This window comes from Saccoglossus kowalevskii, chromosome 16 (assembly GCF_978046115.1).
Source record: "Saccoglossus kowalevskii chromosome 16, keSacKowa6.1, whole genome shotgun sequence".
Classification (NCBI taxonomy): domain Eukaryota; kingdom Metazoa; phylum Hemichordata; class Enteropneusta; family Harrimaniidae; genus Saccoglossus; species Saccoglossus kowalevskii.
In genome coordinates this window covers 21,610,175-21,682,263 of record NC_140656.1, presented here as the reverse complement: position 1 = coordinate 21,682,263, position 72,089 = coordinate 21,610,175, and the positions used below count along the sequence as shown (strand labels likewise).

Sequence of the window (72,089 nt, the reverse complement as noted above, 5' to 3'; positions counted from 1 at the left end):
TATCATTTCAATCACACCTAGACAAGGTCTAAAAGGATACATAAATGCATAAAGTATGTAACAGACACTACCGTGTTTATTTATTATTTATACATTACACAGATCAAGGGGCACATTTGTTCGCTTATCTGGCAGCTCATTTATGAAAGCATACTTTACCCGGGGCCATAATGCGATAAAGTTGGATGACTGACTTAATTTGCATTTCCGTTGGCTACATGGAACCACATCCTTCTCGATGGTCGGATGTCACAGTGTTATACTCTTCGTTGAATTTATCCCACTGAAATTACATTAATAAATGAAAACAGCAAATATATTTTGTGATTGAGAATATTCTACGCTTCATGATTGAACCATATTTTGAATCATATTTATGTTTCAAATTGTGTAGATAGTGTATATATATCCATTATTGAATTTTTCGAAGATAAAAAAACTCAGGCAATATTAAATCTGCAGAACATCGATGTCAATCCAATGTTAGTTCTATCTTTGTGATGTGATATATGGTATTATCATAGTGGAATTGTGATATCTATGTGTTTTATTAAATTTAAATCACGTGACGCTAGTATTTAAAAAAAATGTTTTCACTGTGTAGAAACTATGTTTGTCACAACAACGGAATGAAAATAATACCACATTTTAGAATAAGCACTTTGTTTCATATTGCAACACATGTTGCGCTTATTCTCACACGTGAAAATTAAAAAATCGCAATTAATAGAGAGTATATTGTCAATATTGTACATAAACACACTCTTTTCACTTTCCCCAAGCGTGGTGTAGTATGTTAATATTCTCGCAGGATTTATGTGATAAATAGAGAAATTGTCATTTTAAAATATCACATTATAATATTAACACTAAACCAATACTACCGACGCCATTCATAGCAGTATCCAGCCACCGTAACTATAGAATGAAGCATTCATAATCGTACACGGACAAATGTAGGTCACATTGCTGATTCATTGATAGTTGTTGTAGACAATAAAACAATTCTGACAATTTCAGGAAATGCAGAACAATCGAATATTAACTGAATGTAATACGTACATATTTCATATATTATTGTTACATAAAGCAAGCAAAGGCGCAACACAAACTCTGTATAACACTCGCCTCAGAGTTGATATAGTTACACTACGTGGGATAGATAATTGAATATTCGCCGGCAATTAGTCTAGGTAGTTGGATGAATCACGTAAAATATTTCTATTATTTAGATTGTGATTTCCATACACACTATATATCTATAGTGTCTATATATATGACACATACTATAGGAGAAATTACAACGCTTATGTTGTTGGCGCGCATCGAGTAAAACAAACAAATAATTGTAGTAGCCTGATGAACACAGACACTCTACATAGTATTTCATTGGTGGGCGACTATATACAAATATGACCGCCAGACATCCATGCAATTACGTTCAAAACACCAAATATGATACAAACATTGTATACCCTACCTCTCTACGAAAATAAACGATCAGCACAGAACTGACGCGACTCGTAAATAGCCTTGTATGATTATGTACATAACATTAAGTTTACGAGAGCGCATCAGATCAGTATATAATGTACGTGCAATGGTGGTCTATGAGTGTATGTATCCTGTCATACGTACAAATGTATAGTGATTACAAACGACGTAATGTGAAATTATCATCATATATAATATTAATGGCGTCCGATACTGATTCATTTGAAGCGAGGTGATGAAGCATGCTAAGTCAGTTTATATCCTGTAATTATATATTTCACGGTGAATGACTAATGAAACTACATAGGCTGCAAATCATTTCTGGATTGGGCGCGAATTTATAGATTTTATTTGCATCCGCTCTGTTCCGTGTTTTGGTGCTTATTTGACTGATGTTGAAAACATCACTAGAGAGATAGCTAAATAATGAAATTATATATAAAACATATATATAAACGTATACAATGTTTCCACAAACATTCGTGTCGTTAAATAAATAACGCGTATCGATGTAATATTTTGTACTATATTACTATCTATAAGATCAACTGTAATTGTCATATTACTTGTACAGGTAAACTCAGTCCCACGAGAAAGATAATTCAGTGAAAGATGAGAATCATTGCGTTTGATTTGAGTCAAAACTATGGGTTTAAAGGCATTTTCAGTCCCACGAGGAAGATAATTCAGTGAAAGATGAGAATCATTGCGTTTGATTTGAGTCAAAACTATATGTTTAAAGGCATTTTCAGTCCCACGAGGAAGATAATTCAGTGAAAGATGAGAATCATTGCGTTTGATTTGAGTCAAAACTATATGTTTAAAGGCATTTTCAGTCCCACGAGCGAGATAATTCAGTGAAAGATGAGAATCATTGCGTTTGATTTGAGTCAAAACTATGGGTTTAAAGGCATTTTCAGTCCCACGAGGAAGATAATTCAGTGAAAGATGAGAATCATTGCGTTTGATTTGAGTCAAAACTATATGTTTAAAGGCATTTTCAGTCCCACGAGGGAGATAATTCAGTGAAAGATGAGAATCATTGCGTATGATTTGAGTCAAAACTATGGGTTTAAAGGCATTTTCAGTCCCACGAGGGAGATAATTCAGTGAAAGATGAGAATCATTTCGCTGGACTTTACTCAAAATTTAAAGGCATTTACGGTCGATTTATAGTTTCATATTGTATTTAACTTACTATAGCTAAGTGATGATAAGATCATTGTCTTGATAACAATAGAAGAGCTAGAGGCATCCACGTGTTCCTGTGCCATACGGCATTCATTTCTCACGGTATAATTCTTCTCGTCCTACATCGATACATCGATCTGAAATTAAGAGGTCAGATTTATAAATAACACATTGTTCGTCTGACGTATGCACCATTAGGCGACTAGGTATGCTACAATACTCGCAGCAACTTATCAATGCGAAAAGCAGTGTCTTACACCCCGTCTGCATCGTTACTTCATCTACATTATGTTGTATATGCATAAGCAATTGCAAATACAGGCGGATATAGACCGATGCAGGGTCCGTGACTTATAACGTATAACAAAATATTGAATGTTACAAGGAAACTAAACCCTGTATTTATTTGAAGTAATCCAGGGCAAGCAGGTCACAGAATACTCTTACAACGCGTGTACTGCCGACAGTGTTACAAGCATGGAAACCACAGATTCATCTATGAAAGAGCATTCTTACATGTTTGTATCTCTAGGCGTTTTGTCTACTAATAATTCTCACTTCCTCAGTAAAATGGAAGAAGAACTGAACACGTGTATTTCACAGTAAGTTGTCTGTCTTGCTTTGCAGTATTACCGGCAACATTAACGGTTGGTACAATTGCTGAGTAAAGATCTGCAGTGTAGTTATGTGAATGTGTGTTTGGTAGTACATGTAATTACTTACACGTACTTCTCTCGTTCTATAATAGATATCTCATAATGGTTTCCGAAAAATAAAATAACTACACTCGTTTATTAAACGCGACATTGTTGGGTCACTAATTTTATATCTTGTTTATCAATCGTCCATTTTGAAGCTTTTAACCGCAGTAACACCTTTTAACCCCAATTTCAACGTATGAGAGAGACGAATTTAAATCATCGTAGAGCGTTGACTGAATTTACATAAATGGTCGCTGTTCCAGTAACACCTATTACCGCTAGTGTGGTCATATACAACTCTGAGGCGATTGTCATGCTAATGTGATGGAATTTATCCAAAATGTGTTGTTTATACATGGTCATGATTTTATACACCAGAAAAGTAATTAACGCCTTTCGGTTATCAAAAGCCATTTTGCAAAGCACTCTGATCAGATAAACCACATTGGAGCCTGTTTTACATTCTAAAATCTCCTATCTACACCAACTTGCAATACCTTGGTTGGTAAGCAAAGTAGAGAGGCTTTACTTTTGTTTTTAATTATCAGGGGATAGCGCGTACACAGTCCCCCACTAACATAAATTATGCGCCCAGCCGGAGAGCAATGGGAGGGCCTGTCCCTGAGGGAACCGCCTCCATGATCATGGTTGACCCCTACCCCAGGTAAGTATGCTTTGTTAATGTTCGATAGGAATTTATATGAATTGACACAAAACTTAATCAATATGGCGCCACATCATATAATCTGTGGTTTTATTTATATTATATTCGAAACAGAGTCGTTAATTTAACTATGTGGAAACAAGTATACTTATAATTCACATTAAAAATTTTAAAAAAATCGAGTTTTCAGGAAATATTTTCATTTTAATCAGGGATGAACGGCCATATTGTCGGTAATGTGATATGCAAATATTCATTGTTCCGACAGCTCGTCATAATAATGCGCGCTAACAGCCGGCTACAGTTTTTTTCTAAGGGCCGAAGTAGCTTAACAGTTACATTCAATGTGAGACACGATTTTTTAATTGGTAGTAAATAGAAATGAACCGAGGACAGACACGAAACCGTGTTCAAAAACACCTTCCTCGCAAAACCATTAGTGGGAGAACGCAGCGGCAATTTTGTTGATTGTATAGCATTCCAAATATATAATTTGAGAACATCGACATCTGTAACATGCGAGAAATTACGAGAATCCTCTGAGGGGAGAATCACCCACGGCTGGTTTTCATTGATATTCCGTGCGAGGTGTTCTCTAATCGATCCAGCGTGTTGTTTCCCTATTTTGATCGTTATGTCCTCCAGTGAGTCAATGACTGTGTTAAAACAATCACTGCAATGACAATTAATAATAACACTGTCAAACACGTGTCTAAATCTTGAGTTCGTAGTTTTCTGAATCAGTCGAAGCAAATCATCTGATATTGTACGCTCAATGTCTTGACGTTCACAGACTTGAATCGGACACTCGTGAAATAGAGTAATTGTAGCTTCGTTCGCGCGCACTCCGGGTTTCATATCATAATCAAAACTAGTAAACATATTGATATCTGCACAAACATGGTCCGCGTCAAGTTCACATTTCTTAAGTAAGGGATTATCCTCGATATACCAAGTCACGTCAGAATCACCAGTGCACCCGAGAACCAACACATTTCGAACACCATCTAATGACGACACGAATGGTACACGATCCAGGTAGTTCAATATCGCCGTCTTTTGACCGTCGTTAAAAGTTTCCAAGATAGTAAAAATACGCCCCTTCGCTGCCAAGCATAGTGTATTCTCGTCGGTGTACTCCCACGTCGTAAGCCAGTCTTTCGACACCAGTTCAGTAAGATTCCTTGATTCTTCATCACCGTTAATCACAATCAGAAAAGAACCTATGTGAAATGGAGACGAGAATCAAATTACTCCACTCACTATTCATTCAATATAAAGATGACATTTATTTTGCTAGGAATCTGTATTATAATTAACCAGAATTTCAATATTACTGTAATAATTTTGATGAGAAATATTTGTTTAAATTTAATTAAATTATCATTATTATTATTATTATTATTATTATTGAAATCGATTCAAAATGTTTGCATTTTTCAAAACAAATTTCATAAAAGCAATCAATAGATCAATAGAATCAAAATGTATCTCAAGTTCGTTTAAATCGTCGGTTCTTTTTTTTAAATAGCCATAACCGCCAAACATTTTTTATTGCTACTTTAAACACTGGTGGCGCAATTCATTTATAATATGTACGACCAATATATATTAGATGGAACGGTTCTCGCATGGAGGTACCTCCATGGTTCTAGTAACCGTGGATGGAAGCGACGTTTTCATAAACGTCACACTGTATATTTAAGTTAACAGCAGTAATTTCGCCGTAGTATACGGTTCAGTTAGAAGCATAGACTTGCTTGCAGTCTGTTGCAATTCCGATGAAAAATTCTTGAAAAATAAATATTGCGTAAACGAGGGGCGAACGCGAAAGTCATGTGACCGCGAAATTCCAACAGACTTGCCATCATTGTAAGCGCCATTTTTTTTCCGAGAGTGACCAGTAAATGTCAATGATGTTTTCGTTTGTCTTTCTAAAAAAATATTAAGCTAATGATTTACTGCGTGTAATGGGGGTGGATGTCACATAAATTACAGACTGATCACAATTTAATCTGACATAATCACGTACCTGTCTATCAGTTCGCGTTTGAGTCCGTCGATAAGGGCGCAGTAACTCACGCTGATCACCAGGAACATGGAAAGTCCCAAAGACCCAGCGGGGATAAAGGCGGTGTTCTGTGTTATGTAATATGCATTTTTATCGAGAAATAATACATGGTTATGATTGTTGACCCATAGTCTCTATTATGTGTACACACGTTCTAGAAGACAGACATCAGTATATAACACATGCAAGCTACTTATTTACAATATTCATTTTACCAAAGACACCTTAAAGAAATCAAAGGGCGCGTATTGATATATTTAGTACTGATGAGTAAAGGGTGTTTTAAAGCTGTAGTACAGTCTCAGACTTGACAACTTCGAACACAACTGTGGTGCTTTAATTAAAAAAAAATATGAACATGCGCAACCATGTAAAACGAGAAGAACAAGAAAACGATATGAATATTTGTCATGTGACCGGAGAAATTGAATAATTTCTAATGCGCTACAGTCGGCATATCGTGTTCGAATATAATGTAAGCAAACAACGTAATTATACATGCGTTGTATACGCCGATATGGGACCCATGATGCGGAATGACTGTTGCGACGACTGTTAAAGCGCGGTGTGGTCGTCGCGCTGCGCATGTGCGACATTTGTGTTGATAAACATTGATTTTCCCACAATCAAATGCGCTCTTCAAATGGAAATCACAAGTATGAGGTTTGACCTGGGCGCAACTTGCACTGATTACCACCGGTGACTCGATACCTTCCAATCACCTAAAAATGTCTCAGTTTGTACTCGTTGATCTGCCCAACAGTCAAAGTCGCCATCTTTGTTTATATGAGACCCATATATCTCGCGCATGCGTGGCACGACTACCGCTCTTTAAATTGGTTTTACTGTGTCCCTGTTGTATACCGCTCATAGTACATTCTATCAACGCATGACATCGTTAGTGAGCTGAATGTTTATTGGTTATTTGTCGCACCAACGATGTTTCATTGGCTGGATGTGTTTTGCATGCATAATGACCGATTCATTAGCTAACACGTCGTTGACCTAGTAAGTGAGTAGACATATATTGATTTATAGACATATGTTTACGGACGGGAAATCAATTAATCTTTCGATTATATTTCCCACATATATATGTCAGAAATAAGTTCATATTATGGTCACAATGCCCACGGGAATCCTATCAAAAAAGCGCTTTCCAACAAGTAATTGTAGAATTATCTTTAGTGTAGTATTCGCTGATCAATATCTTTTCCTTATAGATAGTTATGATGGTTTGTCTCAAATATACAATAAAGCAGTTTTTGAGCTCAAATTCGAATTTTGAGCTATTGAGCATGTTACTGCACATATATACAATGCATTATGGGAAAGGACATAGATGCGAGGCGGTTTAAGCTTGACAGCTGTTTAATTTAAATAACGCCATAGTGTATGATGTTCTGGCAAACAGTTGCCAACTTGGAAAGTCACGGCATGACTTACCAAACACATGAGAACAAAGTCGGCATTTCTGTAACACGATTGAAGCATTTTAAACCATATAAACAACGCCAATATAAAACAACAGAAAATATAAAAAAAGAAAGTATAGTATAATGACAGTTAAAATAAATTGCAATGTAATATATAAAATATAACAAAGAATAAACATATAACATTAAGAAATGAAAACATAAAAAATATAGTAATGAGTAGCAATAAAACAAAATTAAAATTATAGTTAAATAAACTGAAAGATCATTCAATAACAGATATTGCAATGCAATATACAACATAAAATAAAGATAAATATAATCATGTAAATTTTCGCTCCTTAAACCTAAATTAAACAGCTGTTGGTTATTTTTCGGCTCTATACAGCGTAGAAACCTGGACAAAACATAAACATATGGTCTCAGCCTCTGTTTATTTTCCGTCGGCTTTTGATCCTATACTAAGATATGGCATGTGCACTGAAAAGATGATATATCATGAGTAATCATATAATATAATATGCTTTTTAAAACTAGTGTATAAAGTGTTATTCTTTCCGAGCTTACGAAAAGTACTTCGCAAATGTATATACATATGTATACACGCCTTGTCTTGTCGAATGTGATTTTAGTTTCTTGGCAACATGTTCCAATAAATGTATGGGAGTACAACATATAAATATCATCTACTTAGGTGTAAAAATATCACAATACTTAGTAAAGTTTCTCCAAATGTATCAATTATATATTGCGTGTTATATCAATTAAATCAAATAAGTTGGAAATTACACAATAGTGTAAAACTGGTCTATAACTTGAATATCTATTTTTCTAGCTATGGTAGATTAAGACATAGATTTACGTTTGTATAGCAGTTTCTTTAAATTTGTTGCAAAAATCGTCTCTCGATGAGTGTATAATGTATCTACACGGTCCTTAAACAGAAACAATATTGCCTAAATCTAGATACATAGGCCAATAAATAATACTATGGTTTAGTAGCATGCTTAATGTTCAATCATATTGCATGTTATGTTACTCTGTACAATTGAAATAACTGTTATTGCAGCGCTCAGATGGCAGTTACTTTAATAACAAGGCGTTCTTACGTCGAGCATGACTCATTATGTTCTCATTTTATGTGTAATCATTTCGAGCAATCAATCAAGTAAAGTTCCAGGAAAAAACATCTCGACATTATTGATTACAATTTATGATGTGCAGTGGCTGAAGATTAAAATTGAGACAAAACCACTGATTATTGATTATTTAAAATTCCTTTCTGTCTGTCCATTTTTTGAAAGAAAATGTCTAATATAAACAGGGTGTGGCCAATCTGAATCATGTGTATATAAACACTATTTTTAGTAACTTATTGTAATTTCATGTGGAACTGTTTATGACATTTTAGTACGTTTATATATATAGTGCAATGACTATTTTAATATTGAAAAACGGGTCTGGCAGAACAGAGCAACACAATTGAACTTTCTCTAAGACTATAAGTCAACCTGGTACAGAATCATCTTCGTATCAATGCCGTTGTTCTGACATCATACATTACACAACACCAACACCATTCTGCAATGGATGAACCCGCAATTGTTTACATCGCCACCTAGACCAGGATTTGGAATTTGTGTAGGAAGTTACCGGCTGCTTTGGTCTCAATTGTTCACGCAGGTTTTATAAAAAATGCAATTTCTATTATTGATAGTATATGTTCATGATGTAAACTTGTCCACATTCTTCACACCTCATGCATATATTGATGATGCATCATACACTGCATTTATTTGGGTATGTGAATGAGAGGATTATTTTAATTACTTTTCAGAATATTGACAGGTACACCATTAATCAATAGACATAATTGTCTACATCAATAAGATGACTTTATTTTTATCCGATGAGTGACAATATTCTAATTACGATTTTTTTATAATTCTTTGTCATTCAAATGGCAGAACATACACAAGTTTCATCAATGTCGAATTCAATTTATTTTATACTAATTTAGAATTATTATTATGGTGATTAGTTATACATGATCATTAGTCTGTCATTGAATTTTTCAGTGATTAGAGTAGTATCATTTTCATTATATATCATAGCAAAATGTCAGATATAATTACAATGATTTATAATGCACATACAATTTACACTTACAATGGACCAATAACGAACGCCATGTTTTTTAAACATAAGTTATTAATAATCTATTCTATAGCATCATATTTGAAATTGATTGTATATAATCATAGACAGTGTCTAAAGAGGAGATGCATCTGCGATAAACGTCAAAGAAATCAATGTTTGCTTTGTGCAAGCCAGGTACGAAAAACTGTTAATTTAATTTTATTGACTACTAGATACAAAAGAGTAACACAGTAACTGGGGCAATCATACTTTTGTGTTCTTTAAAAATATGGTAAAGCTGAAGTTCTTTGACTTCTTTTACATCTTTTTTGTCTCTGCATAGATATACAAATGCCATAACGTAAAGACACATGTATCGATGTTGAGATTGTCTGCACAACCATGTAGGTATACAAATATCAAGAAAGAGAAAACCTCAAATCATTAATGGTGTAGTGTTGTGGTTCATATTTTACGGAGTAGTACATCATATAAATGATAAATTGTTACACTGTATGTTAACACATTATGTTAAAATCTTGAAAATTATTTTGAGGTCACGGTATGCTTCAGACATGTACTCCCCAAAACAAACTTCCGGTTGAATATATTTGTTATACCTATTATGTGACAAAATTAATTATACAGGTTATGTCTCTTCCAAATCATTCGGTCTCGTGCCGTTACTCAGGATTATTAGAACGCCTGACAGGCATCACACGATACATATTATTCATGTCTGTTCCCATAAGTAAATAAGTAAGTAAGATTATAAAAAAGAAACTGACTAAGCTATCTGTAAGTATTCACTAGAGTGTTTGGTTTATCCCTTAATCCGTATTAGAGTGATACAATACATATCAATACGGATGTAGCAAACACCATTATGATTGCGTAGACGTTCAAAAACCTAAGCACAACGTCACTGTCCGTGACAAAACATTGTGTTCATCGAAAATATTTCCTCGTTCTTCAAGTTCTGTGACAATCAAGCCGGACTTCATCACCATTGTTTTCCATGGCAATGGTTCTTCTATTCATTTATAACATTATTATTCAACAATCATGACATTAAAAGTGTACGGTATTACCATTGGTTACAACTGAAACATCATGATTTTCGTGTCCGACTTGAATACAGAAATATATTATGATTAGTCCAAAACAAAATGTATTCCATACGCACACCAATAATAATTTTCATAATTACACATGAATGTTAAAGACAAACAAATAATTTGTTTATTTTCGATATTTTTGCATGTAATTTGTTTTAATTATGACTGAGAACAGCTGAATGAAATTGCAAATTATGCAGCGTGTTCAAAAACTCATGTATGAACAATGACTTTAATAAATATGTTTTAAAAATACTGCATTGTCCTCCATAAAAACGAAAGAATTCCACAAATTCGAAAAAAAGAAAGTGTAGTGTTTTGATAGTAGTGGTCAGAGTTTACCACTAATTTATTCAGCCCAACTAGAATAAATACAAAATGGTCAATGAAGATTAACAGTAAAACAGTATATTTGTATTAGAAACACCACGAGAAAGTATTTTGAACTTATAGCACCAAAAAAAAAAACATTCACCAATCGGCTGAACATATATTAATTAAAATTAATACAAAAGATGGACTGTGCGCTTTGTCATTTGCTCATGAATATTCCAATGCATAACATCCACTTTTTTTCAGAAACCTCCATTAGAAAGTCAATAGCCGTGTCGAATTTCGAACCCCTTACTTGGCCAACTTTTTAAATATTTTCTTCTACAACTCCAGACTTTACACTTTGATTAAAGCTGCTCAGTCCCAGCCAAGGTGCAAGCTCTGATTTACAAAAGTGGTTTACAAAATATAACACAGTTATGGGTAGCAATTACACTCTGATTATAAATACAATTGTGGTCGGTTTACAATTAGCATGAGGACAATAAGTCATATGTAGATTTACAAAAATAAATCAACAGCTAGCGTAGTGATCAAATGTGGTATAACTTTCATTTACTATATGCTGCAACTTGTTGGAACTTCACTTTGTGTGTGTGTATAATCATTTGATAAATAAATAATATTTGTATCGACTGGATTCAAAGTTGATATCTAATGAATACAATTACAATATCAGTATTAATTACAATATTAAATGAATTTAGTGATTTTCTACACAAGTAGGGTTACGAGTTTGCTATCTTGTTTTATATATCCGATTCGCAGACTAACTTTTACACAATTTATCAATGCGTAGTCAATAAATAGAGAGTCTTGGCGTTACCTTTGGCGTTAGTTTACCTTATTTTTGAAACCATCCCTATGTTTACGGCTTCAAAATGAATTGGTAATAATGAACTAGACATGGATGAAACACATATCTGTCCAGTATTAAGCAGTGTACTATTGCGTCCAGTGCATACAACAGAAGTAAAAATATTCCTTTTAGAAAACGCACCCACAGACATAAATATCAATGTTAGAATCAATTGAAACCATCATAGTTTCATCACAAATTGTTGCATAGGAAAGAGTTTTTTTTACATGAACCTCATTTACAACATAAACATTACAATTTATATTTCTATGATTATACAAATAGTTTTAGTTGCCCTTAGCTAATTAGCCATTAGGGCTGGTCTCATTTATCTCAGATGATTCTCCTTTCATCGACCGATGTACAAAGTTGTATCTTTGTATAAAAAACGTGTAACTGGTCCAAGTACTTGTATGTTCTCTTGGCCATAGTATGCATAGACATGTGGCCCTCTAATGGTAGCCCTTGAAAGTTTGTAACATAATCGTACACACATCTGTATATATGTATATCAACACTTGTATACATATATTGTCGTAAATTATTGATTTTCTATAAATTTTACACGTCAAGTTACACGTTAGACGCAATACTTTTGTTGTGGGAGAATCGTGAAAGCACCCATGAATCTGTGTTCCTAGTGAAAAAAAGAAACAAAACAAAAAACATTGATGAAAAAGGTCAGCGTCTTTCTAAATAGGTGTGACTCAGCGTCTTTCTAATTAGGTTTGCTCGGAAAGATAATCTTTGATGGCAAACCCATAAAACCGACTTGTTATGGGCTTGGCGTGTTTAACCCAGTTTACGTGTTTGTTTTATTTCCCATCACAAACGCATATAGCTGTTGTATTTTAAACAGAAACATATGCTCCAAACAACTTATCATTCGCTCTTAACATAATTTTACGTTTTTAAAGGAAATAAAATGAAAGCTCCATTTACAGTAAAACATTGATTTTTCCACTTTACAGATAAAGCAACATCCTAATTACATTTTTTATAATATTTTTTATAATTTGAGTTTAAGAATCAAAATTGGAAATTGCGTACGAATTACGACATTTATTTTGGAAAATGCGTTATACGCTTTACAAAAATTAATATCTTTGTACAAATTCCAGACGAATAAAACAGCCGATTGCTCATGTCTACGAATTTACGTGTTTCATTTATTTAAATTACATTATTACGAGAATAAAAAAAAACAATTGATTACAGCGTCCCGACCTTCTTAATATAATTAAACACATCAATAAATTATAACCAGATGGTTGTAGCATTCGTGAAGTGCACACACACTGTAGCGGTACCATTACATTTTTTTTGCTTTTTTACATTAATGTGCTCACTATATCGAACAACGAATTCTGTCTATTTCAAGTAGTTAAAAACATTCTCTCTAATGTCGGCTAACTGTTTAAGTTTATTGACGACAAGCCGGTAGTACACTCGTGAAAACATGGTACAGTCTGAAGACAGTCTCATTCATTGCATTTTGTTACAACATCTACGAGTGCTATAGCTAAACACAGCACTTCTCTCACCGTACTAAAGCTAGCCGGACTGATTCGTCAATGCAGTGCGCGGATGTTATGGTGATTACTCATAAATGTTACCGGAGAAAGAAATTCAAGGCACAGATCTAAGTATGAGGCAGAAGAAGCAGAATCTATAGTCTCCTTATTCTCAAGTTCAACTGTGTATGTCATTGGAATATAATCACTAAATGTAGGATTCGTAATGATAACTACATCATCATTATATCTGAAATTAAAATATTTCCTTTTTAACGAATTTCAGTATAAACACAGCTTCATATTAATAAAGGAATAAATGTGTGAAACAGATTTGTTAGTTCAGTCTGTGTAATCCATATATCTTGCACACAGAGGTCAATGTTATATGAAACGGACATGACACACGTTTATACAAGTAAAGCATTTGTTTACCATTCACAGTACATCCTTAACTCATGCATAGTAATTCACAACTAAAACTATGCAAATGTTAAAAATATGTGCATATATAGATAGGTTATCGTTTCTCGCACGTGTTTTATACACTACTGAATGCAATAATGTCCTTATAATGACACTGTATTACATAACACTTTGCAAACAGCCAATAATAATATATTTAAACTAAAAGATATTTTAACTGCGCATTAAGTGATTTGACGTTTCATGTGTTTCATCACAAATACCACATGCTAAAACATATATATTCATGATCGCAGATCGTCACATGTATGCAGTCACTTGCGTTAAGGAGCGAGTGTGACAAAACAAAAACATTTTATGAGAAATAGATTCCCTATTACTATATGATATATTAGCTAATATGACAATGAGAGAAAACGATTTATACCCGAAATATAAACACAATTGATAACCTCCTTATCAAAATAACATTACTAAAAACAACGCTTAAAATTAACATGACAAACCCAAAAGTAAATTGTTTTATCACTACCGTGTAACATAAATACATAACCACGCGAGTAGTTTGTGCCGAGCAGTTTGCACTAGGCAAATTATATTTATCCAACTACGTACACCATTCATCGATGCAGTTGATGCGACTGACCCGTTTTTTGCGAGTATTAGAACAGTACAAGACATGTTATTTAATCTTCATTGTATAATTACAATCTGATTCAGTTCCAATGAACACAGTCTCAACAAGTATCCACACAAATTCTGCACACGCCAGCCACAAAGTCGTAATGTTAACGGCCCAGTGATTCCAGAACGAGATGGCATACGTACTGACTATAACAGAGCCAATGTGCCACTTGATCATTTTGTGTTGAATTATTCCCCGGAATAAAGTATTCATTATTGACGAGCATGTTCACTCATGCATATGTATGTTATACGTGCACACGATGAATTATTTTATGTTTAAATGAGGATATTGAAATTATATGTAGGATAATGAAAGATCAAACAAGGAAATGTCAGATACACATTCGAAAATAATATAGCAGTCCGCAAATGTTAAAACTGTAGGTAGCTATCTACACATATTTCGGCTATAATAGAGGGATAATATGCACGTATACGTAGCTCAAAGACTACTCAAAGGAAGAAAGGATTAAAGTTGTCTGAATACCCCCTGCTGTACAATGTAATTGTCTAACACGTTTTATGGCAGTTCGTATTGTTTATGATACCTTTCATATGTATCATATTGCGATGTGCAATATACATCGTGCGAAGACTAGAGTGTTCATTAGTCACGTCACATACGTATTCTTTATAACGCACACTAACTAACTAGGGAAATGATTTCCTAGTCTATGTCTGTAATCATAGTGGGGTTATACCCCTGAACACGCTCAGTTGAATCCTTGTCGCATGTTTCATTTAATGTCAAACATCATTTGTTATGCCCGTCACAACAAACAGTGATGTCACAGATCGCATGGTCGGTGTTACATAAGTCGCGGTTTTATTCCGCTTTGTGTTTCAGTATAAAAAATGCATAGAAAGAGTATGTCGAACGGGAAATGTTTAGTATCAAATAATCTCTTACGTTTGTTTGGGCCATTGCCTGAACGAATGATTTTTTTATATTAGGAAGACTTTCAGTGCTCAGATCGGTCAATGATCAAGGCTCATTGTTAATTAATACATGTCAATTGAAACGACGACGAACAACACATGAACCAGTACATACATATACCGGTTGAAGACACAGCATTTAGCTCCGCGTACAGTATGATGTAGTCATACACCATATGTCAGTTTGGGACAAACGCAGTAAACGATGTACATATGTTTCTATTAGCTATTCTGCGCATATCGCTGGACATTTTTATCTCGAGGAAATGCTATATCTACCATACAATTAAATAAATCAATCACATTTTAACATTAAAACCCAGAGCAACGTCAATTGTCTAAGCCGCGGGGCGCTTGAGCATGCAGGCAACATTCCGTGGTCGGCAATTTCAGTTCATCTCTGGTATGGTTCGAGTGCATTTAATTATCAATGTGAATCTATTCATTGATATCAGTTATTAGCTATTTACTGTATACATAAAACATACTTTGATAACGAGAATAACTCCATCCGAATCATGCACGTCCATCTGTACATCTACATTGCTTATGGAAAACTCCCTGATGTATTCGAGCCATTACATTTTCCTCAGTTAATTTGGCTCCTCCATTAAATTTAAGATATGTTCATTATTAAGCGAGTTGTCGTTCTTTGCATTTTGGTTCATCGAAAGTGTATACTCCAAACAATAATCAGTTGTAATCGTCGTCGACTGTCTATAACTGTTAATCACTTCACCCGATAGCTGTTACGATAAGATAGGGTGAAGTGCAATCACGAAGTGTCAAGATAGTTAATTGGGGTTACTCCGCCAATTGATGGACCTATATGCATTTCCTTGTCTGTAAAAGCATTTACACTTATCTAGTATAATATCATCCTCTTGTCCTTCCATTGTTGAACTTTGTCCGCCGCAGACGAATTTTATTTCAACTACGCTAATTTGTCAAAACTCAAATACATTTTCTATTTTCAAGTAAACGAGATTCTTTCACGAGTGGTGTGAAAATGTTGCCAATCAAATTACTCTTCATGTTTGACACACACCATTCAATTTCAGCAAAACTCAATTGGTTGCTTTCATACGGAGTGAGTCACGCGCTTCCCTGGTTGTTATTCACGTGCAGTTACTTATAGCAGTGGATATCGACTAATGTTTTAATGGTGACTCTAACGTTTTATAGAAGAACGATGGTGTGCAGCATAGTGTGAAAACACGTCTAATCAGATGAATGTATTTTATTACTGGTGCGGATTACGTGACTTGTCGCCGTGGAATCGATTCATTTTACAGTCAAGAGCGACGCCATGCTGTGCTTACTCACTAATAAAACTGTTATTGTCCGTGAGAACGCGTCTTCATCAAAATATATCGATTTCCGGTAGAGTTAAGTAAAAATATCATATATCAAAAATAATTAATTGTTTTTGCAAAAAAAATACATTTGTTTGACCATCAACAGTAACATCAATGCGAGAAAGATATAAGGCTAGGCATAAAGCCAAGAAGAAATGTCAGGTGTTTCGAAACATAATCAGTTTCTGTTAGAATATAGATTATTATACTGTCTGGCTGGCAATGCACACGTAGGGTAGAGACACTCGGAAAGAGTAAATGCAGATGTCCATCATTAGTTCGTGACTGTTCACACAGTAGTTAGCTTTTGAAAGGAATAATATCAAACAAATTATTTTTTATCTCATTATTACTGTAGCTGAAACGATACGATGTTCGAATTGCCTTTTATAATCACGTACTTGTTATTCGTCAGCATTACACGAGCACTACAATCTGCCGCCTTGTTAATTTTTATTTGAAGGAAAAAAGTGCTAGATGATTTGGTAATCTAAGATTGAACCTAACATACCCACAACTACCATTTTAACACAATGTCTCTCTATATACATGCATAGGCACGTTTTTGTCCATTCAAGTATGTGTTCATGTTGAGAGACTATTCACATAGTAAATGGTCGTGGTATTATTATAAAATTATGCATGAGCAGCACGATATTGCTTACTTCACATGATCATTTGGGGGATTTTATTTAGCAACGTAGATTCACTCCAAGCTAGAATTTCATTTCGTACGTGGTTAACTATAAGTTAGGCCTGGGACACATTGATCGGTCAGATAAATTGGCAACAACACAATTACACGTATTCGTTAACTACAAACCTGTGAGACAAACACCGTATCCCCCTGGGCATGAATAAGTGCTGTTATAAGGTGGTAAGGTACTAACTAAAAAAACGAAGAATATTCATTGGTCACTATGGAATCGAAATGTTAGCAAAAATATTGTAAGTAATTTTGTTGTCTCTTATATGAAAAAGCAATCACAATTTCTATACTATTACATAATGCATATGTTGCCCTTACTAACAGCATCGTCACCGCGATTACCCATCAACACTTACTCGTGGAAAACATTCGTCAATACAAGATTCACACCCCGCACAACACCACGGATCAATTTTCCCAAGTCGGAGACACATGTGTGAGAGAATGAATTTTTTTAAACTGACTAACCTTCTGTATAAATTGTTCTAGCAAGGCCGTTCACCGACCCCCACTATTCTCTACAAATCTAAGCTAATATATTACAATCTCTTGAGATGTCACAGAGATGGCAATTTTGAGTGCATTGGATTGACGCACACGCCACCAAACCTCATGGGGAAATGAGAAAATTAACTCGTCAATGTCTCACGAGATCTTGTATGATCGTAACGCAGTCGTTTACTCAGTGTATGAATGTTGGAACTCAGTGTTGCCAAGGCGACTATTGCGATGTGGTGTATTCGTGATGTATTCATGATCTACCATTCAACGTAACCAAAGAAATATGCAAATAGTATTCAGACAATAGTAACGTATTTCTGTTAATCAATATAAACATTTTAAAGCGTATTGCGGGGCATTTTATGATTGTTATGATCCATTTAATAAACAAAATATAATTCTTGCTGAACGCAATGCCAATAGGAGAAATCATTCAGGTCACCCTCATTTAAATGTTGTTCTCGTATATCCTAACTAACATTTATATTTACAATACTCACTGAAACCTCATTGTTAGAGCACATGTTGAATGTTTTTGTCTATTTATATCGAGTTTCTACGAAACAGTGGTAAATTAAAACAAATAAGCGCCATGTACAACGACCATTCACAGTTTAATGGTTTATACTGCCTATGGCTAGCTACATTTGAGGCACGACGAAGTATGGAGTTAGAAACAAAACTGCGATATTAATATAATGGTTTAGTAGTTTTTACTAAAATTAGCTCAGTTTTAAAGCAATTGATCGCAATTCTAATTGCCGTTAATAGTATTATTTGTGGCGTGTATATATAGAAAATATGTGTGTATCGATTATTTATTCATTATTTTCTTTATATGCTGACGTATGTGGTACTTTTGTAAATCGAATTATTATTTAGATCTGTCTGCATATGCCAATAACATCGGGCGATTGCACGACACTGTGTGCAACAAAAAAATAATCGAATAACCCAGTAACATTCACACGTAACGTCGCCATTGCACCTGCGCAATGTTCCATTAATACAGCCCAATGCGATTCGCAATAACGCTTGGTGATTTGTAACGTCACGCGAATGGACGTTGATGACGACATGCGAGACCAATGACCTCATCGAATAAACACGCTGTACCCAAATCCGTGGTATGCACGTATTTAACTTTCGTAGTAAACTGTACAATCTAATACAATGCAGTCGGTAATATATATTACAATCTTCAAGCCTGGTATAAATACTTTGTTGGAATCGACATTACGTGACATATCTGGGTGGGATATAATAGTAAAACAATTATTGGCCGACTTTTGATTTCACAATTTGCAATGGCTTATTTGTTTCTTCTAAAATGTGACATACATTGTTAACACAAAAGCAGTATATCTCACGACCATAAAGAAATTCATTCAAGCCAAGAACTAACAAAATATTCATAACTTTTCAAATTACTTTTTAAATAATAAATTATCCAATATCTTTATATTATAAGAAAATTATAATGGCTATATTTCTTTGATCAATTGCAAAAAATGAGGTCACGTCTCAAATAGTTAATTCAAAGACGAAATGACATGTGGAATGAACAGTGTGAACAACCTTTAATTAATTAAATTCACAGTAACCGTGTTTCAACGACGTATAGGTCATCGGTGCACGTCGATTTTCTTCTCATTTTTGAGGTGATTTTATCTTTAGTATCATAGAAAAAGGCCATTCTAGTGCAATACAATTTTAAAAGAAATCAATCATACAACTTCATTACAAATGTCCACCCCCGTGTTGGAAATACAACCATGTCCAATCGAAATTCAGAATCATAATAAAACCCACGGTATATGAATGCACAGTGATGCAAAATCTATACATTCAAGAAGTGATGTCACTAATTCCAAAACAGAATGAGTACATTCTTCTACATATGCCACTCACCACAAATCATCATAATTCCCTTTTTATGTTTATCCGCACGAGTGACATTTAGTATCTTCGAGGTTATTTGTGTTTCAACAATTACCGCATTTATCCACCGGCTCATGCCTACATAGATCATTGAAGCTAATTGTTCTTTAGACAAAAACAACAACCTTGATTTAATAATGTGTAAGAGAGGAGGATGTGATGATTTCATAACAATTGAATGAAAGCTAACTAACTATGGACATCGCGATTAATCGCTTATTCCACGCGTTAACGCTTTTAAACAGCCATTTCTTTAAAAAGGTACAGGGGAGGCAATAAATGACTATCGACCGAGTGTAAGCGGGCGAGAAAATGCATTTCCTTCCGCGGAGTGTCGAACCATGCTATGAATTCAAGGCCGAAACACAAACAGATTGATATTGAAACGTGAATAAAATATATGTTGGAAAAGCCTTCCCGGGTCATCTATGAACTTTCGAATCAATGGGGATTATATTCGTATATGTTACATTAAAATAAAATAACATATAAACTTTGTTAAACACATAATATACTATATAGTGAACATAGTCGCGATGTATGGTTCATTGGCCACATCCCCATGTCACGATTAGGTGCGCAATAGCATATGTATATGGCTGAATTTCATTTTCTATAATCCAGTATTCGGTCGCATACAGTTGCTTTGTGTGCTTGGAGAAAGTAAACTGACGTTTATATTCCAGTCCCAATCCGTTCGTAGACAACACATGCTATATCTCATTATTAAGTATATATTTCTTTGTACATATCCAGTGGAACCACACGTATTATTGTCTCACCCGTCAAACTCGCACCTGTCTCCCCCATCTACCATAATGGAACATCGCCAATACGCAGAATACACTTTTACCATCGCGTATTGCATTCTTAGTATCAGTGTACGACTAAAGGCCGGCGACAAAACACGTTCTTTGTAGGAATAATGTGTCGGACTTCGTGATGAGTTTTCTGTCATACATGGCCATTGTCTCCAGGATTACAAGCGAGTGGAGTCACTTATAGCATGACGTGGATCTACGGCACTATCCTGCTTTCAGTAATCTTTTCTACTATGGGGAACAGCGAGAAAGGTAAGCGCGTGTGTAGGCACGTTGAAACTATTTTTTATTGTCATACGTGATGCGACGAACGGATATTGTTTTAGAATTTATGTTTTCACGGAATAAACCCAATGGCAGGAGTTAGTTTAAGTTTCCAGGTGTGCGTTGGTTACTCGGCAAGCGTACACTGTACGAAACGCCTGTATATCCAAGAGAACTAAATATGGCAATGAATACGAAACTGTTTCGTATTTTCTGAATTGTAATCATAACACAAGTCAATTGTCTGTGAAATAAATATTCAAGTAATACAAAACATTACAACCGGCGAAACAGGTAGTTGCTTGTTTATAAATTTCGACAAATCAACTACGCAACCGATTGGGGGGGGGGGGGTCTCAAAATTGTTTTGTTTGCCCTTTTGTAGTTTTAGTTGTTTTTTTTCACGAATATAACGCCAGATACAATACATCCCAATACCTTTGGATGTTCACAGTGTTCAGACTGCTTGACTCTTCGTCCGAAACCTGCATTGTATCGCATAAAATCAAATTAGCGTGTTCATTATTGTTATCGATTTTTCTCACACGATTGGTAGTGTCATAGTAATTTTGTTACGATCGTCATTTTCAGGAACAAATCCCATGTAGTAAATCAACGCAGCAAACATTTACACTGACATGCAATTGAATACAGTGTCAGCTAGTCATGCTTCATCGTAGCACCGTGTTAACCTTTGTTGTATTGTACCACATTAATATATATATATATATATATTAAGACTGTTAATGGTGAAGCCATCGGGATTGAAACATTGATAATGGGTATACCCGTCGGCGAAGTAATTCAAGATGATAATTGTATTAACATTTGCATACTGTTGAGAAATACATACATACAGACATTAAAGACTTGCGAAGAACAGGAACGAACTAAATTTTAATTTAGCTATTATAACATGATACTGATCTAGCGTGTTAAGATAGTATTATTATATACATAACACAATAGTTTATCATACGTGTTTTCTGAATTGTAATTAGAACACAAGTCAATTGTCTGTGAAATAAATATTCTAGTAACACAATGCATTACATTAAAATGTTTTGTTTTGTTTTGATATGAATAATAATGGATGACTTGGTATTCATAACTACTAATTAAAGCAATAACATAAACAGTTCATAATTTGTCCATTTACCAGAATAAATAAATGAACAACTAACTGACTGACACACATACACAAGACAAGTTCAAAATAAGAGAAAGACAAATAGTTGAACATCAAAACATGCAGCCGTGCAGTCTGATGACTTTATTATTTATGGTCAATTTACTTTGTCAGACATCGAATAGCCAAATGAAAGAACAGAGTGAGAGCATCCTGATATATGACACCCGCCATACCTCGCCATACCGCGTTACGATCAAATTAAAAAGTACATCAGACAACTGGCACTGTGTAACTGAGCTATGACTTGGTTATGGTACCTAATGGATGATGTGGCAAGAAACCTGGTAATAGTTTGGAAAAGGCATATGCACTGAATTTCTGGGCTAGCTTGGAGATGTGGATGACAATGCAAACAGTTGCAAATATGATGCATAATAATGCACAATATCTCCTTTGCTATAAATACTAATAGGAGCTTACCATGTGAATCAAAACCCAAAACAGGAAGAGTGCGTGAATACCATATTCAGTTACATGTTATAGGAAAACAATTAAGAAACGGAAAACAAACTATTTGACTATTTTACCAATTGTACACGATTTAATAAAATAAAATAACCCGATTTCACTGGAATTACTCAGTTGCATACGTTCTGGTGTAATGACCTATATTTTTCGTGACTGAAAATGTTTATTATCTGTAGATTTAATGTATCTGGTAAAATTATAATATTTAAATGGCGGAACAATCGCATTGTTACTAAACAACATGTTTGATTGGTGTTGAAGTGAGATGATAATTATGTGTAGTTTTCATCAATATGTGCAAACATATTCAGTAATGACCTCAATATTTCCACTCTAGTTTATGGTTTTCTGAATTTGTAGTACATATACAGATGTTTTCTAATCCGAATATGAGAATGATGGTTGTAAATGTATGTATATTAGAAGATAAAATAAATGTATAAATGACATTAACAACATTGATTGTTGCAAAGGCATTACATTTTCAATTGTTCATGGTTTTATAGTTCTTCTCTGGACGGCATGTTTATTGAGATGAAAGAAACAACACCGACAAATCTAGCATCCATGCTAATGGTTTTGAAAATCACTGAGTGAGAATGTAGATACGAGATGTGATACACTCCAAGTGGAAAGTATTACTGTACTCCAGTAAGCCAGTGTTGGGCAAATATTCGTGGATCTGAGATAGAATGTACACCATATACACTCGTAATTCGAGTATACTTCGTTGAATTTGCTTCACTACAACCGGAATCCAAGATAAGACGTAATCATGGCAACCATAACATTTTGCGGCTCGAGATTTACTTCACTATAAAAGTATCGATTCCCTCAATCATTGCAATATCACAAGGTATACATGTGTATATACTAACTCATACATGTGGATAATATACAGCAGAACAACATTAACTCCCATGTGTGTGATCTGAACACATGAGCTCACATCGCAGAGAGAATTCCGCCTAGGTATATTACATCTTTATTACCATAACAGCAACTGACAGCAACGCACAATGAGTTACTTTCAAAAAGAGGAGCGATGGTTAATACAGTGACAGCACCTCGCTGATGCAATCTGTGCCATTAATTCAATGATGAATTGGCATTTAGGCTATGCTATTACCGACACTGTACCCGCCTTGATTAAGTGGAATGATTCTGTAAACGACTATTTGAGACTCTGTAACTGCCTGAAATACAAACAAGACGGGAAACGCACCGTAATAACTATGCTCATCACGATAATTTGATTTGCAAATTTCAAGTAAATTTATTTGAGAATGATCAGATGTATCCCTGTTAGTCTACACATCCTACTAACTACGTAAGAATCTATTAAATTGCATCCACAGAAATAGAACAGTTCTAAAACACGATAGTTTAATAGAAACCACATAACTGACAATAGACGCAATCTTTCTGAATGCTAAATTGTTATTCTAAATACGATTACCGCTGAATCAATGGACACAAACGAAATGAATAGGCACATATGGCAGTTTGAGAAGTCTTTTTTAAAAATTCGCTTTCTCGTTATTATCCTAATTGTTCATCGCTGTTCAGACGTGACACAAACGTATGGCATAGGTTATGTAACTGATCTCTGCGACGCACACGACATATGCTCGCGTTTGCGTTTGTTTGTGATTAATCATTTCACGGTTACCCGAATGGTGCCAGAGCAATCCGCTATTAAAATCAAATTATAAACCTTGATACCTACATGTATAGAACGTCTAACACGACAGACGGAGTACAATGTGCGATTCCAACGTATACAAGGGAGTATGAATCGCGACTCAGTAAACTATTTTTATTCTATAACATCATTTCCCAACAGGTTATACGAATTTACGGATATCAGTTACGCAACAGTACACTGGAGCCGACAGACTCAATTAGTCATTTAGCACTCCTACTGAACAGTAATTCTCAAATCGCGCTTTGATAATTTTTTATTTTCTCAGTGAATATTTTTTATTTTGATCATACACGGGAAATTGCAAGCTAGATTTTGAGTCACAAATAAATAACCCGAAAACAAGGATTATGTGACAGCTAGTAAATTTCCACAATGTTACCAGCTCAAAGGTGAGTTTATTTTAACAAGGTCGATGCGTTAATATAAATTTAACTGTCGCATCTTGATTCCGTTTCAATGACAGCGTATATCGGCATGTATTATAAACTAAAAAAAAGCTAATTTGCACCAAAAGATGCAAAGATGGAAGCGACCGGGTATTGATTGTTACATTTTACATTATGTACTTAGACGCATATCATTTCAATCACACCTAGACAATGTCTAAAAGGATACATAAATGCATAAAGTATGTAACAGACACTACCGTGTTTATTTATTATTTATACATTACACAGATCAAGGGGCACATTAGTTCGCTTATCTGGCAAGTTGGATGACTGACTCTAATTTGCATTTCTGAGTTAACAGTTGGGTACATGGAACCACATCCTTCTCGGTGGTCGAATGTCAGTGTTATACTTCAATGTTAATAATTAATAAATACAAACCGCAAATATATTTTTGATTGTGAATATTCTACGCTTCGTGATTTAACCAGTCATATTTTTGTTTCAAACTATGTAGATACTGTATATATATCCATTATTGAATTTTTCGAAGATAAAAAGCTCACGTAATAATAAATCCGCAAAACATCGATGTCAATCCAATTTTAGTATTATACATGGTATTATACATGGAATTGTGATATCTGTGTTTCTATTCTTCTCCACGTGAATAAATCATTCACCTTACAAATTTAAATCACGTGACACTGTTATTTAAAAAAAAATATTTTCACTGTGTAGAAACTATGTTTGTCACAACAATTGAAGCATAAATATTACCACATTTTAGAATATGCACTTTGTTTCATACTGCAACACACGTTACACTTATTCTCACACGTGAAAATTAAAAATCGCAGTTAATAGAGAGTATATTGTCAATATCGTACATAAACACACTCTTTTTACTTTTCCCAAGCGTGGTGTAGTATGTTAATATTCTCGCAGTATTTATGTGATAAATAGACAAATTGTCATTTTAAAATACATTACAATATTAACACTACACCAATACTACCGACGCCATTCATAGCAGTATCCAGCCACCGTAACTATAGAATGAAGCATTCATATTTGTACACGGACAAATGTAGCTCACATTGCTGATCCATTGATAGTTATTGTAGACAATAAAAAAATTCTGACAATTTCAGAAACAATCGAATATTAACTGAATGTAATACGTACAGATTTCATAAATTATTGCTACATAAGGCAAGCAAAGGCGCAACACAAACCTTCGCCTCAAAGTTGATATAACTACACTACGTGGGAGAGATAATTGAATATTCGCCGGCAATTAGTCTAGGTAGTTAGATGAATCACGTAAAATATTTCCATTATTTAGATTGTAATTTTTTATATACACTGATCGATACATAATATAGGAGAAATTACAACGCTTATGTTGTTGGCGCGCATCGAGTAAAAAATCTTGTTTGTTGATATTAAGCACAAATAAGAACGTTTTCCCCACATTGTAGGCAAGAGTTTAACGTGTTATGTACAAAATTGTAGTAGCCTGATGAACACATACACTCTACATAGTATTTCATTGGAGGGCGACTAGATACAAATATGGCCGCCAGACATCCATGCAATTACGTTCAAAATACTAAATATGATGTAAACATTGTATACTTCCTACCCCTCTGCGAAAATAAACGATCAGCACAGAACTGACGCGACTCGTAAATAGCCTTGTATGATTATGTACATAACATTAAGTTTACGAGAGCGCATCAGATCAGTATATAATGTACGTGCAATGGTGGTCTATGAGTGTATGTATCCTGCCATACGTACAAATGTATAGTGCTATTTAGTCTTACAAACGACGTAATGTGAAATTATCACTATATATAATATTAATGGCGTCTAATGACCGATACTGATTCATTTAAAGCGAGGTGATGAAGCATGCTAAGTCACTTTATATCCTGTAATTATATATTTCACGGTGAATGAATAATGAAACTACATAGACTGCAAATCATTTTCGGATTGGGCGCGAATCTATAGATTTTATTTGCATCCGCTCTGTTCCGTGTTTTGGTGCTTATTTGATTGATGTTGAAAACATCCCTAGATAGATAGCTGAATAATGAAATTATATATAAAACATATATATAAACGTATACAATGTTTCCACAAACATTCGTGTCGTTAAATATATAACGCGTATCGATGTAATATTTTGTACTATATTACTATCTATAAGATCAACTGTAATTGTCATATTACTTGCACAGTTAAACTTAGTCCCACGAGAAAGGTAATTCAGTGAAAGATGAGAATCATTGCGCTTGATTTGAGTCTAAACTCAGGGGTTAAAGGCATTTTCAGTCCCACGAGGAAGATAATTCAGTGAAAGATGAGAATCACTGCGCTTGGTTTGAATCTAAACTCAGGGGTTAAAGGCATTTTCAGTCCCACGAGGAAGATAATTCAGTGAAAGATGAGAATCATTGCGCTTGATTTGAGTCATAACTCTGGGTTTAAAGGGATTTTCGGTCCCACGAGGAAGATAATTTAGTAAATGATGAGAATCATTGCGCTTGATTTTACTTAAAACTCTGGGTTTAAAGGCATTTACGGTCGATTTTTTTGTAATTCACGCACAGTTTCATATTGTATTTAACTTACTATAGCTAAGTGATGATAAGATCATTGTCTTGATAACGATATAAGAGCTAGAGGCATTCACGTGTTCCTGTGCCACACGACAGTAATTTCTTACGGTATAATTTTTCTCGTCCTACATCGATACATTGATCTGAAGTTAAGAGGTCAGATTTAAAAATAACACGTTGTTCGTCTGACGTATGCACCACTAGGTGACTAGGTATGCTACAATATTCGCAGCAACTTATCAATGCGAAAAGCAGTGTCTTATAACCCGTCTACATCGTTACTTTATCTACATATGCTGTATATGCAATTGCAAATACAGGCGGAGATGCAGGGTCCGTGACTTATACCGTATAACAACATATTGAATGCTACAAGGAAACTAAACCCTGTATTTATTTGAAGTAATCCAGGGCAAGCAGGTCACAGAATACTCTTACAACACGTGTACAGCCGACAGTGTTACAAGCATGGAAACCACAGATTCATCTATGAAAGAGCATTTTTACATGTTTGTATCTCTAGGCGTTTTGTCTACTAATAATACTCACTTCCTCGGTAAAATGGAAGAAGAAATGAACACGTGTATTTCACAGTATGATATCTGACTTGTTTTGCAGCATTACCGATGCTGAGTATATAAATGACACCTCTGGTCGTCTGAAGCGTAATTATGTGAATGTGTGTTTGGTAGTAATTACTTACACGTACTTCTCTCGTTCTATAATAGATATCTCATAATGGTTTCCGAAAAATAAAAATGACAACACTCGTTTATTAAACGCGACATTGTTGGGTCACTAATTTTATATCTTGCTTATCAATCGTCCATTTTGAAGCTTTTAACCGCAGTAACACCTTTTAACCCCAATTTCAACGTATGAGAGGGACGTATTTAAAACATCTTAGAGCGTTGACTGCCAATACATTAATGGTCGCTGTTCCAGTAACACCTATTACCGCTAGTGTGGTTATATACAACTCTTAGGCGATTACCATGCCAATTTGATGGAATTTATCCATTTTTGGAACCAACACTATTTACTAATTACTAGGTTTTGAGTTAATTCAATACGTTCTTTTTACACATTTCGAGAGAATCGACATCACACATGGATGAAAGATACTATGGTGCACGGACACGTTGAAATTGAAATATTTGTTATTCATGGCTTTATAAAACCTACACAATCCGTAATTTATCATATACTGCAGCGAAAGTATATTGTTTTATCATGATATCTCCCACATAATATCTTGATTTTAGATATTCATTTACTAGCCAGATAAATTGAAGGAATATTGAAAAACTAATAATACAATAGTAGTGTAGTACAAGTTTAAATACATATATACATATAAAGAATATAATGATAACATAAAATAACCTCATCAATCTATTTGTCTGATTTCTACGAACAGGCAGGTTTCAATCGAAAATAATAAGAACTCATTTATTGTAGTTCTCAGAGATATGTTGACGTATGTTATCAAAAAGCGACGGGCTTAGCGTAGTTATGCCTCATTATAACAATTATGTCTACACGTACACACAGCTTAAAACGCTTCGAGGAGTTCTGAGTTTACGTCTCCGTTCTACTTATACCGGTGTATTGTAATATAATTGACAAATATTAACACCATTATTAACGCTTCGTGTTTGAAATTTGAATAACATATTTTGATGGACAGTTACTGTTCTTGAAAAGAAGCGCTAAATCTATGGTCTTTATAAAGTGTCCTGTTGAAATAGTTTTATAATATGTGCTGGGGATTACACGTTGCCAGCGAATTGTAGAGACCAAACCATTTATACGATGCAGGCGTGATCACACTGGTGAACAAAATAGGTGAATAACACAGAATTACGACATTGTAATCTCGATGTAATCCAGCGGATGTAATATTACAATATGATTTACTTATTTCATTCCATTTTTTGGTATATGACGCAAAATATTCATATTTGGCGACAGCTTTTCTGTGACGTGGACATAAAATTTGCATATGTTTACATACAAGTCAAATATATTGTTCTATATACACTTCAACACAGCCCATCGCTACATCCATGATTCGGACGACTTTCTGACTGCTCTGCATAAATTCGTTCCAGATCATATTCAACGACGCCTATTGGTTTACAAATTCCAGAATGTAACAATATTTACATTTCTGTATAGAAATAAACAGTATGCTTTTCTTTGCATTGTAACGAGGAATTTGTCAGGAATATCGTTCTGATGCTTTACATCGATCATGTAACTATTCACTATTCCGTCATAAATCAACTTCAATTAGAGGTAGAAACGAGAGGTTTTTGAACAATCACAGAGGCTATAAAATATCGATACTCAGAAACCTAGTAACCACAAATTATATATTTTTGGTATAGTAAAATAATAAAAATGGGATACCGCGTGAATAATCCAACCACCACCTTTCTTACATCACCCATGATATGTAAAATGTAACTTTGATGTCTAGATAGATACTGGAAGTCAATAGTATATTGTCACATGCTTTGTCCATCAGTTCATACACACTTGTCTCGAGCCTTCTGTTCTTACTCGAAGATTCTTTTTGTAATGATATGATCCAAACATCGTGTCATTCTGTGTCAATGCTGGCCGATTGCATAAAATGACGTCATACGAAGCCATGCTGTCTAACACGCATCAACTTGCAAGCAAGCACGAATGCCTTTGTTGATTAATACAACGTAACAAATCTAAAAACCCCAATAACATCACCGATGCAGTACGTTTTGAAATGGGATTAGGCTTGTCGAATAACTAGATTACCAACTGCAGAATCTCACAAACGACCCGGCATTATAACTTATATTTTGAACGTGCTATGTAACGGTAGCCATGAAATTATATGGAAAGCTAGAATACGACTATATTGACTTGTTTTAAAGATGTATTGTAAGCACAATTTAGTTCAAAGCCTTTTACATTTTTGAGTACCTTGCCCATAAATCAAACTCGCAGTTCGTGAGTTACTCACTGAAATCTGACCCATTGCGTCGTTACCCGAAAAGTGAATTTATTGACTTTGCTTCAACATGGAAAGTACGTCAAGTTGGCCAATGTTCAAGCACGCTCGGTCGCAGTCATTCGGCAGTAAACACGAGTAAAATAACCGTACTGCACATTCAAATGGCCGGGACCTGAAGGTGATACAGGAAATAATTCAAAAGGCTGGTGTGCGTTTCAGACTAATCGTAATGGAAAATGCTTGATGTCGATCAAATATTGATTTTGCAACAGAGTACGTCTTCGAGTAGACAGCCTCGCGTGCGATTCGGCGACTTGGGGACACCCTAAGATACTGATAATTTTAAAACAACCGAACCACGGAACTGCTCGGTGACGTTCGGCTATTTGCAAGTCGGATATTTTGTGAATCCTGTAATTTTTGCATATTACTTAACATGCCAAAGAATTCAATTTTTCCAACAATACAACTTTTAATAGCTCAATTACCGGGCCCAGTCAGCATTTCTTCTTCGATTAAAAATAAAAGCTGCACCAGGTGTTTCCTATGCCAATTACATGTTTGTCGTCGCTGGTATCAACATTTATTCACATCAAAACTACAAATTGACAGCTGTGATTTTCATCATTTTACAAGCTGAATTAAATCAGGCGTTTGTAATTTCATTCATCCCTTCGTGGACCAGACTTTCTTATTTCAAGTGGGTTCAGTATTTATGCATGCCCATAGCCCACTGTTAGTTTAGTGGCCAATGATGGTTAATGTCTAACATATTCATCAGAACAACGGCTGGGAGAACTGTATATATATAGTTCTGAAAAGCCATGCGCAATGGGTTGGTATGCGCAAAAGCAAGAAATCATCCTTCGAAACCATGGCACCCTTAATAATTTCAACCAACACTATATAACACCGGTTTGTAAACAAACAGTTTAGGAACGTTATGTATTATCCAAATAGTATGACGCCACACCACCAGAACATAATAGCTCTTATGTCTGGGCATCCTTGTGTTTTATATGTGAAGAGTCGTGTAATGGATTCGACCCCATGTCAACAACCTCTGTACGATTTAGTTTACCGCGCCCATGTTGTATCGGTGTATAATTGAAGATGGCGTCACCAAAACCGCTTAATGTTTGTAAATGAGTGCATCGCAATCGCTCCACGGTCACATACTGTTTAAAATACAAATCTCGCGTTGTTATACATTCGGGGGACAATCCATGACAAGGACAGTAGCACAATTCATTTAATAGCATCTGTTAACAGCTGCCTTCACTGTAAGTCTGTTTCGTAAATCTTTTTTTTTCGAGTCGCGCAACTCCACATAATAAACTCAGCGGCCACAACAGAGCTGTCTACACAAGCTGTCTATAGCATACAAGAAAACAACGAATGTATTTGGCACAGTGACGTAATGCTGATTTAAACAGTATTGAACAGGCATTTACGTCATTACTTAAAATTGTAAAGTTGAATTAATCGTTCATATATAAGCATAATACAATCACTTCCCACGTGCATATCCGCTTCTGGTATTTGGCAGCATGATAAAGATGAAAAATTGGATGTTGATTTCAAAAAAGAAATTCTGACTTATGAGCAGAAAGTAACTGCATACGTCACCAACTGTTCAATTAAAAACCAATCTAGTAATACGTGCGATGGATTAGTTGTAATTGTAAAACATGCACATGACCAAAAAAAATGTTAAAACCTGTGAGAGCCAGCCATCTTATAAAACGCAATCAAATACTCTCAGTGTTTAAGATCTTTACATATTGGCACCGAAGTCGAGGTCATTTTTGATTTTAGATTTTGTACAATAAAATGGCATTCGTGTACGTATTTGATTAGCTACAATTCAGTGGGAGACAACGAATAAAAGAACATCGTCACAGAGGCGCGGTTAAAATACGCATACAATAGTATTCAGGACCTTGTAAATCAACGAAATATTGGAAATCAGCACCAATCATCGTCCAATCCCCTACTCGCTCGTTCAAGAACAGCCGTTGCTCTTTTGTTTTCAATACATTTACTCATGAATATTCAAACTATAGGAAAAAAACACTTACAATTTTACTATGCACGTGACCGTCACCGATAAACTGATATTATTGGTATTCACTAAGAGACTTCATATTACAATTAACCACACAACCCAATGGAGAACAAATCTGTTCATTATTGATATTCTAGATACACAACAAAGTTTAAATGTTCTCTATCTGATAAATCATAATACATTTTTGATTTAATTTTAACAATTGATTTGTGTAGACAACGTGACTGAGGGGATCTGATCACGAGTATGTATGGTGTGGTATATTTCAACACGTCACATGTAAACATCACGGCTTCTGAACTCTCAGACGTAGCTTTGTATACCTAGCGAAATAATGCACGTGGCAGCCGTCTGAGAATGGATTATGGAATATTAAAATACAAACACACCAACAGCCATTAAAAGTGTATAATCAATTGTGAGTGGAGACTATTTTGGGACACGAGATATCTTGCAGTGCCGCTTTTTATAAAATGTCTGACATATTCGGTGCAATAATTCAAGTATAGACCGTAGCCCCAAGGTCGATATATAGATTTATTGACTGGAGAAAACATTGCTGACCGAGGCTTCACCGATTCGGCAAATATATATAAACTTAGCTGGAGTCAATATTTGTATATTATTAAATGTTCATATAGGATTTTGTACTTTGTTGTAACATATATGTTTTCAATATATGTTTAATTTAATTTTATTGCAATGTATATGTTATAATAATTAAATAATGTGTATTCCTTGAGATGCCTTCATATAACGCATCACCAAAGACCCAGCAAGATGAATATACCGGACGATTAACGAGAACCCGGGGTGTGTGCAGGCAATCTATTGCACCACGAACTGTCTAGTCTTGGTTCAATTAGTCTTTAACAGAAACGCACAACGACTGTTCAACGTGAATTACTGTACTGACTGGCGTTTCACAAAGTAATGGGCTAAGGTCCTCTAACCTCTCCCAATAGATTTGTCAGCCTCCGTTAGCTACGTTTTAGTTCTGAAATAACGACAAAACATAGTGTCATTTTAAAAATGACATATTACCATTCATATTACCAGTGAATATACATATTTAAACAAGTCTACTACACTGCCGTATGTAGACGTGATTTATTTACGAGAGTTGATTATTTTCAGAAGAACAAACAAATATTTCAACTTTTATTGCTGTTATTACTATACACCAAATATCTCCCGTGACGACGATGTAAATAGGCTATCGGATTGTTCATTTTGAAGTGAAAATATAATTTACTTCCCCCGTCGATAGAACACTAATGTATGACCATTCATTTTCCCAATTGGCACAGACAGCTCTCATATTTCAGGATCCCTCGTGGTTTTATGTCTATAAATGTCTATATTGATTGAGATGCTTCCATTGATTTCATGCCGTCGTAAAACCACGTGAATCCCACCATGCGGTGGAGGTTTGCGTCTAGGGAAGCACCTCGGAGTTGGCTATTAATACTCATATTGTTATAATAAAAACTGTTTCCTTTCTCTCCTACTGTAGAAAATCCGTGTTTTATGTGTGGAAAACTATCTGAGCATGACGCACCGGTTTGTGTGGATATGTCGCTAAAATGTAATGGTCGAAACAACTGTCCAGACGGCAGCGACGAAGATTACTATCTCTGTTATGGAGGTCAGTAATATCCTAGTTTCCTATTTGCTTTAGTTGTCGGGTTTCATTTATAGCAACGTTCGACAACGTTTGCGTCCACTTCAAACGTGTTGCCAAGCTATACCGATACTGTGCCTTAATCGCATAAGTAAATAACTACTGGAATGGTAATTTGTTAGCGCACAGTGTCAGTCACTTCTCAACGTAATATTTCATTTACCAACAGAATCGCCGTTTTTTGAACAATGTTTAACTTGAAATACGTATTGAAGTTGCATGACGACTGTATGAAAATAGTTATTTTTAGTTAGTGTTTGATTTTTCTGGACTGTATTGGGCGAATTTCAGTGTATGCGTTGTCTTGCTGTCTAGTGGGAATACAGTTACAACACGGATTACACAACCCATGCCATGCTTTATATTCAAGGACATATCCGTATTTTTCTATTTTTACGAGGATTAATCATTCATCGAATTAGCGACAAACTGAAATCAAAACATTGCCGTGAAACGACTTCAAATAGTAATGTTCAATGGCGATGTAACAAAGGTGTGCGATAAGCGTAAACGCAACTGATACATAGTTTCCGTTGACACCCTTTTAACGGAATTTTTGAGAAAATGAAGATGATCAAACCTATTAATTATCTGTTTCTTTGAATACTACTCTATATTTTTTCCGATAAAGATACGCCTTTGTACTTTCCATACACGACAGAATTTTTAATTTCCTAATTCTAAAAAAGAAACACTTTCAGGTTTTGTGGAACAAGGTAACGCCGTAATAACAGGATGTATATGTCAGTTTGGTTCATTAGAGCCCACGCAAAGAGCAAACAAATAACTTCCTTCCTTTCCAGACTTATTTTGCCAAACAGTAAAGCCTACTAATTGTTTGAAAATCGCCGCTGGATTCGGAAATTCGCTATTAAATGCTCATGGGGAGGGGAATACTGGCTTGATGCTGCGCCTTGATTGTATAATGTCGATATTCATTGTTCAGTAACTATAGAAACTCACCTTTATTGTACGTGAGGATAAATACGTTTTCCTGTGGTCGTCTGCACATGTGATTACCAAAGCATATAGCTATACAACTATGCGTGTATACCTTCAATTTACTCTCGCATCAAGGCAAATGAACGGTTCTAATGACATGGCAATTCAGGGAAATGCACCCTTCACCAAATTAAGATTCGTTGCAAATACACTATGTACATCCAAGTTTCGAAGATACAATACGAACAAAATTAATTTAATTTTAAATTCTAAACTATTGTACAGATAATCATAAAAACTAATCAAACAGAGATATAAGTTGTTAGTGTGTGAAATCGACAATAGGAATTAAATCAGTATTTCGCATAAAGTTGTTTGACGGGCGAAAATAACAAAATTGGTTTCTCGGCGTGAATAGTCCAATTGTCTATATAGATCTGATGTATTTTGTAACAAAAACGATAATTATTGTCCAATGACATGTTAAATCAAGTGACCCGCTAACTAGTGTGGACTCGATTCGATATTACGGCGTACATGTGTGATTCACCTCGAGTATGGGCTTTTTATTCAATCAATATTTTCATTTGACTTTTGTTAGAGTAAAAATTAATGTCGGACACATAATTGTAATTTTCTCTTCAATTACGCCGTCATTAAATTAGTTGTATAGATTACTAAACATTTGCTTACAGCTCGCATGTTTTTTGGCAGCTGGGATGTAAAAGAATTTCCTGTTTTTATTTGATCGGAACATAAAAGAAGAGGTTTATAGGATCGGAACAATCAACTTTGTTTGTGCAAGTTGTGAGTCATTAGTGGTGTTTACCACATTACTGAAACTGACGTAATTAATTTGCAAGATAATGAGCTACAAAATGTCATTTATAGTCAGGAATTGTTTTTGAATTAGTATTAATTTGTGATCAAGGGAACACGTGACACATTCGATATGCTATTGGGTATTTCAGCGTCTCACACTGTGAAACAAAATGTTCTTTTTTCGATTTTTCTTACCTTAATATCGTGTCGTGATCACTCCATGACTCAAAATTCACACAGTCATATTAATTCTACTAAAACCTTTCGACAATATTCTACAAGTTACAGAATATCGAAGTTGGAGTAAATGCCAAAGTATTTTCGACTGTCGTGACTTAAAAGTATTAAATTTATTAATTTATGTGTCTTTTCAAACATATAAGAATATACTCTTCTAGTTATTGCACGTGTTCAGTGACTTTCTGTATATTTTCGGTACAATAAAAATAAACCGTTATATCACACATCTCATACGATATTCAAGTGAATAGAAACACATTTTAGTTCAGGCTAGTTACGTAATCTATTCGATGTTTAGTTGACAACATATGTTCTTGTAATGAACAGCGTAAAAGTTTACAGTCAAACCCAGCTAACTTTTCCGCCACAAAATAGTTTTTCATCATCCGTGTCGTTGTTTTTGACAGGAATTGAACAAAGCCCTAGATAATTGTAATATTTGCAATTTCATATAAACATGACATGGCATGAACAGAGAGATCATACAATGACATAACATTAGTAAGGTGATATTTCAATTCTATACAGACATAAATGCAGTAAACGACGCGACAGTAGATTACCTACGAGAACAACACACGAAGATAACACCATTAGTAATGTTTGACTGAAACGTAGAATACCATCTGTGTCGTATGTGATTTTCGAATCGATCCAACCACATAAATGGTAAAATACAGCGTTACTCTGTTCAAATCTCTCATGGAATCAAATCCTATATAGATTGTGGTTTATGCGATTTTACGAGAAAAAAATAAGACGTACGTGATCAGCATATCTTCCTGGGTGATTACCGTCGATAGCGACTGATCTTAATGCACTCCAACGTATATATGATCCACACCCGGCAGGGAATTTGATCCCAACACTAAGGGATTATATTACTGTAGGTTATTTTGTGTCTGATTGCATATACTTTTGGAAAAAAACTGCAACTCGGCGTAGGGATTGCATATTTTAATTAGATGATATCGTAGCTGATGCCGAAGCTAAATTGATGTGATCTATGTCTCGTAATGAATTTTGTAGACTGGACTAATCTTCGCCCTGTTTCTTTTCATTTATCTGATGACATGTAGCCGCGGTTGTTGACTCACTGCCCACGTATAATGGGGAGTCGTGGGTATTGTCTGGATCAAACAGTTGCGTGTAATTTGTCTAAACTTGTAATAACGTCCTTTGACGGTTTCTTTAACGTAATCGATTAGTTCCTTCAAGACATCAGAATGACACCATTATCTCATCATTTGTAGGAGCAATCGTCTAAGTGGCTCCACAAAGTCTGACTTCAAATACATTCAATGTAATCGAACTGACATAGTTAAGCTTTTCTGGATATTGATAAAGAACGTATTATCTGCTGTGTTTCCTGCTATGCTTTCGCCTGGGTCGTAAATTCAAGATCACGCGCTCTGACATCTGGGGACGTACGGTGTAGGTTAGGCATATTGGCATAGTGCTTAATTAATTTGCAGTTTAACGTGTATCTTAAGGACAAAAAAAACAGTTACACCAATAAGATTTTGGAGGTATAATTTTATTCATGGACAGTGATACTTAATTCAGATAAATTATTTAAATGGAAAATGGAGTTTAAAATGTATGAATTATGAGCGAACAGGGGCACAATCGGCTTAGCCATTATCTTAATTTTCGTTTAAATAGAAATGTTCCAGAAAAAAATCATAGTACGATTTTTGTCATTATTTTCACTCAGATTCCTGTGTGGCGAATCTACATTCTCACCAGTTATGTGACGGAATTAAGCATTGCATGGACGGCAGAGATGAAAAAATAGATAAGTGTATTGGACGAGGTAATTTTTGTCCTATTTTTGCTGTACTATATAATACAATACAGTTAGTCGAACCACTTAACACACGCATCATTCACATTATGGCACACAGGCGATGGAATTGGCACTGACGATTTACACTAACTTGAATATTTTGCTATGCGCATTTCTTTCAGAAAACAGAATCGGTCTTGGAATGGCCGTCACGTTGTATTTCTTCACTCCTCTCACCATAGTGATGGCGATTCTCGTGTTGTGTGTTCTCTGCTGTGGACGATGTGATAGACGGCGTTACACGATCGAGAAAGACGCAATTACATATTCCGAGTCTAACGTTCTGGACGACTCGAGGCACACCGCCAGGCCATGCAGAGTTGTCTATGATGGTAACGATGGATCGTACAGACCTATAGCAGTATGACGTGGATTTCATGGGTTGCTTATAAACAGCAAATGACTATTCCTGTTTTCATCGTTTATTTGAACGAGTTGCATTGGATGCCACAAGTCGAACTTTCACGTGAAGGATAGCATCAAACTTGGATTTTGATTTTGATAAGACTAGATGTCTTATCGAAGAGACATTTAAAATGTCTCTCTGTCTACTGACAGTCCCAAGTATAAATATGCTATCCAGATTTTACAATGACTGGACATATCGAGTCGTCCAGTTCTAAGTTCATTGACACTGCTGGTCCAATAATCACCATTTCTAGTTGTAAGATTTTGTTTTAATACTTTAAAATTACTGGTATCAATGAACACATCTCGGCTTTTAGAGAGCCTAGACAAATATCATCTGCGAGGCACTATGTGTATATCCATTGTTGTTCAGCCACACAGATCATATCGAATTCAGTATTTGTTTTTAAAAGCTAATAAACATGATATTGAACAGTCAAGTAAGAAGTGCATTAAGGTAACACAGGGGAATATGAATACATAAATAATTTATTTGTAATCTATATAGTCGCTCATGGGATTATACTATAGGTTATAGAAACTCTCGTGAACGAACGTAGCTGTTCGTGGCGAGGGACGTTCATGAGATTACAGTCAGCTAGCATCGCGTTGACGGTCTCGCGGTACTCACAAACGATCAATAAAGTCGTATTCTACTATATTCTACAGTTTATGAGTTTGGTAAATATGCTAATAAATACGTTATTCACGCATCACTTAGTTCAAATGGTGCTTAGAACACAGTGCAGCCTAATAAACGTGGGGGAATCTGTGAACTTAACGCTTCCGTTAGTGGCAGCAACAGATATTTATCTCCTACAAAAATACCTGCCTGGAACAACATACCACACACAAGGAGTGTATCGATGAACGCACTCGCGAATAATCGCGTGTTTCAAGTGAAGCAAAAGCCAAATACACGGAACGTCAATTTCATAGTCATTCCCCGGGGATAGACATTAATGCACTACATTCAACTGTTTCGTCTTGAGTGGATGGAGAAATGTACATGTGATGAGATAAAGAACAAACTAAGCTCCAACAATGCAATAAGGATATAAGTAATGATCAAGAAGATACCAGTAATGGATGGAATTAGTTAAACCTAAAATGGCATGAATAATGTCACCGATATGCGTAGCTATGATATCGAAGACCATCATAACATAAGTATTTAACTATAAATGAAGTGGGATAAGCTGCCATAATCACGCACCTACGGTCTGGTATATTATCGCACAGATCTATTTTCCTATTAGCCTGACAACGAACCTACCACAAACTGTCTATATATGCACCATGGTAATTGGTGGGAAGGTCGTTTTGAAACTGCATTCACAATATTATGACCCGATATAAGCAGCACAAAAAACACGTTACCATAATGACATCACGTACGCACATGCCATTGCAGTGTTCACAACAGATATGTCAATCGGCTTTTAGGAAACTGATAGGTGATTTGGTACGGCGACTGCGGGTCGGTTCGGGTCACACATTCAGTACCTGTTTGTCTTGATAAATTTAGTATTTACCCGTATTTTCGACCTATTTATTACCAACTGTGCTGCTGAATTTGTAGTTATTTGTTTCCAAGTCTGATTAAAATGGGTGGCGTGGACGGGTTTCACTGAATAAGTTGGTAATATGCTTAATTTTGGGGGATATCTGGTAGCTACGTAGCTGAGACAAACAGTGACTTTTAGCCATGCTATTTTTGTACGCATGTTTGCGTTATCGAATAAACGCCACACAATGCACACATCGGGTTTTTAGACACGGTAACTTTAATTAATGAATACAATTCTTTGTCTGAGAAACATGTGTGAAACATTTACATTGATAAGCTACTTTTATAATAATTCAATTACATTTATCACAATTACTACTAGTTTACGTAAAGGTTATCTTTTTTCATTCTTATTATGTTTATAAACAGTTAAATAATTGACATTTGCGTGTTTGAAAAAACAATTACGGAGAGATGAAATGTGACATAAAAGATATACAATCGACTTTCTAATTTGTTTTCCACTATACATGCAAATGCAGTCACTTATACTCATGGTATGAGACACTGTAACGCCATGCTGTTACCCCGAGGTGAAACTCAGTATCTGCTACGTTTTCCACTGGGCAAAATCGTTGATATACGATTGTATACGCAGATATACATTGTGTGTATATTCACGGTATACGTTTAGTATACGCAGATATGATTACGTATACAAATCGTGGAATATACGTACATATGCGCTACGTATTTTTATGGTTTCTTTCACACATGCCCGCCTTGGGTGGCACGCAGCGTATACGTACGTATTTTACATGCATTCTCGTAGTACAATTAACGTTGTTTTACGAAGTCTGTATATTTACGCATACGTGGAGAATACTGTGCGCGTGGAATTGTCCGGTTTTATTTGGGATCGCGGCCGCCAGTAGTTATAATAAATAATTACCGGAACTGTCGACTCGCACGGCATCTTGAATCGATCTAAAAACGTCTCCTGTTTTGCCGAGTACATGTAATTGAGAAATGGCTATGTACAGGTACAATTTAGAAACGCTTGTTACTAATTTCTAAATTAAAACAAAAATATTTCCTGACTGAAGTGTACCATCGCTTTGATATTAACGTGACGTCTTCATTTGTCTCACTATACACTGGTGAATTCGAACACAAGACAGGAAATTGCACAATAGAGTATACGTTGATTAATTGCAATATCATTCGCAAGCCTGAATCACCGTCCCGTTGACGGTGCCTGAATGAATGCGAACAATACGAGGTGTGAATATTTTGGCGAGTGTTAAAATACTTTCCACTCGGGTCGTGTGCGTGTTTCTCGGGGCCGGATTGTGATCTCATACACGTGAATGTTGGCCGATCGGTTCCGGCACAAATGGCATTTTGGTAAGAATAGCCACAAAGTCCATACCAAGAAAGTGAAATGAATTCTCACTGAGACACATGTAACAAAATTGGTCGAATTTGCCGTCATCGTCATTTCTATGGATCGTTTGATCACGGAGTTTCATTTCTATTCCATTTACCATCGTACGCTGCGTTATTTTCAGAATACGATCTATATCACCACAGTCACTCTACTAGTAGTCGGAACACATACAGTGAACAACGCTAAACATCGCATTTTCATTTCAAACAACTATGGATATTTCTGGCGAGTATTCTTTGCAGTGACGTTTCAGATTTGCAAACACAATTCTCATTGTCTTCGGTGAATCATAGACAGTCTATGGTTGAACCTGCTATGTGGTACTTGGCAACATATTAGGAACTGTGTAAATGTTTGTGAAAACTAGACTGACGATTCATGTTTTAGTGCATTCACATCACGTGACATTGATTGACATCAGTTAATTATTCATGCTTAGCAGCGCAACGGTTTACCGGTTCATGTTTTTTTTGTACCTTTATTCAACAAAATCTTAATTTTAACTTTAATTATTGTCATAAATACAACATTGAATAACTGCAGTGATATTCATAGTCACATACATCTACTATTTACTGCAGCGAGAATTGCAAAGAAATAATTCATATTGTTTAGAAGCCTATTTATACTTGGGTCACGACGACCCTTTTCCGAATCTGTCAGGTTTCATTTATAAATGTAAATAAATGTTTGTCTCTTACTATCATTTTGATTCCTAAATACATTTTACTAGAAATGTTCCGTTTTCCATATGGTGTACGTGAGAGATACTCGTGGTAGAGTGTCCCACAATTCTTTACGCGAACGGGCGTCCGTAGAACACTGTCCAAAATAATGAGGGCGCAATACACTGGTTGGACGTTATCATTATGGGCTGAGTTGGAACCGTCGTCACTAACAAATCAAACACTGCGTTTTTAGTACGTACAGAATAGTAAAATAACAAATATCTATATTACTGGTAGAAATAAAATAATAATCGAACATGATGAAACTGTGAAATGTCGAATTTCGCAATCGCACACCCCTACTAACAAAATGCTATACGCTAACGTGACTGAAGTGATGAGCCCTTTTGAAATCAGTTACGTAATTGTTGCATTAATCCAGGAACAAGATGTCCCATTTCCATCGTAGTTGTCGATTGTCTGACGTTCAGGCTGATCTCAATCCCCATCTCATCTTCACCAAGTCGAAGTTTATTCGCAGGTTTTGATAGATCTCGCCCACTGTCTTCAAGCATTTTGGATCACCAACATTATGCGATCTTTAGTACAACAGTAAATCGTTTGCGCAAGGAAGTCATGGCTACATCAAAACAGACAGAAGAAAGCGTGCTATTTTAAAAACCGAAACCAAGTCACCACAAGAGAATAATATCAACCTTTTTAGAAGTTCTGAAAATCAGCGTGTCCGTATTAAACCTGCAGTATTTGTGTAAGTTGTGTTTAACTTTCAGTCGATGTAGCGTGTCTAGCTGTGTCATTTCAAACAGGCATAGAAATGTCATTGTTCAATTTTTCACACGTAGTTCATACTATTTCATCATAACTATTATAACTTGTATTCAGTGGATCGATTTTGATTATAGCCTGTAAATCGCTATATACGCAATTTTATTTTATGTGTCAGAAAAAACGTAAGTATGCGAAAGTCGAAAATTGATGTCCGATCTAATTAATTGACCTCTTCACCCAAATTACTAGTAATTCATGTTGGCCTGGTTATACCATGTGATGTCTGTTGTTCCATGCTTTTGTCTGATCCTTCATTGTTTTCAAAGGGCTCTACTCAAATTGACAAAAGGCTCAGGCTGTTCCGCAATTAACCGTTTCAGGCTAGTGTAAAGTGGATGTTAGACTTGCATACAGTCTCTTGTTTTATTTTTTTATTAAATAAAATATGGTAGTGTATAAATGGCGATAGCGGTAACCCAACTTTCGTTGTAACCCGGCGATCGCCATTTACACGCTCCCACTACCAACGAAGAAGCTACGACGCGATCCTCGAAACGTTGCCTGAACCAATCACAAACAAGAACAGACAATGAATTTTCGGATTAACACCTCTGTCCCCCGCCCCCACGCTGACTAACGTTTCCAACACTAACGAAAAAATCTTTGTCTTCTACTGACTTCCTGTCAGCAAGTGTGGGTGGATGTAGTCATATAGCACTAATACTTCATACCAACTTGCATTTTAACAACAGTTTTATGTGGCATAATATTTGAGGCAAACATTTGAAATCACGGGATATGACCATTGCAATTATTTTTTTCACGCTCTCTTATTTATAATTTTTTTTATTTTTTCTTGAATGTGTCAACGTTTGTTCCAGCTACAGCTCGCGTGCATTTTTTATTCTTGGTGATTGGCTTGCGTTTTCTTAACAAATTGTTCACCCCTATAATTTTAAATATAAAATACATATTAAGTTATTACTACACTGATTAGCACGCTTTGATTTTGAGCGGGAGGTAGGTTTGAATCTCATTGCCCACTGTTGAGTCGGTAATATATTGAGTAAAAACTGTGCAGGTCATCAAACATTATAATACAACACCTTTTCCTATTCAAATTTTCTTGACAAATCTCAATTAAACTGTTACATGTTCTATTTTAGGTACTGTTACCAGAAAATGACAGAGAGAGACGAGAGTGTTTTTATACAGCTTGGAAAAAACAAATAAAGAACCAAGGAGGAGATGAGTAAGTGTTAATTTATAGTTTTTATAATTTTGAATTCGTTTTATTCAAGCTTGTTAAAATAGCAGTAATAATAAATATAGTGCTAGTTATAAATCACATTTCTATCATTGCAGCTGACGGAATGTCGGGAAAAGAAGTTAAAGAGGAAGAACAAGAGATGGTGACGAAAGTTGTGGACATGTCAGATGAGGAAGACGGCGAAGAAGATCGGAAAGGAATGTTCGTTGTGAGGTCTCCGACATTCAGATCATGGCACTGAACGACTTGATTTTGGATTAAGACAACCGAGTGGCAAGGAGGCAACCGACCCGCATGCTCCAGAAATAAGTAGGACCACCATGTACCTGTCAAACCCCACGTGATTGCCCTAAGTTTTGATGACCAGCGTGATTTGTTTTCTGATTCCTACCCAAATGAACCCTTTCAATATTTTTAGCTTATAACTGGAATTTTATTTCTTTTGTTTCATTGAATTTATAAATTACTTGACATTAAATACATTAATTGTTGAATTTCGTTATTTCTGTTAAAGAAGTCCACTAAATTTAAACCACTTGAAATGAACCTATTTTTCACCTTCAATTAAATTGAAATTAAAACCCCATATGATTTATTTATGTATGATTTGTGTACTTGTAAGTGTGTGTATTGTTATTACAAAATACTTAATCACTTGAATCACAAATGTCTGTATTTTATTTCCACCTTTGCAATTACCCAAAAACAACTCCTCAGTATTAATTAACACGAACTTGCATTAGTTGCAATGTGTTATCGTTGACCGTAGATCTACTTTAAACGTTATTTCCGATTATGAACTGTTCACGTTGCCCTGGTCCTACTTGTGTTGAACATCGAGTGGCCAAATATTTCATTGTGAATCACCTCCCGCGTTTGATTTCCTGTGGTATGCGATCTAGTCTGATGCAAGTCACGGGAGAACAGTCACTTGTAACTTACAGATAAAGAAAGGGTTAATGCCTCGTTGCTGGTCCTGTGTTCATAAAAAAACGAGTGATCACTGGGATAGCCATGGGTGTGGCAATAACCATTTCTTTATCTGTACATGTATATGACTGTAACAGGAGCTCGTGATATTGCTAGGTTGTTGTATTGTGTTTATAAATAAATGTGTTGCGGTAGCAAACACGAGTATTACTATCGATACTTTATTTATAAACAAAATACTAGTACCAAGAAAAATTACATGCACGTGCGGCGCCCAAGAACCAAATTACTACGTGAATGATTAACCGGAAATGAAGCATGACCTAAAATATGTGACCTGTATGCAAATGTTCCTGAAAAATCAGCCAATAGCATGCGCTTTAAATACTAGTATGCCGAGTATACGCAAAATATACGTAGATCTACGCCGATGTTAATTGTGTGCACTGGTTTATTGCGTGACCGTATACGCTACGTATACGTCGATCTGCGTCAGTATTAACTTTGTGCAGTGGTTTATCACGTGTCCGTATATACTACGTATACGTAGGAATACGTTAGACAGCATTGTTCAGCATTAGGTGTACGTTAATGTGCGCACTGTATACTTCCGGTCTCCGTAAATACACTGATGTGTATATTTACGTATCAGTATGTTCCGAATGTGTGAATATACGTTGCGTATTCCCCGTACATAAGTTGAATGTACGTGTGCGCTGACTAACGTATATCTTCGAATATCGGGAATATACGTGTGCGAATACGCTAATGTACCCGCCGTATACAAACGATTTTGCCCAGTGTTCATATTTGACAGAAACTTATACCCAAGAAATTGGTGAGTAGACCAGTGGTAATTGACGTTCTAAGCAAAAATGCAGATGTGAAATCGACAACATGATGTGACATTCATGTTCTGATATTATACCGAGTATTTTCATTTATGTGAAAACTATTACCTTTATAACTCTGCCTATCGAAGTCGGGTGCCGATCTGCGGCCGAGCATTAGCATGACTGATCATATTTTGTACATCTACTCTTAGCACCCATGTTGTACTTCATTAAAACATACGAACATATCCATTTTTCGTTCAAAACACAAGTTCACGTCCAAGTTAAAATGACGACATGTTTCTTTTGGTTTTATACAGATTTAAAATGTATTTTTTTTTCAAAAAGCTACTTTCAGTCTTGGGGAATAAAATAGAAAAAAAGACAATAGTTTTCTAAACAGTGTTGTGATCTTTGTTGCGCTACGACGAAACTAACAGATCATTACATGAAATTGGCTTTTGAATGTAAGATTATATTGCATTCAAAAGTGCGCAAACATATAGATGTAAACATTTATAGAAAAGGTGAAAGTTCAATTCTTAAAAATGAATCATAGATTAAACGCTCCGGTATATACAAGACCTATGGGTGAGTTCCACTAAAATGGCAAACTTGAATTGAACCATGTAACAAATGCACATGTAAAGTTTGATGACATGTCACATACATGGCGCCAGAATAGCATTAATTGAAACAAAATATCCGCTCACCGGCCATTGTGCTCTGAAAAATAGAAAAACAAAATGACATACATTGAGGTCCCATTATGTCTAATGTGTGTATTAAATTTGAACGAAATATGTTCTGAAATGGCAGAGACATCGGTTTCTGACCACATTAGCACTAAAATACTAGTCATTCAGCTATCTTGAATAAGTTCACAAACATGCATGCATAGGTATATGTGTGAAAGTCAAGGGCGGGCGTCTGATACACGGATATTATAAGTCCTCGTTTTCAAACTTCGTCCCATGTAAATAATAACAGTTACAAAAATAGAATATGTGTAATAGGGATCATTTTCTCAAACAACCAATTGCCAATGACCGTGTGTACTACAAAAAACAAACAAACAACACAAATTACATACGTTTTTTATCAAATGAAAGACATGAATATGTTATTGGGGTCCATTATTAAATGCTTGAAGTATAATGCACAATTTTTAGATATATGTAACATATACAATTTAGATTTCTGTTCATAACAAACAAACGCGAATGCAAAACGATGTTATTCGCATTTAATAATTTTATATCATTATCATATTTGGCCTCAACAATAGACATTGAATATATTAAATTTTATTGATATTATTATTTATCATTCGGCCAAGTACGTTAAATTTTTGGAGAGACATGGTATCTATAAATCATTGTAACTAGAAAGCAAGGATACCCATGGCCTGATGAATATATACACTAAATACCGCGGGTCTAGCATGCTGGCATGTACTCGTTTTTACCATTGCTGAGTGTGCAGTCGAGTAAATGAGTCGAACCTTCCCGATGCTGGGCGGACACGCTGGTCATTAGGCAACACACCATGTTTCAGACATACAGATATATGTAATGTAATTGGTTACGATTTATATATTCAAAAAGTGCCGTTCACATCACACTTATAGTATATAGTTTAAAATAGGAAAATAAACTATACACCTCAATAATAGCAATTTACGTATGAAGCGCGATCATATAAGACAGTACATTTTTTATCCAGACAGAACAGTAACATGATTAAGAGAAAAGCGGTATGAAATAAAAATATATTTTGCATCCCAGCTGATCTTGTTCAGATAGATTGGCCGGGGGAGTGGTAGATGATAAAATGCATCATCAATATACGACTCCCATTATCTGGAATTTAATAACTATGCAGTACTAATTGACATATTTCTTTCAACTATTACATTATTCCGTCTGCAGCATCAATCACCCTAATGTAGGTATAATTGAGCTGTCACCTATGACGTATATTGTGTAATACACGCGTACGCGATTCCACTACCTTTATACAAACCAGTAGCGTGTGGCAAACTTGTTTAAACACCAACATGACATGACTTGTCCGGTGGTAGTAATTCGTGACGCTCAAGTTTTGCTCAACTCGATACACCTGCGCTCAGGCCCCTGGTGTTACGGTCCACTATAACATATTCCGAAAGTATTGAACTACGAGTTGAGATTGCATGGCATACATTTTGATATTCCACACATGGACTTCTCTTTACTGTTAACGGGTTACATATCCATTTGGTGAGGGAAATAGAAAAGAAAAAAAAAAGCCGATGATAACGGTAAGGACAGGTATATCACGTGGTCATGGTACGTATAAAGAGATGTGACGTTTATTGTACAATTTCGCTACTGAATGGTACAAGTAAACGTCACGATATTCACCCTACACTGTATGCGTGATCTAACAGAGAACAAATAATATTGGGATGCTATCAATCGCTGATGTGCGTGTCTGCTGTTCATGTCTTCGTGTCAGCGGTGGAACAAGCCAGTGACATCTATTCAATTAAGATTGTTCGATAAAATCGCATTTCACATAAGCCGAAATATTTGACGTTTTTTGCGCAGTAACAATGAACTGAATTCAACAAGAAAATACTACAAGCTAGTGCTACATCCCACTGAGTGTAATTTCTCTTCGCATTCCAGCTGGTTCAGGTGAAATGGAGGGGAAAATTTGGTCGGTCATCAATCTTAAATACACTATAAAACTACCATTACTTGGAATTTAATAACACTGGAGACCTAATTGGCATAGGCCTTTTAGCATTAGCCCGTATACAACATATAGTATAGGTACTGCCGATACACAAACCAGTCGCGTGTGACTGATTTTTTTCTTTGAACATTGCCATTGCTTGCGTTAGTAGTCGATTTGTGATGACCATACCTTGTCCATCTTAATACACCTGCTCTCAGCCGTGTGTCTCATGCTCACGGTATAAACAATTTGATGTACATGTTTACTGTTTTATGATATTTTGACCTATAACAGAAGAGTACATCCCTGAAGTCAATACTGGGAGGCGGCATTTACTGTAGTTTACGGCTATAGTTGCGTAGAGTGCGTATATCATGTAATAAATATTACCGAGACGTTTGATACCGTAGATCTCTATTTGGGTACACCTCTCACGGCTAGTGTTTATGCCTCGATTTTTGAAACAATAGCTACTACACATGTCTGGGGAGAACACACAATCAGTCGCATGCCGATTTACCGACGTGATTTTTTGCTTGTCATCCTTATTATTGCAATGGTAACAAATATTGCGATCTGAAAACATTGGAACATGGCTACGGATCCACAGGAAACCAGTCTCCTGTACGAAACAGAAGCCAGCGCGGTCATGGGAGGAACATCGTTTGCTAAACTAAACAGGATGACAAGTTTGAATAACAAATATAATCGTGTACATTGCGAAAGTAATATTTCAAAATTTTCCACACAAAAAAAAATGGCGTCATTTCCCCAAGATAACTGATTGAAAAACAAGCGATAACGCATTCTTCGTGATATGCAAATTTAGCTCACTCAAAGTGAACTACCAAGTTGGGTTCAATTGACCATATTGAATCGAATCACAAACATTTTTGTGGAAAAAAATTATCTATGTACTATGTAAAATATACAAGAAAATAACATACAATGAAAACTGGCATGGGATCAAGTATATGTATATGGCCGCCAATCAGTAATATTTGTTCGATTCGTACACAAAATGTCTCAGTAATCTCCGTGGAAAAACTTTCCCATCAAAATAATCGTCAGTCGGACGAATTGAATCTGAAACAAATATTGTTGCCGATGTATATGTTGGTGTACTATCTATATATTAAATTAAAAAAAAATCATAAACGGCATTGTATTCAAGAACAATACAACCAAAAAATAACCACCAATAGGCCATATTTGTTTGAATCGCAGAAGAAAAAATTAACATGCAGCTTTAGCTCAACATTTATAATCGTCCTACCGGCTTTGATCTATATCGTTTTTATCTCAGAGAAACAAAACAACAGCTGCTGATATGTTTGAGTATTAGTAAAAGCAAATTTTATTTTTAGTTCCACGTGTATTACAAACTAAACCATCAAGTCAAACTGAGTGTACAAGTAGTTGGATTAACTTTGAAGACAGGTTATAACTTTTACTCCATTGATTAACTCGCTTTACATACGTCGCCATCTTTGATTCCAACACTGTAAATATATTCAATAGACGTGTCATCACATGCTTGTATTAACGGTCAATAAGCAACATTAATAAAAAACATTAATAAAATACTAATTATATTCGATAATCAGACGGGAAACTTTTGATAATTACCAAGAATCAATAATTGTATATATCAAACGAACCGCTAATTGAAATTAATAAAACAGGGAATATCAATTTCCATAAATAGCTAATTGTCATGGCACAATTGGATGCATGAATGCTTCAGTAAATTTGACAGGTGTGTCAATGTACTATATTGTAATAAAGATAGTCAGATAGTGCGGGAAAGGGCGGTGTGAGTCAGTAATTGAAAACTCGGTTCCGACTTCCAGTCACACGTTAAAAAAAAAGATATTCACGTTAGCCAGGAGACAGGTGTTTTTGAAGGGCCTCCAATCGCTATCATTTCTACTACTCTAGATTCAAAGCGGTTTGTGACACCGTTATCGGGGTTCAGAAGACTGACTTTCCCTGCTGCCTTTTCTTATAAAGAGATATCAAACAGAGCTCATCAGTCGAAGGAAAAGTCTACAGAAATGTCATTCTGTGATCGAAATTATGACAGAGAAAAACTTCGTTGTCCAAAAAACTAGACCGCAAAACAGAACATTTGCATGGGACATGGATGTAAAGGGAGGCAACACAAAAGGGCTATCTAATTTGGACAGATATTTCGAAAAGTGTTATGTCAACGCGTATACGAGTCGTTCTCCGTATCTCCCGAGCCAAAACTGTACAGGGAGTAACGTGTCCAAGATGCCATTGTCGGTTGATATTGAGTCTCGTTTTTTTGGATTTTAGGTATAAGTATCCGAGATAGGATATAAATATCAAGATAGGTATAAATATCGGTAATATTTTTCCGATTTGGTATACTTATGGGTCCGTATATGAGCGAATATCTCCACCTCAGATATCCCGGCCTCAGATCCATATATACATCAATCCGGAAATCAAACATTCCTCAGTGAATTGGCTTACATGTGCTTCTATTGAAGATGCTCTTCTAATAGAGCAAATACGGTAAATGTTTTATTTTCAATAAACAGTGATGACAGAAATGGTGCTTTGGTATAAATATGGGTATAGATTTTGCCACTATCCAGGTATAAAAATGGTCACACTTTTGAGCACTCAGGGGCACCTCCCTACCCAGCTATTTATCAACTGCCCCCGGGGCGGGAGTCTGATTTCATTTAAACGCCATATGCACATTTGTTACGAGATGGATGGCCTTGATTGTTATTTTAACATATACATGTTTTAACTGTTTGTGATATGAACAACACATATGTTTGTTTTTTCTTTTGATTTGAAATTTCCAAGCGGTTTTGGTTTTGATTATACAATTATGTGCAATATGAGAGTAGCCTTATTGCTGCAAGGTGTCATTTTGACCGAAAATAAACCCTGGAGGAGGTGCCATTTGAAATAACACCAGAGTTTCAAAATGATGGATACTTCCCAAAATTAAAATATAACGTGGATTACGTCATTGATAATGACTTGTATATTAAAAATATTCTTGAAAACGATTTCGAGTAGAAATTGATTGATTTTCATTTAATAAATGATGCGACTATTTCACTAACTGTGGGCCTAAATGATCGTTCGAATCATACCAAATAACCGGTAGACGAAATAGCGATACATCCAGGAAGGAGACAGGAAATTCTCGGCGTGCAGGGATTCACAAAAGAGACAAAACATTGTAAATGCACCAGTTGTACAAGCAACGTTTTTGTTGTGTAACCCACATTCCATTCGCTATCATATCACACGCAGGTGCCGATATGGAATTTATGAAAAGCATATCACCACAATGTGACGTCACACATAGTTGATAACGCGTCGACCTATATGATAACAATTTATATTAAATTACTAGTATATCAGCTAATCATCGAATCCGTCAATGTTGCCCAGTGAGTCCAATAATCAGCCGAGTGACAATAAGACTTACGAGTAAAACTATTCATGAACACTTAAAGGTGATACTTTTATTACAAATTTTGCCATGATGTATATGACATATTAATTTATTTTGTCACGAACTATTTTTCTTACGTTTGCTCATGGTTTCCATAAAATATGCAAAACTCAATAAAATATTCAACTTTGATTAGGTTATGAAGTTGAAAATAAAATATGTTAACTGAGATAGTATCTCAATAATTACATACACATACATACATACATATTCCAATAGGAATGCCAATCTAGTTCACTTTATTAAAAAAATACAATCGGTGTCTTTTTCACAAAAGCAAGATGATGGTGTCAAAAAGTGTCACTCCAACTCCAACATACATCTCAAAATTGCATCCAAAAAACAGAGTTATAATATTTTTTGTCGTCTAAAATGACCGCAAACAAGAATTAGTGAACATTACCATAAAATTATGTATGGTACAATGAGGAAATTACATCTTCTTTTCTGAGAAATATCGAGGACAATGCCATCGAAGAAGTCTAGCTAGCAATTCATAGAACACTGTTACATGTGCAGGAAGTTTAATCAGTGTCATGTTTCCTACATAGAACAGTTTCCTGTTGTCAGTTTTCATTTGTATTGGTTTATTGTGAAATTCTCTGATATCGCAGACCCCGACACTTTTCCGTCATTTACACTAGCATTTTTCAAGTATCGAAGGCAGTGACGCTGTCATTTCCGAGGGGAAATGTCATTATATTACACGTGTCACACTATTTGTCGAAACACGATATGGACATATATAAAGTGCCCTGTCAATACATTCATTAGTATATTGCATTTATAATTATTAAATAATAAGAAATTAATTTTGTATTTGTCTATTCGTTATATAGTTCTATGTTCTTATGCTCAATTGCTGCTGTTATTGCGTGTGAATCGCGCCCAAAATGAAGTAGCTTCGAACGCAACATTGGCAAGTGTTGTACAAGTTGTATGTTCGTGTCTTCATGACGCAAAAAAACACACTTCGCTTTGTAAATGATTTACGTATCTAGTAAAAGCGGATAATCGATGCAGCTAAACAAGCATTTTTGGTTGTCATGAAAATCACCAAATGCGCATGCGCAGTTGGACAATTATACATCTTCACGAAGTACACATACATTCCGGAGATAGTGGCAAACATTTGATTTCAAGTCCAAGTACTCATTCAAGTAGTCTTTATTTGAAAATAACATCTCTTAGTAATAAATATAATACTGTAATGCATTTATAGAAAGGAACTGATATTATTCGCAATATTAGATTGATTATTGATTAAAAGGTTATGTTGCTCTTCGATAAGAGCGATCTCTGAATATGGAACCATAAACCCACTTTTCGCATGCTGTCGAGGTATGTAGATCGATGACGCAGTAATTTGACATTATTGAGTAGGTTGTACAGTGCCATGATTGACATTGACTTGTTCATACAAATTGAATACCACTCTACATACACGTCTGTCTATATATCTATATATATCTACATATATATCATACATTATAAGCCGCCAAGCAATTATGAATATTTTAATTTCATTTTGAATATAAGTAATGTTAATAGATTTGATTATCTTTTCAATTATTTCTCGTTAATCGTAATTACCAAAAAAGGAAAATCGAATAAGAGAAATTCTCAACTCGCCAAAATGAAACAGTTTAAGTTGTATATATATATATATATATATATATATATATATATATATATATATATATATATATATATACAACTTAAGTGGATATATATATATATATATTGGTAGACCTTAGAATGTGAAACATGGCAATTAGTGAATACAGACACACACAGCCCATTGACGTGGAACTCAATCCCCTGTAATCCACTCCAAGGGGAGTATGATTATTATTCATCGCACTGACACGTGCATAAAAAGAATACATTCACAAATGCAATAGATGATGTCAAGCGGGGCAAGAATAACGTGTTATGATGACTTGCCTGTACATAATGGGCGATGACTCTAAATATACCTTAAGGCGTATAATTCTTTTCCTCCTGACAATTCACGATTAGGAGTACGATGGAAAGTACGTTTACTGGGACATTCACACGTGTGCGTATATATGTATATGCCTGCGTGTGTGCGTGGTAGGAAACAAAGTGTACATTGTCAATAATGCCTCACTGATTCTACAGTTACATAACATTTCGAAAACACCAACAAGAAATGTACAGCCTTATTTGAGGTTTTATAATAATACGTTTATTAGTAATTCATGGAACTGTGATATTCTCACTGTATGGCCGAGCTACTTACGTTGAAACGTTAAGGGGACATTTGACATGATCTCATTTATTTTGCAATGAAGCATATTTTTATCGATAGAAATACAAGACTGTATTTTTGACTGAATTTTTGTTCGAGCTAACACAGGGCGAATATGTAGATTACAATTTGAAATTAAGGTGTATACTACCCTAAATACGAAGACACGTGAGGAGTGTTACTATCGAGTCGGACATACGTGTGCACGTCACGAAGCGATATATCTATACAATGCAACGGTATAATACCTTGACTGCTTATTCAGACCCAATGCAACGTAATTACGTGCGCAGGTGACGACCCTCCCGCTTTAATACTACCCCCGACATGTTATGTATATTTCAAACAGTGTTAATATCGCCAAACAATCTTATAACTACACTTAAATTGTACCAGTACAAAATTCACGTTTTACATGTTTGTACAATCCGCCCGGTCCTGGGCTGGAATATTATTGACTTTTGTTTGATATTCGAATAATGATTTACCTATATTTTTCAAGTTTGCTTTGTTATAGCAGTACTAAGTGACTAAGCTAAGGTATACGCAACATAACGTCAACAGATTCCAGTCAATATGTATGAAAACACTTTATCACGATCGATCACACTTGAATATTATTTTCAAAAGTGAAATACTCTGACAGAGTGCTGGCATTGAATACCCGTTATTTTCAATGAATATATACTTATGTCCTGACAATAAGTCTTGTTGACGATCGAACATAGCTATTTCATCGATAAACTACGTAGTGCGATAGAAAATAGTTAATAACTATTCGTACCCTGGTTTCCAGCAAGTGTGTATAAATATATTCGTAAAATTACACAAACGCCATTTGTATTGATCGCTAACAATTGGCAGAGAGCACTTTCCTAGTCACGCCACAGGCTTTCAATTTAATCGATAGACTAGTCAAAAACTCTCACAAACTATACATTGAGGCCAATCACAAGCGATACATTGAGGCTAATCACAAGCTATACATTGAGGCTAACCACAAGCTATACATTGAGGCTAATCACAAGCGATACATTGAGGCTAATCATAAGCTATACATTGAGGCTAATCACAAGCTATATATTGAGGCTAATCACAAGGTATACATTGAGGCTAATCACAAGCTATACATTGAGGCTAATCACAAGCTATACATTGAGGCTAATCACAAGCAATACATTGAGGCTAACCACAAGCTATACATTGAGACTAATCACAAGCTATACATTGAGGCTAATCACAAGTTATACATTGAGGCTAACCACAAGCTATATATTGAGGCTAATCACAAGCTATACATTGAGACTAATCACAAGCTATACATTGAGGCTAACCACAAGCTATACATTGAGGCTAATCACAAGCTATATATTGAGACTAATCACAAGCTATACATTGAGGCTAACCACAAGCTATACATTGAGGCTAATCACAAGCTATACATTGAGGCTAATCACAAGCTATACATTGAGGCTAATCACAAGCTATACATTGAGGCTAACCACAAGCTATACATTGAGGCTAATCACAAGCTATACATTGAGACTAATCACAAGCTATACATTGAGGCTAACCACAAGCTATACATTGAGGCTAATCACAAGCTATATATTGAAGCTAATCACAAGCTATACATTGAGGCTAATCACAAGCTACACATTGAGGCTAACTACAAGTTATACATTGAGGCTAATCACAAGCTATACATTGAGGCTAACCACAAGCTATACATTGAGGCTAACCACAAGCTATACATTGAGGCTAACCACAAGCTATACATTGAGGCCAATCACAAGCTATACATTGAGGCCAATCACAAGCTATACATTGAGGCTAATTACAAGCTAAACATTGAAGCTAATCACAAGCTATACATTGAGGCTAACCACAAGCTATACATTGAGGCCAATCACAAGCTATACATTGTGGCTAATTACAAGCTACACATTGAAGCTAATCACAAGCTATACATTGAGGCTAACCACAAGCTATACATTGAGGCTAACCACAAGCTATACATTGAGGCTAACCACAAGCTATACATTGAGGCCAATCACAAGCTATACATTGAGGCTAACCACAAGCTATACATTGAGGCTAATCACAAGCTATATATTGAAGCTAATCACAAGCTATACATTGAGGCTAATCACAAGCTACACATTGAGGCTAATCACAAGCTATACATTGAGGCTAATCACAAGCTATACATAGAGGCTAATCACAAGCTATACATTGAGGCTAATCACAAGCTATACATTGAAGCTAATAACAAGCTATACATTGAGACTAATCACAAGCAATACATTCATGCTAATCACAAGCTATACATTGAGGCTAATCACAAGCTATACATTGAGGCTAACCACAAGCTATACATTGAGGCTAACCACAAGCTATACATTCAGGCTAATCACAAGCTATACATTCAGGCAAATCACAAGCTATACATTGAGGCTAATCACAAGCTATACATTGAGGCTAATCACAAGCTATACATTGAGGCTAACCACAAGCTATACATCGAGGCTAATCACAAGCTATACATTGAGACTAATCACAAGCTATACATTGAGGCTAATCACAAGCTATACATTGAGGCTAACCACAAGCTATACATTGAGGCTAATCACAAGCTATACTTTGAGGCTAATCACAAGCTATACATTGAGGCTAACCACAAGCTATACATTGAGGCTAACCACAAGCTATACATTGAGGCTAACCACAAGCTATACATTGAAGCTAACCACAAGCTATACATTGAGACTAATCACAAGCTATACATTGAGGCTAATCACAAGCTATACATTGAGGCTAATCACAAGCTATACATTGAGGCTAACCACAAGCTATACATTGAAGCTAACCACAAGCTATACATTGAGACTAATCACAAGCTATACATTGAAGCTAATAACAAGCTATACATTGAGACTAATCACAAGCAATACATTCATGCTAATCACAAGCTATACATTGAGGCTAATCACAAGCTATACATTGAGGCTAACCACAAGCTATACATTGAGGCTAACCACAAGCTATACATTCAGGCTAATCACAAGCTATACATTCAGGCAAATCACAAGCTATACATTGAGGCTAATCACAAGCTATACATTGAGGCTAATCACAAGCTATACATTGAGGCTAACCACAAGCTATACATCGAGGCTAATCACAAGCTATACATTGAGACTAATCACAAGCTATACATTGAGGCTAATCACAAGCTATACATTGAGGCTAACCACAAGCTATACATTGAGGCTAATCACAAGCAATACTTTGAGGCTAATCACAAGCTATACATTGAGGCTAACCACAAGCTATACATTGAGGCTAACCACAAGCTATACATTGAGGCTAACCACAAGCTATACATTGAAGCTAACCACAAGCTATACATTGAGACTAATCACAAGCTATACATTGAGGCTAATCACAAGCTATACATTGAGGCTAATCACAAGCTATACATTGAAGCTAACCACAAGCTCTACATTGAGGCTAACCACAAGCTATACATTGAGGCTAATCACAAGGTATACATTGAGGCTAATAACAAGGTATACATTGAGACTAACCACAAGCTATACATTGAGGCTAATCACAAGCTATACATTGAGGCTAATCACAACTATACATAGAGGCTAATCACAAGCTATACATTGAGGCTAATCACAAGCTATACATTGAGGCTAATCACAAGTGATACATTGAGGCTAACCACAAGCTATACATTGAGGCTAACCACAAGGTATACATTGAAGCTAATCACAAGCTATACATTGAGGCTAATCACAAGCTATACATTGAGGCTAACCACAAGCTATACATTGAGACTAATCACAAGCAATACATTCATGCTAATCACAAGGTATACATTAAGGCTAATCACAAGGTATACATTGATGCTAATCACAAGCTGTACATTGAGGCTAATCACAAGGTATACATTGAGGCTAATCACAAGCTATACATTGAGACTAATCACAAGCTATACATTGAGGCTAATCACAAGCTATACATTGAGGCTAATCACAAGCTATACATTGAGGCTAATCACAAGCTATACATTGAGGCTAATCGCAAGCTATACATTGAGGCTAATCGCAAGCTATACATTGAGGCTAATCACACGCTATACATTGAGGCTAACCACAAGCTATACATTGAGGCTAATCACAAGCTATACATTGAGGCTAACCACAAGCTATACATTGAAGCTAATCACAAGCTATACATTGAGACTAATCACAAGCTATACATTGAGGCTAATCACAAGCTATACATTGAGGCTAATCACAAGCTATACACTGAGGCTAACCTCAAGCTATACATTGAGGCTAATCACAAGCTATACATTGAGGCTAATCACAAGCTATACATTGAGGCTAACCATACGCTATACATTGAGACTAATCACAAGCTATACATTGAGGCCAATCACAAGCTATACATTGAGGCTAATCACAAGCTATACATTGAGGCTAATCGCAAGCTATACATTGAGGCTAATCGCAAGCTATACATTGAGGCTAATCACACGCTATACATTGAGGCTAACCACAAGCTATACATTGAGGCTAATCACAAGCTATACATTGAGGCTAACCACAAGCTATACATTGAGGCTAACCACAAGCTATACATTGAGGCTAATCACAAGCTACACATTGAAGCTAAGCACAAGCTATACATTGAGGCTAACCACAAGCTATACATTGAAGCTAACCACAAGCTATACATTGAGGCTAACCACAAGCTATACATTGAAGCTAATCACAAGCTATACATTGAGGCTAATCACAAGCTATACATTGATGCTAATCACAAGCTATACATTGAGGCTAACCACAAGCTATACATTGAAGCTAACCACAAGCTATACATTGAGGCTAACCACAAGCTATACATTGAAGCTAACCACAAGGTATACATTGAGGCTAACTACAAGCTATACATTGAGGCTAATCACAAGCTATACATTCATCTAATCACAAGCTATACATTGAAGCTAATCACAAGCTATACATTGAAGCTAATCACAAGATATACATTGAGGCTAATCACAAGCTATACATTGAGGCTAATCACAAGCAATACATTGAGGCTGATCAGAAGCTATACATTGAGGCTAACTGCAAGCTATACATTGAGGCTAATCACAAGCTATACATTGAGGCTGATCAGAAGCTATACATTGAGGCTAACCACAAGCTATACATTGAGGCTAATCGCAAGCTATACATTGAGGCTAATCACAAGCTATACATTGAGGCTAATCACAAGCTATACATTGAGGCTAACCACAAGCTATACATTGAGGCTAACCACAAGCTATACATTGAGGCTAATCACAAGCTATACATTGAGGCTGATCACAAGTGATACATTGAGGCTAATCACAAGGTATACATTGAGGCTAACCACAAGCTATACATTGAGGCTAACCACAAGCTATACATTGAGGCTAATCACAAGCTATACATTGATGCTAATCACAAGCTGTACATTGAGGCTAATCACAAGGTATACATTGAGGCTAATCACAAGCTATACATTGAGACTAATCACAAGCTATACATTGAGGCTAATCACAAGCTATACATTGAGGCTAATCACAAGCTATACATTGAGGCTAATCACAAGCTATACATTGAGGCTAATCGCAAGCTATACATTGAGGCTAATCGCAAGCTATACATTGAGGCTAATCACACGCTATACATTGAGGCTAACCACAAGCTATACATTGAGGCTAATCACAAGCTATACATTGAGGCTAACCACAAGCTATACATTGAAGCTAATCACAAGCTATACATTGAGACTAATCACAAGCTATACATTGAGGCTAATCACAAGCTATACATTGAGGCTAATCACAAGCTATACACTGAGGCTAACCTCAAGCTATACATTGAGGCTAATCACAAGCTATACATTGAGGCTAATCACAAGCTATACATTGAGGCTAACCATACGCTATACATTGAGACTAATCACAAGCTATACATTGAGGCCAATCACAAGCTATACATTGAGGCTAATCACAAGCTATACATTGAGGCTAATCGCAAGCTATACATTGAGGCTAATCGCAAGCTATACATTGAGGCTAATCACACGCTATACATTGAGGCTAACCACAAGCTATACATTGAGGCTAATCACAAGCTATACATTGAGGCTAACCACAAGCTATACATTGAGGCTAACCACAAGCTATACATTGAGGCTAATCACAAGCTACACATTGAAGCTAAGCACAAGCTATACATTGAGGCTAACCACAAGCTATACATTGAAGCTAACCACAAGCTATACATTGAGGCTAACCACAAGCTATACATTGAAGCTAACCACAAGGTATACATTGAGACTAATCACAAGCTATACATTGAGGCTAATCACAAGCTATACATTGAGGCTAATCACAAGCTATACATTGAGGCTAATCACAAGCTATACATTGAGGCTAATCACAAGCTATACATTGAGGCTAATCACAAGCAATACTTTGAGGCTAATGACAAGCTATACATTGAGGCTAACCACAAGCTATACATTGAGGCTAACTACAAGCTATACATTGAGGCTAATCACAAGCTATACATTCATCTAATCACAAGCTATACATTGAAGCTAATCACAAGCTATACATTGAAGCTAATCACAAGATATACATTGAGGCTAATCACAAGCTATACATTGAGGCTAATCACAAGCAATACATTGAGGCTGATCAGAAGCTATACATTGAGGCTAACTGCAAGCTATACATTGAGGCTAATCACAAGCTATACATTGAGGCTGATCAGAAGCTATACATTGAGGCTAACCACAAGCTATACATTGAGGCTAATCGCAAGCTATACATTGAGGCTAATCACAAGCTATACATTGAGGCTAATCACAAGCTATACATTGAGGCTAACCACAAGCTATACATTGAGGCTAACCACAAGCTATACATTGAGGCTAATCACAAGCTATACATTGAGGCTGATCACAAGTGATACATTGAGGCTAATCACAAGGTATACATTGAGGCTAACCACAAGCTATACATTGAGGCTAACCACAAGCTATACATTGAGGCTAATCACAAGCTATACATTGAAGCTAATCACAAGCTATACATTGAGGCTGATCAGAAGCTACACATTGAGGCTAATCACAAGCTATACATTGAGGCTGATCACAAGCTATACATTGAAGCTAATCACAGCTATACATTGAGGCTAATCACAAGCTATACATTGAGGCTAATTACAAGCTGTACATTGAGGCTAATCACAAGCTATACATTGAGGCTAATCACAAGCTATACATTGAGGCTAACCACAAGCTATACATTGAGGCTAACCACAAGCTATACATTGAGGCTAATCACAAGCTATACATTGAGGCTGATCACAAGTGATACATTGAGGCTAATCACAAGGTATACATTGAGGCTAACCACAAGCTATACATTGAGGCTAACCACAAGCTATACATTGAGGCTAATCACAAGCTATACATTGATGCTAATCACAAGCTGTACATTGAGGCTAATCACAAGGTATACATTGAGGCTAATCACAAGCTATACATTGAGACTAATCACAAGCTATACATTGAGGCTAATCACAAGCTATACATTGAGGCTAATCACAAGCTATACATTGAGGCTAATCACAAGCTATACATTGAGGCTAATCGCAAGCTATACATTGAGGCTAATCGCAAGCTATACATTGAGGCTAATCACACGCTATACATTGAGGCTAACCACAAGCTATACATTGAGGCTAATCACAAGCTATACATTGAGGCTAACCACAAGCTATACATTGAAGCTAATCACAAGCTATACATTGAGACTAATCACAAGCTATACATTGAGGCTAATCACAAGCTATACATTGAGGCTAATCACAAGCTATACACTGAGGCTAACCTCAAGCTATACATTGAGGCTAATCACAAGCTATACATTGAGGCTAATCACAAGCTATACATTGAGGCTAACCATACGCTATACATTGAGACTAATCACAAGCTATACATTGAGGCCAATCACAAGCTATACATTGAGGCTAATCACAAGCTATACATTGAGGCTAATCGCAAGCTATACATTGAGGCTAATCGCAAGCTATACATTGAGGCTAATCACACGCTATACATTGAGGCTAACCACAAGCTATACATTGAGGCTAATCACAAGCTATACATTGAGGCTAACCACAAGCTATACATTGAGGCTAACCACAAGCTATACATTGAGGCTAATCACAAGCTACACATTGAAGCTAAGCACAAGCTATACATTGAGGCTAACCACAAGCTATACATTGAAGCTAACCACAAGCTATACATTGAGGCTAACCACAAGCTATACATTGAAGCTAACCACAAGGTATACATTGAGACTAATCACAAGCTATACATTGAGGCTAATCACAAGCTATACATTGAGGCTAATCACAAGCTATACATTGAGGCTAATCACAAGCTATACATTGAGGCTAATCACAAGCTATACATTGAGGCTAATCACAAGCAATACTTTGAGGCTAATGACAAGCTATACATTGAGGCTAACCACAAGCTATACATTGAGGCTAACTACAAGCTATACATTGAGGCTAATCACAAGCTATACATTCATCTAATCACAAGCTATACATTGAAGCTAATCACAAGCTATACATTGAAGCTAATCACAAGATATACATTGAGGCTAATCACAAGCTATACATTGAGGCTAATCACAAGCAATACATTGAGGCTGATCAGAAGCTATACATTGAGGCTAACTGCAAGCTATACATTGAGGCTAATCACAAGCTATACATTGAGGCTGATCAGAAGCTATACATTGAGGCTAACCACAAGCTATACATTGAGGCTAATCGCAAGCTATACATTGAGGCTAATCACAAGCTATACATTGAGGCTAATCACAAGCTATACATTGAGGCTAACCACAAGCTATACATTGAGGCTAACCACAAGCTATACATTGAGGCTAATCACAAGCTATACATTGAGGCTGATCACAAGTGATACATTGAGGCTAATCACAAGGTATACATTGAGGCTAACCACAAGCTATACATTGAGGCTAACCACAAGCTATACATTGAGGCTAATCACAAGCTATACATTGAAGCTAATCACAAGCTATACATTGAGGCTGATCAGAAGCTACACATTGAGGCTAATCACAAGCTATACATTGAGGCTGATCACAAGCTATACATTGAAGCTAATCACAGCTATACATTGAGGCTAATCACAAGCTATACATTGAGGCTAATTACAAGCTGTACATTGAGGCCAATCACAAGTTATACATTGATACACTGATGTATAATTGAATGAAAACAAAGCCAAAGCCTTTATATTAAAGGTATAAATGTGCATAAGGACACAAACAATTATTGTAAATATAATGTAGAATTCATTATAGCTCCTGCTACGGTAAAATAATTACAATTGCCAATGTTTCAATAGCTAATTTTCGTCAGCTATTATATTTATATTGATATCATAATCTGTGAAGGGGAATTATAGTATTTATTTATTTATGAGTGGTCAGATATGGATATTCCTATTTTTTATGAAATCGTCATTAGTATTCTAGTAACCCTAACCGGAGAGATAACATCAATTACGGGAAATCAGATATACGTCATTAACTGTACCCAAAGTTATTGGGGAACCAGAATTGTGATTACATATTACAGCGTATCACATGGTGCGAGTTGGGAGTGTGTACACAACGTTTGCAATATTAATAGTCCCTAGGTTTGTGTGGTTTGCGTATATTTGATTACATTGCTTATGTGTGGGCTTTGAATACGAACACAACTTTCAGCGCAATGAAGGAGGTTTGATTGGCAAGGCATTTATTATGAAGCGCCAGAATCACGTATATTGTGTCTTGACCCTCCACTCTGCCTATTGTGGTTATTTGAAGACTCTACACTTTTTCTATGATACTTAACTTGTTATGAAATTTAACAAGTGTCTGCGTATTTTACACAGTTCGCCGGCAAGCCTAAATAGGTGTCGATTGTATACAGCGCCACCAGTGGCTGTTCCCGGCTCTATGCATCAAGTTTAATACATCAAATGTTGATTAACATGAACTGAAAATTGGACATGAAGCATGTCACAGCTATTCAATCACTCTGACTACGAAATCAACAACCTCGCACTCACTATATGCGATCTCAAAATACAGGATTTGTCTGGACTTCATGTCAAAGTCTCCAGTGCCATCATTACTTGTTCTGGGGGGGGGGGGGCAAGGGGAGGGGGTAGCTGGTACAGAATAAAAAAACACGTCATTTTACGGGAAATAATATGAAAGTTACATGTGCAGTAAACAATTGGTTTTGACATTTGACGGATAAAGCAATTACCTAATTGTTAATGCTTTATACACTTATAACAAAAAAATGAGATTTTTGTACACATTTTGGACGAATAAAATAGCTGATTACATTTTACATCTTGCCCTTGTCTACGAATTTACGTTTTTTATTTATTTAATTACGAAAACAAAAACAAATGATTACAACTTACGAAAATACCCCTTGTCGACCCTCTGTTCTCACGATAGTGCTTTTCCTTGTTATATCCACTATATTATAGTTTTACCAAAATGTTCTCAGTGTAATTCGTCCATTGTTGTTTTCATAATATATAATACCCTGTACTCGGACCCAATATTCGAATGTTGTTTTGTTTGATCTTCACGCGGTTGTACAGCAATCAGGTAGGGATAAACGCCAACTTGTCATAAATAATCGCTAGGTGGCGCTAGGTACCATCTAGATATTTAGCTGGTTCTCGCCCCAAGTGTCATGGCTTACCAAGCCACAAGAGGCCGGTAACTAGTAACGGTTCCGGCATTCAAATTGGTCAGCCACTTTCTCGTTGCTTTGTTGCATATCAGAATATTCCAGGTTCGCATCCTGGCACGCTCACCAAAATGTCACCAGGCTCGATTAGAAATACCTTTGTCCTGCTACTCCATCCATAACCGTGCACTAACATACAATTAAATGCAATGAAACTATTTGAATATTCGCAATACTATTTTAATACACACGAAACAACAAACACGTTACCACATATCAATACAACTCAGGACGTAAAACATTCAATGTCCTAACCAGGCTACGCCTGACTAAAATAGGAAGAAATTACATGATTCTATACTACTGTATATAATCAGTGGTCGACACAACTCAACAGACCAAGGTTACATTAAATTAACAATATCGCTAACGTACAGACAAATGATACATACTGGTTTCAATAAGCTCACAAATATTACAAATAATTGTCCTCCACAACTATTAATAGAGCGACGACATTGCGACGTGTGTACCGGTTCCTTTGTGACTTCTTCACGTCAGCTTTGCTAGGATTCGAACCTGGACTCCTCATTCCATAACGAGTGTGCTCCCGTTACACCGCCAGTTACGTAGTTGGGCAGGACTCCAATTGCATTTTTTTTTAAATTATGCTAATTTATCCATGACGTAGCAGTTTCTCTGCTCATGAATATTCATTTGTGGGTCAATACATTCTAAAAGGGGCGATATATTATTTTGGGGGGAAGAGTTAGAAAGGGGGATTTATTGCAAATTAGTGTTTGCGAAAAAAGACTAGCAGGCATGGATATTGAACCCAGGTCCTCCTGATCACTGTGTAGACAACTGACCCACAAGACCACAATGCATTGACTGGATGTGTTTGCATTTGATAAGAATATATAGTGTGTATATATATAGAAATACAACATATTTCTATTATTGAGTTACAATTGTCCAAAACATTGCCAATTTTGTGTTTTTACTTGTGTAAACTATATGCATGCCATAACCCGTTAGTGTACATCTTGCCAATTGGGTGTTTGCCATTTGCGTTGCCCATACCTGACCCAACCCTAACCCTAATGCCAAGACACGTTCCTGTTAATAATTCCGTTGCCCATACCTGACACGACCCTAACACCAAGACACGTTCCTGTTAATAATTGCTCAATAATGATACTCTGTTGTGCCCTGTCTGCGGGTAAGTTGCATTCATGTCAACTGATCAAACAAGTTGCGTTTAAGTAATTTCCACTATTAACAAGTGGTTAAATTGTGACAATAAATGTGCGGACAAATATTTGAGACTTATTTTGGTGTAGACAACTCTCATTTAATAATTTTACACCATTACAAGTTGTTAAATTGAGAGAATAAATGTGCGGACAAGTATTTAATACTTAGTTTGGTGTAAACAACTCGAGTTTGATTAATTCCCACAATTAGAAGTTGTTAAATTGAGAGAATAAATGTGTGGACAAATATTTTAGACTTATTTTGGTGTAGACAGCTCTCGTTTAATTATTTTACACCATTACAAGTTGTTAAATTGAGAGAATAAATGTGCGGACAAGTATTTAATACTTAGTTTGGTGTAAACAACTCGAGTTTGATTAATTCCCACAATTAGAAGTTGTTAAATTGAGAGAATAAATGTGTGGACAAATATTTTAGACTTATTTTGGTGTAGACAGCTCTCGTTTAATTATTTTACACCAATTACAAGTTGTTAAATTGAGAGAATGAATGTGTGGACAAATATTTGATACTTATTTTGGTGTAGAAAAGTCGTGTTTAATTTACTTACACCAATTACAAATTGTTAAATTGAGGGAATAAATTTGTGGACAAGTATTTGAAACTTATTTTGTTATAGACAACTCTCGCGTTTGATTAATTCCAACAATTACAAGTTCTTAAATTGAGAGAATGAATGTATGGACAAATATTAACCATTATATTTGTGAGTAAATACCTGTCGTTTAATTAATTTCCACCTCTACAAGGTTGTTAAATTGAGAGAATAAATGTGTGGACAAATATTTGATACTTATTTAGGTGTAAGAACTCGTGTTTGACCAACTTCCACCATTGCAAGTTGTTAAAATAATGAAACAAATATACTGGTATCATTGGATATTTGATTTAATTGTGAAACTTTCTAACAAAATGTTAACTGCTGACTTCGAACCCTCAATCAACAATTCCGCAGACACAGTATAAATTCCACAACACCACAGAATATATTCGTCTGTTGCCTGAATTGTTTTCGTAATATAGGGAACGCCATCGACACTTCAACAAAACTTACCTTGACTTGGGTCTTGTTTATCTCTTGTCACAATCTGGAAACTGTTGAACAAATTGCGCGACGTAAGTTATTTTATTATTTATTCATTCAGTTTTGCATGGTGGAGTTTTGTGAGGTTTATTATTTTTTCGCGACAATCTTTGTTCTTTGTTTACGGTTTGAGGGATTTCAGTTTATTTGATTTACGTTTTTACGGTAGCTCTGAGCAGGACTCGAACCCACTGTCCTTTCAAGCTAATTTTGTTTTATTTTGATGGAACGCTTGTGTACCACGGCACGCCACGACGATGGTCGTTGAGTGGTGGTCATTTTTCTAACTACTCCAGTGTTCCGATGAGTTGAACGGGAAAGCCAAAACGATTGCTGGTTTCTGATTGCTTCGGTTCTGGTGAGTGTGTATCTAGTGTGATTCGAACCCATGTCGTTTGTATTAGGCGTTTTTTTATTTCCCATATATTCAGGCCCGTAGCCAGCACTTTTGAATAGGGGGTTCGAAAACAACAATAATATATTTGATGTGAAACGTGTGAATTTTGTAATATTCAAAAAATGTCTTTGAGCTCTGTTTCAGACATTTTTATATTCTCAGTTTTAAATTCAATTAGTTTACTTTGTGTTACGTTGGTAAGTTATTTCACACAACATCTTTGAACTATTTTAGAGAAGAGGTCCTGAGCCATCCCCCGCCCACAGACAAACACACGTGTATCTTAGCATTTTTGTATTTAAGGTAAAATGCTACTCGCAATTTTTTTTGCTCTTTGCAGATGTTAGCGCACATAAAAGTGACACGATTTCATGTCGAATTCTGTCTACAATTATTCATTTTAGCATTAGTCAATTTTGTATTATGTTATTTTATTTCAGCCCATCGCACAAAATGTAATAGGTAGAAAAGTGCATAGTATGTTTTAAAAACAATACAACTTCCATGTAAACATATGGTACTACATTAAGCTGGATTCATATTCATCTCGTCGCTTGATAACTTTGGAAAGATACAGAGCTATTTGATATATGGAGTAGCAGTTTGTGTAGCAACGAAGTAAGCCCAGACTGTCAGTATTTGCATAATTGCATAGGGTTATTGACAAAAGATCAGCCCTTAGATCATTATAAAATGGACACATTTTCTACCATGCTAAATTCAAACGTATCATTGCAAAAACTAAAAATATATTGATCTAACTGCTTATTTGTGTGTTTGCCTAATCCGTCAGTATATATTTTAGTCTATAATTGTTGCCAATAAATCTCCTAGGTTATAATACTACTTTGATTTTTCCAAAAATACACAGCCTGGATGATTGTGATATTGGGGCATGCCATTCTTGCTTTGAGTAAATATCTCTAAAAATTTTCAGTATCTCCAACTTGTTTTTCAAACCAGACAATGCCGAAACCAGATTTTTATGTGGGTTTCCCATGTAAGTCTGTCGGTCTTGTCTAATAGTTTAATCATGATATAACATATTTTGGGGTTCCAGCTATTTTTATCAATTTTAACAAATATGAGATACAACGCTTGAAATAACCACATCATAATGGCAGCCTTCCACATTCGTCCAACATCGCTACATTGTTTGTACAACTATTAACGCCAAGTAGATATCTGCAAAATGTTGTCTGTACCCTCTCGATTTTCGAATTTTCGTACCCCCATATCGCTACCATAAGAAATAGCTAGCACAATGATTGCATCAAACAAATTAAGTGCACTAACCAATGGCATACCACCAAGGTATGTAAATTTGTTGGTTCACTGTAAATCTGTTTTTAGAGGGCGGTAAAATAATATACATATAGTGGCAGTTTAGCAGCGGTCTCAATAGACTTCAATGACTACATCTCCTTTATATGAACCCACTAAAAATATACATGTAGTAAATTTTCTCAGACATCAAAAAAAATATGATTGAAAAATATGATTCATTGCATAGTTTCAATGCTGAAGCAACACTGTGGGGTAAATTGTTGGCTGCAAGGAGCTCTTCGACCTAAACAACTCGTGATGTTAAATCTTCGGCATTTTTTTAATAATCTGTTCAACCCGTAGCTGTGCACTATGTCCAATAACACAAGCTACACGTACTAATACAATAAGTTGACTACATTTGGCTGATACACTTGGAACAAAACAGTATATATGCCATCATTAACTTGAAGAATACAAAACAGAAAGTGACTACCATTACATTGTTTCAATGTTGTTTTAATATTTAACATCAGCTGCTTGAACGCGATCTTCATTACACCATCGCGGATTCACTGAATAAAAGCTTGCCCATTTATAACAACGTTTTTTTTTGACTTGCTGCTGTTGAGCTGAGACGTAACTTCGCGATTGACATTTAAAGCTTGCAGCCACCAAAATGCTCATTACTATACAATTTCGGCTGAGTCTGATAGTTACCTCACTGAGTCAAGTGATTTAAATGATGATAATTAATACTGTTTGTTTTATTATGTTCTAATCTACTGTCATGAATTTGTTTTTGTGTATCTGTTGACCGACTTAATTAGTTGATTATTAGCTGAATTGCTGTGTTATGTCTGTCATCGTTCAGGCTTATTTGAAGTTTTGGACGGAACTTGGCTCAGTGATTTGGAACTAATTACCAGATAACCGTCGCGATTCTGACAGTTGGTATCCATAGTTATTAATGTAGTGAACGATTAATCAAAAGATATGACGTATTCAGTACTTAGTGTGATTGGCTTTATGATTGAAGGTTACGCCCTAGAGTCTTTTACTGTTTTGTAATTGGTTAGAGTTTTGAAAATGAATAAAGAGAGTTTGAGTTGGTCTTGGGGAGCACAGCACGATAGACGCACTAGAGAGAGTGCAGTCCTGGGCAGTCGAGAGTGCAGTCCAGGGGCGAGCCTTGAGGCAGTCCAGTCTTGGGCGAGTCTTGGTTCAGCCTTGTGAGAGTCTTGGGGACTTTTCCCCAGGGCGCTGTGTCTTATAGAGTGCTCGAAAGATCGACTAAGACGAGAGCTGAAACGTATTTCGTTGTGTGTGTCTTATTTGACTGTAAAGTTAAAGTGACTTTCCCGATCCCGTACCTCAAGGGGACGAGATAGAGAGACGAGACGAGTTTTCCCCCTGACAAGTGTGGAGAACCCCGAGAGAGAAGATTTCCCCCTGATACTACGATCATCAATCTATTCACTTCCAAAATTTAGGGGGTTCGATCGAACCCCCCGAACTCCCCCAAACTACGGGCCTGATGTTGGCTACGCCGTAATACGCAACCACTTCCCCGTTTCATTGTGATTTTGTGAGTGTTTAATGATGTCTGCCTCACCCGTCACGCCATGACCCAGTTTCAACCACACGGCCGTTTTGCAACAAAGTGCGTGACCCTCGGCGTGACCCGACTGACTATATGATCGTTCTGTTCATCTGTTAAGCTAGGATTTAATACCGTTATTATTATTATATTGTCATGTGATTTGTTTTACTTTATGTGTAATGTCTTAAGTATCTTTATTGTCATTTGTATATACCGAGGAAACGACCCCGATTGAAGGTCAGGTATTTTGCGACGTCACCAATTCGTGTGTGGGTACGGCTTCTAGAACTGTGCCTTTCGACTGTTACTCGACTCACAGCGAACATTACCATGGCCGACCCAAACCAACGGCAACAATCGTACAGCAAGGATGTACTCTCTCCAACAACCTCAGTATAGCTATTACTATTGTCTTCACATGATGATAACAGCCAATCGTTGGCTTTATGTTAATCACGTGATTTGTACGCATAAAAATCAGAAGTCTGCAGTGAGCATTCATTCTATGCTGGACTAGCCACAGTTCAGTCCTGCATAAATATATTTTTTATTTAGCATCATGACGTCCCAACAGACCGTGAACATTGCCGCGCTAATCCAGAAACAGGTTGCAAAAGCAGGTGACGAAAGCAGTGCCATGGAAGCAATGATGTCCACCCATTTGGAAGACTTAAACTACAAATATCATAGCAATCAAGCAAGTTTTCACTCAGGAGCAACGAGCGTCTTAATTTTCTACGTTTCAAAAGATATTTTGCGAGGAACAATTTAAATTCAATGATAAAGCAGTTGACTAGTTAGCCGAAGCAGGTAAAGAACTTGATAGAATTTCTAGTGATAACGTCTATCTGGTCGCTGCTAAGAAACAGATTGCTGAAGGTATGTCTCTACTTGCTCAAAGACAAAGGTTTGTCCGTCTGGCAGATCGTGAAGAATTTGTGTTGAAAGTTGTTGAGTAAAAGGGGCATGAATTAGCTGAAGATTCCGATGACGAAAAGCGAATTTGGTTTCGTCGTAAGGAAAAGGAGCAAGCGTTGAAAAAGAAGGTAAAGTTGGT

At 35.9% G+C, this 72,089-nt stretch overlaps 1 protein-coding gene and 1 long non-coding RNA gene across 2 annotated transcripts; both read left to right on the top strand.

Moving 5' to 3' along the window:
- The first annotated feature begins 20,966 nt into the window (after positions 1 to 20,966).
- On the top strand, positions 20,967 to 39,234 carry LOC146733750 (uncharacterized). Its single transcript, XM_085491556.1, has 4 exons — positions 20,967 to 21,154; positions 34,145 to 34,276; positions 38,034 to 38,132; positions 38,288 to 39,234. The coding sequence occupies exons 1-4, from the start codon at positions 21,088 to 21,090 to the stop codon at positions 38,530 to 38,532; spliced, it is 543 nt and encodes a 180-aa protein (XP_085347682.1). The 5' UTR covers positions 20,967 to 21,087; the 3' UTR covers positions 38,533 to 39,234.
- A 4,671-nt stretch (positions 39,235 to 43,905) lies between these two features.
- Positions 43,906 to 44,754, top strand: LOC146733749 (uncharacterized). The gene is made up of 3 exons (XR_014926703.1): positions 43,906 to 44,010; positions 44,157 to 44,242; positions 44,356 to 44,754. It is a non-coding gene; the product is annotated as an uncharacterized LOC146733749 (long non-coding RNA).
- Positions 44,755 to 72,089: the final 27,335 nt, after the last annotated feature.

Coding starts and splice junctions, on each gene's coding strand:
- LOC146733750 (XM_085491556.1), top strand. CDS start 21,088: ATGACGTGGATCTACGGCACTATCCTGCTTTCAGTAATCTTTTCTACT. Junction 34,277..38,033: donor TTACTATCTCTGTTATGGAG/GTCAGTAATATC, acceptor ATTTTCACTCAG/ATTCCTGTGTGGCGAATCTA. Junction 38,133..38,287: donor AGATAAGTGTATTGGACGAG/GTAATTTTTGTC, acceptor CATTTCTTTCAG/AAAACAGAATCGGTCTTGGA.